General features: G+C 31.6%; 2 protein-coding genes and 2 non-coding genes across 4 annotated transcripts; 2 read left to right on the top strand and 2 right to left on the bottom strand.

Moving 5' to 3' along the window:
- Window positions 1-2,987: 2,987 nt before the first annotated feature.
- On the top strand, window positions 2,988-3,093 carry LOC128036262 (small nucleolar RNA R71). The gene has a single exon (XR_008193060.1). It is a non-coding gene; the product is annotated as a small nucleolar RNA R71 (small nucleolar RNA).
- Window positions 3,094-17,974: 14,881 nt separating this feature from the next.
- Window positions 17,975-19,769, top strand: LOC105783867 (40S ribosomal protein S19-3). Its single transcript, XM_012609556.2, has 4 exons — window positions 17,975-18,138; window positions 18,251-18,341; window positions 18,428-18,611; window positions 19,321-19,769. Exons 1-4 carry the CDS (start codon window positions 18,055-18,057, stop codon window positions 19,391-19,393), a joined length of 432 nt encoding a protein of 143 aa, XP_012465010.1. The 5' UTR covers window positions 17,975-18,054; the 3' UTR covers window positions 19,394-19,769.
- A 10,458-nt stretch (window positions 19,770-30,227) lies between these two features.
- On the bottom strand, window positions 30,228-30,334 carry LOC128036399 (small nucleolar RNA R71). The gene has a single exon (XR_008193196.1). It is a non-coding gene; the product is annotated as a small nucleolar RNA R71 (small nucleolar RNA).
- Window positions 30,335-67,042: 36,708 nt separating this feature from the next.
- LOC105784579 (metal tolerance protein 9) lies at window positions 67,043-69,224 on the bottom strand. The gene is made up of 6 exons (XM_012610482.2): window positions 68,861-69,224; window positions 68,643-68,755; window positions 68,294-68,539; window positions 67,962-68,042; window positions 67,599-67,829; window positions 67,043-67,526 (listed from the first exon to the last, which is right to left on the bottom strand). Exons 1-6 carry the CDS (start codon window positions 69,066-69,068, stop codon window positions 67,164-67,166), a joined length of 1,242 nt encoding a protein of 413 aa, XP_012465936.1. The 5' UTR covers window positions 69,069-69,224; the 3' UTR covers window positions 67,043-67,163.
- Window positions 69,225-72,089: the final 2,865 nt, after the last annotated feature.

Consider the following 72,089-nt stretch of genomic DNA (forward strand, 5'->3'; position numbering starts at 1 on the left):
GGCATCAAACCACAATCTAAATAGTTAGCAATATCAGCAAACCAAGGGGTATTATGGACATGATTTACCTTCAGCATGTGTTCATCCGGGAATGTCTCCTAAATAGGTATAAGTGGAGAATTCCCTTCTTGTGGCTCCAATTTGGACAAGTGGTCTACTACTTGGTTTTTTACTCCCTTTCAATCTTGAATTTCTAAATCAAATTCTTGGAGTAGAAGTACCATGAAATGACACTTTTTCCCAGTTGAGTAAGAGGTTTGTTTCTTCGAATTGCCTTAGTACCTTGGCTAGATTGGCTAAGCAATCATCATAAGTGTCTCCAAACACTGAAAAATCATCCATAAAGACTTCCAAATATTTCTCAACCATGTTAGTAAAAATTGACATTATACATATTTGAAATGTAGCAGGTGCATTACATAAACCAAATGGCATGCGTCTAAATGCAAATGTACCGTACAAGTATGTGAATATTTTCTTGTGTTGATCTCCTAGTGCTATTGTAATACGATTATACCCTGAGGATCCACCAAGAAAATAGTAATAGTCTCGCCCCGTGAGTCTATCAAGCATCTGGTCCAAGAACGGTAAAGGAAAGTGATCTTTCCTAGTCGCCTTGTTCAACTTTCGGTAATTGATGTAAATTCTCTATCCCGTAACCGTTCTAGTCGGTATCGACTCGTTGTTTTCATTCTCTACGACTGTGATACCTCCTTGGCACACACTAGACCGGACTTACCCATGAACTGTCTGAGATGAGGTAAACTATACCCGTATCTATCCACTTAATAATTTTTTTCTTTACCACGTCCTTCATGATGGGGTTCAGTCTTCATTGTCCATTAATCATCCCTTCCTTGCCATTTTCCAAGATGATCTTTTGCATGCATATAGACAAACTAATATCATGAATATCGGCTATGGTTCATCCGATAGCTTTCTTGAATTGTTTCAACACTAGGATGAGTTTCTCTTCTTGCTCTTCGGTTAATTCTGCTGAAACAATCATAGGCAAAGTGGAAGCATTACCTAAATAAACATATTTTAAATGTAAGGGAAGTACCCTCAGTTTTAATTTAGGTGGCTCTTCAATTGACGCTTTTGGTTGGGTATAATCCGTATTTTCTAACTCCAAAGATTCAAAAGGAGATTGCAGATTAAATCCCCTTTGATTAGCTTCTAGCAAAACTAAGTATTCATCCTCGTCTTCATCACTTGGATGGTCTAATGTCAAAATTTGCTCCAACGGGTCCTCAACATAGTTGAGTTCCTTTTCCATGATTGATTCCTCTAAATCTGATACTGCAAAAAAATCATCAACTGTGTCAGGAAATCGTATAGACTTAAAAACATTAAATGTTACTTGATTGTCCTGCACACGTATAGTAAGCTCGCCTTTCTACACATCAATAAAGGTCCTTCCAGTTGCTAGGAAAGACCTTCCTAGAATTGGCACCTCTTTATCTGCTTCAAAGTCTAGAATAACAAAGTCAGCAGGAAAAATAAATTTTTCTACACGTGCCAATACATCCTCGATTTTTCTTCTGGATGTGCTAAGGATCAATCTGCTAATTGAAGTGTAATTGTAGTAGGTCTAACTTCACCTATCCTCAACTTTCTAAATATTGACATGGGCATCAAGTTGATACTCGTACCTATATCACATACCGCCTTACCACAATATGTTGCTCCAATGTTGCAAGGTATTGTAAAACATCCAGGATCCTTCAACTTCAGGGGTTGTTTATCTTGAAGATATGCACTACATTCCTTCGTTAAAGCCACCGTCTCAAATTCTCAAAGTCTTCGTTTCTTAGACAGGATATCCTTCATGAATTTGACGTAATTCAGCATTTGTTCAAACGCTTCTACCAACGAGATATTGATATGTAGTTGCTTGAGTACGTCTAAAGGCTTCTTGAACTGGACTTCCTGTTTACGCTTTAAAGGCTTTGAGGGTAGGGTGGTGAAGGCTTTTCTTTACTGGAACTAGTTGATTCATCTTTTGTGGCAATTCTGCATCTAACAAAGTTGTTAGTTCATCAAAAGTAACTGGTTCAAAAGTAACCTTATCGAATTTTACAGATTCTGGTTCTAGTGAAATTGGAATTTCAACACTTGGTTGAACTTCCACTGAGTCTTGAGCATCAACTGACTCCTCTTCAACTTTAACAGTATTGGGCTGTAAGGTTTTTTTCTCCTCAATGTCAATGCTTTACAATGCTCGTTCCCCGAATTTCTTGGATTCTCTATATCACTAGGCAAAGCATCTTGTGAACGATTTCTAAGTTAAGTGGCAAGCTAGCCCATTCGGTTTTCCAGGTTTTTCAATGTAGCTGCTTGGCTTTGGATTAATGTATCATTTTTGGCTATGTATGCCTTTAACAAGTTTTCTAAACCATTAGAAGTTTTAGCTTGAGGTTGCTTCTGAACCTGTTGGGTAAAAATAAGTGGCTGGGTCGGTCTAGGTTGGGCATAAGTGTTACTTGGTCTAGCCCATTGGTTACTCCAAGAGAAATTAGGGTGGTTTCGCCAAGATGGGTTGTAGAAATTTGATTACAGTCCTTGCCTTCCTCAGTTTTGGTTCTGATTGCCCATGTAATACACAGATTCTGGGTTTGATGGATATTCTTCGAACAAATGTCCTTCCCCATAATAAACACAGGCTATATTTTCAAAGTGACTAGGTGGATGAGCTACAAAACTATGAAACCCATTAGTGGTAAAATTTTTAAGCATTGAGGAAATGAAAGATACCTGACATGCAAGTGAAGCGAGAGCGTCCACTTCATGTACTCTAGCGACTCATCTTCCTGACGCTGCTCGATTGGTTGGCCATTGATAATTGTTGCTGGCAATCCTCTCAATGATTTCGTCAACCTCGTTATAATACTTAGAAAGGGGAGCACCATTAGTAGAAGCATCCATTACCATCCTCGTTTGAGCATTGAGACCGTTATAAAATGACTCAAGTTGGTGAATGATGGATTTCATGATGAGGGCACTTCCGTAATAATTTTTTGTACATTTCCCATACCTCATACAAGGCTCATCATCCATTTGTTGGAAAGCAGTGATCTCGTTCCTGAACTTAGCATTCTTTCTAGGAGGGAAATATTTCATGAGGAATCTTTCTGCCAATTCTTGCCATGTGTAAATGGAATTTGGTGGCAATGAGTTCAACCAGGCTCGAGCTCTGTCCCTTAGTGAATATGAGAAAAATTTTAATTGTAGTGCATCCTTGAATACTCTGGCTAACTTGAAAGAATTGCTAACCTCCATAAACAATCTTAAGTGAATATGAGGATCTTCGGTAGGCATTCCGCTGAATTGCCCCACTGTTTGAAGCATCTGAAACATGACTGGCTTCAGCTCGAACTGTTGCGCCTCAATTTTTGGTCTCCTAATACCTGGATTAAGATCATGAAACACTAGCACGACATACTGTCTTAGAGCGCTATCCCTATCATCAGCAATAAGGATAGGATTTTGAGCAGGGTTTGCTCTGTTTCCTTGATTTGGATTTTCGTAGTTCATCTCTTCGGTCCTTCTTTGACTTGTTTGTCTCATTCGTTGTCGAAAATTCTTTCAATCTTAGGTTCCATGAGGAGTAAATCGATGATTCGGTCAATACTCAAAAACACCTAAAACAAACACAGAAAAGCTAATTAAGTTAAAATTAAATTGAAAAATAAACCAAAATGCAAAATTAACAAATTCACAAATAATGACTTTTTAAAACAGTCCCCGTCAATGACGCCAAAAACTTGGAACGATGGAAATGTGCAGGTATACACAATTGCAACAAGTAATAAAGTGAAAAGTAAATGTCGAGTTATCGTACCCACAGGGACTGTGAAAAGAATTATTTATGAATGTAATTAAAAACACTTTGGTGAAGAAAAATATTTTGATTTGAGGAGGTGATTAAAAGCTAAGATTTTAACTAAGTAAAATAAATAAAAAAGTTCCAATGCACGATTGCAAAAGATGATTTTAATCAAGATGACATAATTGTGCTAGATTAATTGCATTTCTTAACTTAGAATTACTAAACTCATGTTCATGTTGTTACGAATAAATTCACGACAACTTGGTAATTTGCTAACTTATGAACATACTCACCTGCCAAATTCCATTTATCTCTTAACTATATCTCTATGTCAATTCAACTAATTAAACAAATTTTAATAAGCAAATGTGTTAATGCATATACATACTTATGAAATTAAAATAATTTGTTGTACATATCTCTATGCCAATTCAAACAATTAATTCAATCTCATAAGCACATAAAAGATTACGTGAGGTAACAATGTATTCCTACCTTGAAACAATTTAAAACAATAATCTTACAAGTTATGCAAGGCTAATGTATCGTTAGATACAGTTGCTAATTTAACCATCACTCCCTTAGATGATGAAACATGCACTAATTAAGTATTGTGTCAATTAATTACAATTTCAATCCGTTTAAATAATTAATTCATTAGTTATCTTACAATTGTAATGCAAGAATAACTTATTCATGATTTTACTTAATCAAACATCTTACCGAGGCCTATAACAACACAAACACAATTTTAATAAATTAAGTAGGCAAAATGCAATCAACCTAAAATGAATTAAATTTAAGCCATATTAATTAAATTAAACATATAAACATCACAATTATTCATATACATGTTCATAACAGCAACAATAAAATTAAAAGGATAAGGAACAAGAATCAAATATGGTGTTTCTACGAGGCTTGACTAGTTTGCTCTGCTCCTCCTTCTCTGCTTGTTCTTGTTGAACCGAGACTTCCACGAACACTTGAATGCTACTCCAAATGGTGGTTGAAGGACTCCTTTTCAAGATGTGAAATCAAGGGAATGTGGAAGAAAATGAATAACAACGGAAGGGGATTAAAGAGTGAAAGTGAGAGAAAAGTGAAAAGATGAGAGGTTTTGAGATGTGTTTTAAATGAGTAGCCAAGGATGGGGTTTTATAGGTTGAGTAGGCAGCTAAAACTGGAAAAAATCAGCAGCCATAGAGTCCCCTCATGGCCGGCCACACATGTGGCAAGTTTGAAGGTTTTAAGCTTGTTATTTTAAGGTAGCGACAAATCTAGAAAGGCAAGAATAGTGGAGGGGTTTGAATGCAAATTCAAGAAGTCTTCAAGGGCTATTTTGCAAGCCAAATTATCATCCAAACAAGCTGATTGGGTCAGCATGTGGGACAGTTTTGGGCTGCCCAGTGCTCTTTTGGATCGGTTTTCTCGGTTCAGCTCAACTGGGCCTCTTTTCATAATTAATTAATGATAATTTATTTAACCCAAAGTAAGTTCGATTATAATTAAAATTAATTATATTATGAACTAATATTCATAATTTGGGCCGTCTTAGGCTGAAAAATTAATTTGCCTTGACGCTTCTCGGTTTTTTACTTCTAGTAATTTTTGCCAAGCTGTTTATCGCCCTTTGTGCGAATTCGTTGAAAATAAATAAAAACTTGATATAAAATTAATTAAAATTAAAAATGTTAAAAATTTAAGTGAAATTTATTTATTTTATAATTAGTATGTATTTTTCGACAAGAATTTTACCGAAACTGCATGAATTTGAGTTAAAAAGGGCATGAAAAAGTGTGTAGATTTTCGTGTTTCCTGTATATATGGTGTCTTATTCTGTGATTTTTAATGGGGTCCAAGGTCAAGTATTTTTGCTTTCTTAAGGGTTGAAGTAGGGGGATCCGTTGAGCCCGTATTTATTCATAATTTGTGTAGAGGGTTTTTCGAGTTTGTTTAAATCGGCTAAGCGATAGGGGATGATAAAAGAGGCAAGGGTAGGACGAAGTAGACTATTGTTGACACGTTTATTTTTAGCACATTATAGTATCTTTTTTGGTGAATCAACGATAGAAGGAGCAAATACAATGAAGTCGGTTGTGGCAGAAGATGATGGTGTGTCTGGACAGTTGGTTAATTTTGATAAATCGCTCATATACTTTAGTGGAAATGTTATCGCTGAGCGAAAGGAACAGCTGGGAATAGTGCTTGGAGTGCGTATTATTGACCTAGAGAAATATCTTGGCTAGCCAACAATAGTGGGACGGAAAAAAAAAAGAATGTAATCACAAGTCTCAAAGACAGAAAGTATGTCTGAGTTTGGTTAGCTTTGTGATGAAATGGAATGAAGTTCCTAAAAGAAAGTATGTCTGAGTTTGTCTACACTATGAAGGGTTAAAGTCTGAGTTATCTGGTATTCGTCATATATAAATAGTATTATATCTTGTTTTAGGGTTATTTGGAATCTAAGCCTTTGGTTAATTTTGGTTTTCTTGTGATATGTAACATAGACGTTTGGGATTCTTCTTGACAATCTGAAATAATCAATATGAGTTTGTTTCTAATTTGTATCAGGGTAAGATCTGACTAGTAGTCTGATAGTTATCCAACTCAGTATGAGATTTTGCCAAATGTAAGACTAATTAGTACATATCTGCTAAGGATTAGTATCTGTGCATAACCATTCTAGGAAACAGTAAAGTGTAAGATTGAAGAGGAAATCAGTTGAAAGTTGGTTCAGTATAGATAATTTTCTGAAGAAGTACCTTCATTGTCTTAAGAGAAATAGAAGGTAAAAATCATCTAGTAATGTCTGGAGTTAGCCAAGTAATGAAGTGAGAGTTGACACGTTAAGTATGGTACTTTACGTATAAAGATATATATACGATATTATGATTGTGTTCGCTAAAGACAGAATAGAAATCCAAAGTCTTCAAGATAAATAGTTCAATTACAAAAGAGTTTTGTTCATGTTTTAGGTGAGGCAGTTCAAAAGAGTTCACCAGGAGAGACCAAGCCAAAATTGTGCTAGAGAAACAACGAGCATGGATACTATGCATACAGAAATATCTTAGAAGTATGGCGTATAGTTCTCTACGCCAAGGGAGTCTGTTTTTAACAAATTTTTGTGTTGTTATGTATTTTTGTTAAGAGTTGGATGTATTCTTGAAACATTTTTATTTAACATTTTATTTATCTCTTTTGTCCAGAAAAATTTAATTAAATAATATGAAATAAGTTGAAAAAGGATTATGCACAAATGAATTTTAAAATTTATGCTAAGTGTTTTTATGTGGTAACACCCGATATTCGGATCCGGTGTTTTGAGTTGGGTAAAGAGTGTTACAGATGTCCTATGAAGGCAACATACTTATGATAATGTCATTAGACGAGTATTGATCAAGTAGCTTTCGTAATGGTATGATATTAGGGAGAGCTCAATCACGATACTATAATGGAATGACATTGTGACTAAATGAGTTTATAATTAATAGGTGAAAAGTTGAAACTTAATTATAAATCATTCGAGTCCTAATTACATATGTCTAATCAGTCCCTTCACTAGCTCGTTAAAACCAGAAATAAATTGCATGTTGAATCAAATGAATTGAAGTGGATAGAAATTATAAAGTTAGAGAAATGAGTTACATTCAGAAATAAAAGTGGTTTCTTACTAGGTATGGAAATGATCCGAGAAATAATTTATGATTTTTGAATTATAAATTAATTAATGAAGTTTGAAAATGGATTTAAATTAATTGCTCATTGTGAGTCCATTGAATGTAGAAAATTAAATACATTTTATCATAGATTCTTTTAAGGTAAAGTTGTCATGATTTTAACGAAATTAGAATTGAGTTAAGAAAATTGTTTAATTGTGACATTACTTAATTAAAATTAATTTAGAAAATAATATTTATTTAAGGAAATAGAAAAAAACATATACTGGATTGGATTAAATTATAAAGTGATGGATTAAAAGTCTAAAAAACATATATAATTGCACCCAGTATAGGAGATGCTTAATTCCCTCTTGATGAAAACAAGGGGACGACAAACTTTAATATTTTTACCTAGGGTTGTTGCTCCTCTCTCCTTAATAGTAGGGAGTTAGAGTTTTTTCTATTAAATAAATATTATTTTAGTTCAACCAATTTAACTAGGATTTTCTTAAGTTTCACTATAAATAGATGACATTGGTAGGCTTCAAGACACACCTCAGAAAAGAGAGAAACACAAGGCTCTTAAGTTTTCAATACTGTTATTTTGCAAAAAAGTAGTGGGAATTTATTTTCTAGAATAAATTATATTTTTTAAGAATTGCAATTCTACCAGTTTCTATTTGAGAGAAAGTTTTACTTTCCCACTGAAAGTAAAGAAAATAATTTTTGGTTTTGTGTTTCATTCGAATTGGTTTGAGTCCATACTTAAAGTAGTTCGTGGTTTAAGAACAACGGAGAAGGTCGTTCAATTGAAAGCTGAGAAGGACAAGGGTTCGTCTAGCCCAAAACACAAGTGCGATTTCTAGAAAAGTTTATTACTACAAATATCACAAACTGGCTCAATTTTCAAAATTTTATTTTTTTCGTTGTGCAAGAAAACCATTTTCGAACTAGATTTTTTCCAACACATATTAGAGATGAAGTGGGTTAGCTTGGAATGTAGCTAGATTAAGCTTAAAGCTTTAAGATCATTATGAGTTATTAGAGATCAAATTGTAAAGAATGAAAGCTGTTGGAAATAAATGTTATGGATTGATAATTTAAGGCCCCTAAAGAATAAATACAAAGTCGGATTTTGATTTGATTGAGTAAATATCGAGATACGAGCATTTTAGATATTAAGGCTATTAAGGTACTTAACTGTAAAGTATGCATTTATGTTTAATTATTTGACTATGTTTTCATTAGTTGTGAAACTGATACCATTTTGTAAGGAAAGTATCGAGCGTAAGTAACGAAAAGGTCAGAACATCAAGGGTCAACGCAAAAGTGGGAGATAGATAGAGAAATTGGTTTGTGCTAGCATAATTTGACTTCATTACATATATCAATTAAGTAGTTAAATTTAGAGGAATATTGATGAAAATGATAGCTTAGGTGTAACAGCCCATTTATAGTGGTGTCGAAAATGGGTGGTTTCGGGAGCATGATTTCGATGAGTGAATTATTATTTTATTATTTATTATAAGTCTAAGGGATTATATTAAGGTTGTATTAAAATTTTGTTAAGAAATTTTGAAGTTTACATAGTTAATTAAGTGAAAAGGACTAAATCATAAAAAGGGTAAAAGTTGAGTTTTATTAGTTAAAGGGATTCAATAGCTTTGAAATCTTAAACTAAAGGACTTGAATGATAAATATACCAATTTAAGGGTTAGTGGATGTGCATGGATATGGTTTCATTGAAATTATTGATAAATGATAAGGTTAAAATGGTAATTGATTAATTAAAAGAAAAAATTAAGTAAAGAAAGATGAGAAAAAGTCATGATCTTCTTCCTTTCATTTTGTTTCAACCAAAAATCACAATTATTTTAGGGTTTGAGCATTCAGCTAGGCTTTCATCTTGCATGTAAGTGATTCTAAGCCCCGTTTTTAATGATTTTTATGATTTTTAGTTCGTTTTAGATTAATCTAGCTAGCCTGAGGGTTAATTTGCAAAACTGTTGAAGGGTGAGGGACTTTCTATGGATTTTTTTGAATAGGTTTTTATGTTAGTTGATAGATTATGAGTCCTTGTTGAAAAATAAATAAGTTTTGTTAAATGATTTTTGATGAATTTTGGAAATAAGAATTAAATTGTTAAAGGTATAAATCTAAGGGTTTTATTGTGAATTTTTGATAAATATGAGTTGCTTTAAGGTCCCTTGTATCATGGTTTAAGTTGGAATTAGGTTGAAATGGTTAGATTCTAAGTTATGAGCTTATGGACTAAATTGTGAAAAGTTAAAAATGTTAGGGGAAAATTTATAATTTTGCATAAAAATGAATTATGAATTGAATTGAATTGAATTATATAAGTACCTAATTGAATGAAAATATTTATTTAGATCAAGATAAACCACAATCAGACTTAGATTGAGGAAAAGCTAAAGCTTCGGACTAGTTTGACTTTACTTCTACGCCCTGGTTATCGAGGTAAGTTCGTATGAACTGTGTTCATTTTAATGTTAGCTAAATTGAACATATGCTATGTTGTTGTAATATAAATGAATCAATATCTATAAATGTATCATTGTTATGATGAATTGATAGATAACGAGTCTCGGTTGAACCTTAAGAATTCTTAAGATACAAATGACATGTCATTAGGGATTTCATGTTTAAGGTGCTGGTCTTGAATGTCCTACCAATGGCTAAGGTCTTACATTTGTTACGGATTCTTCAAAACTTGTGTGAGCAGCATCGTGTAGCTTATATTCTGACCACAACTCTTGTGAGCAGGCCCATTTCACAGCTCATGTGAGCAATGATGTAAAGGAAAAGTTACGGTTATATGTAAAGACACACTATGTGTGAGCTTTCCCAAGTATCCGATGTAATTCTAGATGGCTCAACTGGTAAGAAAAGGAATGGAACAGTAATTAAGTTAATGAAAATGGTCATGACTTTATGATAAGGTTGATGAATTTGTGATGTATCTCATGAAAATCAATTATGTTATAAATGAACTTATGTGATGTTAAGAAATCTACTAACTTGTGATTTTGATGGTGCTTGAATAGTCTTAAGCTAAGCTTACGACATTTGTAATGGTTTGTGCTTAATCTAAAGTTTATGTTATAGAAGTGGTAAGTTTTGTTTAAAGTTCATACGAGCTTACTAAGCATTCATTGCTTACGTAGTTATTTTCCTTTAATTTATAGATTATCAAAAGCTCGATCGGTTGGAAGCTTGTCGGAGATCTATCACACTATCCAGTAACTAATTTGATAGATTTTTTGTATTTTGGCCAAGGTTAATAATGGCATGTATAGGTTGTTTTGTAATGGTGATTTGGCATGTTTATGCTTTAAAACCTATGATTGACTTGGTACACTTTAATACTCTACCAAGTCATGTCAAATTGGCCACTTTTGAGTACTTGTAAATAAGGTTCTTATGGCATGTTCATGATGTCTAGATGGTTAATTTGTAACCTGTTTTGACACATATTTGAACTAGGTTCTTATGCATGAATCGAGGCAATGGTAACATGTTTAGGTAAATGATGTTTTGATGCTATTGTGGTGCCTTTGAATGGCATATTGATTAGGTGATTTATGATGATTGAAATGACATGTTTATGTATGTTTGAATGGTTTTTGAACCCCTTGAAAGTGTGCATAAATGGATTGGTTAGTTATGCATGCATTGGTTATGAATTAACTTGATTTTATGTACATTTTTAGGTTCACACGGCTTGGGACACGGGTTGTCACATGGTCGTGTGTCATTTGGGATTTCTTAATGTTTCAAGTCAGTGAGTTACACGGCCTAGCACATGAGTGTGTGGGGCAACTCAGAGAGTTACACGGCCTGGCACATAAACGTTTGACACGGCTGGTCACTCAATGAGTTACACGGGTGAGGACACAAGCTGGGACACGGCTGTGTGTCCCTTGTTCAAAAGTTACACGGCTTGGGTGATGTCACACGGCTTGGCCACACAGCCATGTGACTACTGTTTTTTAAATTTTGGAACTTTTTTTTAAAACTTCTGTTTTGTTTCAAATTAGTTTTGAATTGCTTCAAAGCTATTTTTAGGGACTCAAAGGCTCGATTTAGGGACAAAATGTATGTGAATGATTGGTTTATAGTGTATCTAATTTATTTAAATATTATGATGCTTATGTTTTCAATTGTACGGTAATGCTCTGTCACCCTAATCTGGAGACGAAGACGAGTTAGGTGTTACATTAGGATTTATAGACATGTCTTGATGAATTAAGTATGAAAGAATTGAATAACATTGTTTTATGTTTGTTTAACTAGTGATAGGATTAATAAGGAATGTGGATAATATTTTTATGAAATGGTTCTTGATGAAATTGATAAAAACTAAGTGTTCATTGTTGATTTGTATATATGATAGGAAATTGAAACTTTCACATTAAATAAAATATTACATATCATGATGAATTGAATTTGATGTGTAACACTCCATAACCAACTTGATCACTAAGTCCAAGCTACAGAATGCCACATTCATTGTCAGAGCAACTATAATAAATTATATACAAATTAAACCATTAAACACTTAAATATGCACATAATACATGTATAATATGATACATAATCATTTCCAGGTCAAATATGAGCTTACGAAAGTTCATGACTTATCATGGGGTTAAACAATGACTAAATTGTAAGGTTTTTAAAACTTCTTAGCCTGATGTCATGACTCCCATGGTTCGGTGTTGCAACCTTGAAGACGATAAGCAAGCTTTGTAACTTGAGGACCAATTTGAATTTTTTTCAAAACATTACAGAATTGACGTCGTGACCTCAAACAGGGGATGTAGTGACGAGAATGGCTAGCGTTGCGACATCCAAGGCGTGGTGTTACGATTTCCTTAGTAGAATACCATAACTCTAATTTCTATTCGTTTTCAACCAAACATATGGCAACAATGGTTGCTCCTAAGACCCCAGTTAACCATCCAACACATTTAACAAGTTCTTTATACAATAAAGACAACAAAACCAATTTCATGTATGAACCATTACTTTTTTTCATTCATTCATTACAACATTACTGAAGCTTGACCATTTATTGTTGGAAAAATCGGGTTTGAAAAATGTAATAGAAAATTAATTTAGGGAAAACGGATTTTTAAAAATATTTCCAAAACAAGATCTTGGTTTTGATATCGAAAGTAATAAACACTTGATGAAAATTGTACATTTTCGATTCATCTAAGATGAACGCTTCGACTGAGTAGTCTTCTTCACTATCCTCAAGCTCACGTCTGCTGAACATGGGCTCACTTCGAATCAGAAAAAAAATTCAAAAAATTACTAGTGGGGTAATTTCGTAATTTTTTAAACTTTTGGGTCAAGTTATAAATAAAAAATATCTCTAGAAATTTTCTGAAATAATCTCTTTAGAGAATTTTCTCTCTACAACTTTCTCTTGAATTCAAGTGTGTATAAAATAATGATCCAAGGCTCTCTTTACATAAGGAGAGTTTATAGAGTTCAACTATAATTAAACTTAATCACTTTAATATTAAATTTAATTTAATTTATCAAGATAAATATTAGATTAAATTTAATATTAAGATAACCACTTTAATATTAAATTAATAAAATATTATTAAGATAAGTATTAAATTAAATTTAATATTAAACTATTAAAATAATATTATTTTTTGAAATAGTTAATTTGAAATCAAATTCTCTAGTAGAGTCCCAGTAGGAGTGTAACTCTTCCACCTCTCAACCACTGAAAACCAACCGCCATCGGCCACTAGGACGCCGCCGTCGTAGCCACTGACATCGCTGTGTCTAGTGATACAGGTGCGACACCCTTACAACACCCCGAGTCGATTCGGCTACTGCCGATTCGGTCTGGGTTAGTGACAACCCACTGGTCTGGTCTAGCCATCGGTTGGACCGTCGGCTCGGTTTCACATATCGGGCCCAATTCAACCAATTTTTGGGTCTTAGTCTTAGGTTTGGGCTCCCAGGCTCAATTTACGATCCCAGGTCCTCTTTTCAAGTTTAATTATCCATTTGGCTAATTGTCTGACTTAAAAGTTAATTTCGAAAAAATATCATATTAATTTTAATTAATTTGATTTTAATTTTACTTGATCAAAATTAATTTTTTTAAAAATCAATTAGATTTTCAAAATTAATTTTTTAAGAAAATTCTTTAATCAAATTCTCTAGTTGAACAAGTCTCATGATCATCTAATTTAATTCCACATCAAATAAATCGACTCAATTAAATTATTTCCAAAAGTCGTAAAATTTTCTTTTGATTCAAATGCAGTCCAATCGAGCTTTTGTTGAGCTAGCGGAAGGACCAATTAGACATATACAATTAGACTCTAGTAATTGCAATTATGCCCAAAAGCATTGTTCTGATAATTCGCAATTATGTAATCATGGAGTCAGTCTACAAGAAGTACCATGATTGAAAACTCCTTATTTTATACTCTTTATGAAAGCAATTCATCCAACTGCTTTTTCTAATGACCTTGTCATATGTGTGTTTCCCTCATATGATATGCTTGATTCCTTTTAGTTAAATCTGCTTACTCAATACAATCCTATTTTATCTTATTGTCACTATTGTGTCTTCTTAATGATTAATATGATCACTGTCAACAAATGACTGTGCTAAATTGCTCGTTTGAGAATAAGCAACCTGTGACCATGTTCCATATTTATCAATCCACACAATGCCAACGAGAGGATATCATTAACTCTTTAATTGAGCTATGAATTTCACTGTTGCTAGTAAAGCCATACCATACACAAGTCATGTACCCAACATACAGGCTATGGGCTCAATCATCTTTAGAGTATAAGCCTCTACTTATATCAAAGCACATGAGTTGCATACGCATGATCAGTGACTAACTTCGGATTTAGGTAAATCACACCATGAACGTCACAAGTGAATTAATTCACAAACTGATTCAGACTTAATTCATCTTGGGTCCAGTCCAATGTATCATTCTACCAATGAAGACATCTATGTCTCTACCCGTGGAGTCAACTACTCCGATAGCTAAGACTAGTCATCTCCCTAATTGGAATTGTAGACGACATAATAATCCTTCTTAGTATTTGAATCAAATTCTCACTTCGATCCTTTTATGGGATTACAGACTTATTTAGATTATCTATTGAAGTAAGTTGTCTTTCTTGCAAAGTAAACGTTCTTACAATGCCACTTATCTTTAGTTTGAACTTAGACAATTAATGAGCTAATATTTGCTTGTCATAATTTCGCTATGCATGCAAAATATAAAAGACAGAAATACACAAAGACATAATAGTGAAATGTGAAATTAACTTTATTTATTTATTCATCGTTCAAATAAATAGAAAACAGTTACATGTTTACTATAATATGGGCACATTTCCCAACATTTACAACTTGAAACTAGCTAATCTTAGGTACACGTCTTTGAACAAATTACAAAGAGTTATACAAACTTCTTTAAGTCGAAGGTTGTGATCTAGATGTTAGATTCACCTATTAGGGATTTCAGAAATACCTATAATTGCGCATAGAATAAACAAACCTTACGTTGAGTGATAAACCTCAATAGTACTTTCATGGTTCAAGATGATATAACATTGACATTAGTAACATGTTACAAAACATATATATATACACTCAATATTTAACCAATTCATTTTCGATAATGCCAATCAATTCCATTAACTTATATACATATGAGCATACATATAGCATTGACAAACCAATCCATTCAACATTGCAACATATTTAACCAATTCAATTTACTTGTCAATTACCTATTATAAAGCCATTTAAAGTTCATTTTCAATTATGAATTTAACACCTATACCTTAACATTATGTCATCCAATTCCATGATAATTCAACACCAATAAGCTATCTAATATATCATTTTAATCTCTTTCTGGAGTCTATCAACTCATTCATATTCGTTTCAGCCTTAGGGCTCATTTTCATCTAATTCTCTTAGCCAATTATATACTTTCTTTATTATGATCCACTTATACACACAAGTGATTACATAGCATCATACCATTTCATTTCATTTCGATATCATTTATCAAGTTTACAATTTATAACCCCTATTAACCTAACTCAGACTCGGACGGATACACGGATCGTCCAACCAACACATCAAACTGGCACCAAAGTGTATCACAGGATAAACCGAAGTAAGGGAAACTGGCACACATAGTGCATACTGGTGCATGAAGTACATCCTAGCACACAAAATGCATCTTAGCACACGAATCACATTTTGGCACAAGAAGCACATAAACCTGTACACAATCCAATCCTATGACATTCCAACTATATCCAACTCAACTTGAACAACTAATAGGGTATCAATGTTCCATTCACAATTACAGTATTCGTTTGATATATAATTCAAATTCTATTTTCACAATTTCAATTCAATTCAACCACAATACACATGTTACACCATGTAACATATTTCTATCCATTTTCCATATCTTATATCATATTCCAACTAGTTCATGTTATTTTCTATTTTATTCAATTCAGTCTACTATCTCGATATTTAATATCAATCTTAACAAATCAATTCATACAATCATTATATAATCACCTTGATATTCAATCATGCAATTAACATGTTTATGCAAACAATAAATCGATCCTGAATTATAAAAGTATAAATCGAGATTTAGTGTCACTCGGCGACAACTCTCACTGTTCCTTTCCCTCTCGATGGCTTGGTATCGTCTTTAGCTATGTACAATCATACAACATATAAAAAATATCAATTTCCATTCAATTCACAATTGAATACAAATTCAAGGATATTTTACATTTTATTCAATTTAGTCCCTAATCTCGAGAAAGTATAACTTTCGATATAAAGCTTTGGATTAAAATTCGATTCCACATTTACACATCAGAGACCCTATACTTTCTATTCCTAACATAATTTCGTAATATAATTTCATTTTATTCAATTTGGTTCATAATGTAACAAAGTTAACAATCAAGCTTGCTAAGCTTTATAATTTAGTCCTTTTCATAATGTAAACTTAATTTCTATCAATTTGAAACCTAATTCATCAATTTCTTAACAATGGAAACTTATCAAAATTTCAACAATTGAAAAAATTGATACATGGGTTAGCTAAATCAAGCTCCCATGATCATAAATATATAAAAGTAAAAGAAAATGGCTTAAAGACTTACTTGCTAGAATTGGCCAAATGCTTAAGGCTTTTCTCTCGTGTTCTTTAATGGTGGACGGTAGAAATGGAGAAGATGATAACATTTCTTCACTAACTTTTAGTTTATATACTAGATTTAGTTTATAGTTAAAATTAATTAATTAACTTAATCTTAATTAATTATACATTAATCTTCAAGTAGTTAATTCTAATGACATCCACCCTCATCATCCACTAATATTTAATTAAAATTGGTTTACTAACCATTTTAGTCCCTAGGATAATTGCTATCTAAGGGTGAGTTTGGATGGGCGATTGGGTGTGGTGCGGTGCGTTTAGCTTACTTTTTGTCTCACGCTACAGTATCGCTACAGTATCTAATCTCACCGCCACCGCTATTTTTACACTAACCGCAGGTAAACGCACCGCCCATCCAAACCCACCCTAAGTCTCCAAGCCTTTTCCTAATTAAAACTTTATAGCGATTGAATTTTACAATTTAGTTCCTTGGCCTTAATTAACCACACTTTCAGCTAAATTACTTAACTGAATTTCGATACTTCTATATACTAATTCCATAAATATCTCTATTTAATATTTATGGACTCGATTTACGGAAACGAGTTTCAAAACTGTATTTTCCAACACCACTGGAAGCCGAGTCATTATACTTTATAAATTAGTTAGTATATTAAATAAAGCAACGAATAATAACATGACACCTCATCGTTAAATAAAACAAAAAATAGTGAAGGACTTTTAAATAAATACTAATAACTTTATTTGAACATAATTAAATAATTATTAATTATAAATAAATGCTATAATCCTAACCCTAAATCCAAGACTCTAAACCCAAAATCTTATACCCTAAACCTTTAAACCCAAGATCTTAAATTCAAAATATATTAATATTTATAATTAATTATTATTTAATTATGTTTAAATAAAATTATTAGTATTTATTTATAAGTACTCAACTATTTTTTGTTTTATTTAATGATGATGTGTCATGCTATTATTTATCGATAATGCATGAAATTTATGCACCAACAATAGTGCATCAAATATTATTCCTATTAAATAAGTACTAATATTAATCTAGGGTTGGTATTAGTTTCTTTTATAATTATTTATTTCTACAATATCAAGGGCTTAGGGTTGGGAAAAATGAAAAAAGAAACTTTGCAAAAGGTTATATAGGTAATTTGGCGAACACAGCCAGAACTGTCCCAAACTTTAAACCCTAATTCGTGTTATATATAGTGTTTTCTTTCACTCCTAGAAGTCTGATGAAAATACATCTCGCAAGCCGCACACGGAGTGATCGTCGCAGCACTCGATAAAAATGGAGGCAGCCAGAACCGTTAAAGACGTTTCCCCCCACGAGTTCGTCAAGGCTTACGCCGCCCATCTCAAGCGCTCCGGCAAGGTATTCTTCTTTTTTCTCAAGTCTTCACAAAATTTGACGCGTTAGAGATGCAAATTAGAACGTTTTGTTAGTTTCTTAATGTGATTTTTTTCCCTTCACAATAAAAACCCAGATTGAGCTTCCTCCATGGACTGATATTGTCAAGACCGGTAAACTGAAGGAGCTCCCACCCTATGACCCTGATTGGTACTATGTCAGAGCTGGTATTTACGTTCGTCACCCTTACCAATTAACACTAATTACCCATTATGTAAATTTTTCATGAGCGATAAATTGTGTCCCTTTGTAGCTTCCATGGCTAGGAAAATATACTTGAGGGGAGGTCTTGGTGTTGGTGCCTTTAGGAGGATCTATGGAGGAGCTAAGAGAAATGGAAGTCGCCCACGCCATTTCTGCAAGAGCAGTGGATCTGTTGCTCGTCACATACTTCAGCAATTGCAGAATGTCAACATCATTGATATTGATCCTAAAGGGTGAGTTTTTATGTTCTATAATTGTTTTTCATTTATACTTTCTGGTTGTCATGGCATTAGTTATTTGGTATTGTTGAGAGATAGTTGGTTCCGCGGTTAATTGAAGTGACAACATATTCAAAGCTATGCAAATTAACATATCTTCAATTGGGAGGAGAAATAACTTTTAAATCGTATCTAAACACCTTAATCTCTCTTAAGTTTTAAGATCATAGCAAGGTGTTAGGATATGATTCAAATGTTGGATTTCAGGTATTATATATCATGTATTAAGAAAATTAGAGAATGAAAACGAGAAGAAATAATCAAGGAAGTAAGATGATTTTGAGACTTGTATATTACTTTCATTAAGGTCTTAATATGCCTCCAACATATTATTTCATAATGTAGACGACTTTTGCAGGACATTATGTGTCTTTACAACTCAATTGTTTTGTGCACATTTTGAGCTTGATCTTGTAGACAATGTGAGATGGATTATCGACACCATGAACTACCAACATATATTTATACATGAGTATGAGCTATGATTTTCTAAATATATGACCAGCTTAAAAATCAAGCATATACATGTCACATATATATATGCTTGTATCCAGTGCCTTGGAAGTTTTGAGTAATAGATTAAATAAGAAGTATATGAGTAGAATAGCATATGATTAGCATCTGTTATTTATATAAACTAAAATATATATCATGTGTGTAACAGTGGTAGGAGAATCACATCAAACGGCCAACGGGATCTGGACCAAGTAGCTGGAAGGATTGCGGTTGCTATCTAAGAAATTTCAACTTATATGGTTTTCATGTTCCTGAGATTTAGTCGTTTGAAAATTTAGGAAGCTGTTTTAAACATTTTCCGTTTTGGTATATTAAGATCTGAATTTATTTTGATTTTGATGTTTATTGAAAACTGCTGTATGCTATATTTTCTTTCTGCCGCATGTTTGGTCTTGATCATCGTGAGTCCTATGAGTTGGGTGTTTTACATATGGAGAATCAAGTTTTTGCATAAATGGATCTGGAGGGTTCCAGGAAAAATGTTTTTAAGATGTAGGGTTTGGGATTTTAAATTTAGATTTGGATTTCCAAATTCTTTGTATTACTCAAATTGAGGATATTTTGAATTAATGGAGCTTTCATATTTAGATCTGAAAACATTGTTCTTTTGTTTTGGTAAATAATGACTTGCTACATCCTCTTAATATGTACGTGACAAGTGCTCGATGGAAGAAAATCACCCATTTGTTTACTTCTGCAAGTATTAATGGACAAGAAAGTATCAGTTGATATACGTTCATATAAACGCTTCGGGTTTTAAACATTAAACTTGTTCACACCGTGGACTAATAGCCAAAATGTGAAATAATACAATCATATATGCAACCGGAAGGTGCTCAAAATGTCACAAAAAATACTAGCGGATCTTGGAAGAACAAAAAATATACAAAATGTGAAATAAGATCAACATTAAACATTTAGTAAACCTAAAGATGTACCGATTGAGTCGTAGTTAAGTTGATATCGACATTGTTATCAAAGTTTAAACCCGTGTTTGGCTGGATAATGAATCTAAGAAAGAAAATAGCTGGTGAAGCAAGCGACTATTGACAGGAAGAATTGGAAACATCCATAGTCCAACAAGTTTAGCTCTGCAATATAACAACCTAAAAACTCTTAACTGCAGTTCTTGATACCGTGGCGCATACAAAGAGTGCAAAATCAGTAACTAGAATATTAATTTCAAGTTAATCTGGATCAGTTGACTGTTTATATATATAGTAAAATCGATTTTAGATTTGACTTTATTAATCGAATTTTTCATCCAAATTGACAAGTTTAAACACAACAATTTAAAGTAACAAATCAAACATAGTTGACTTTTTAATTTGGAAATTAAAAGAATTAAGGTCATAATCTGAAGGTTGTTTGGTTACTTTGAGATGGGCGTTTGATAAGTGGGACGACGGTGGTGGGCGACAGCGGCAGAAGCAATAGAGGGGTGGTGTCAGTGAAGCAAATGAGATTGAGTTTAGATGATTTTGAGAGTTAAAAAAAAAGGGCTTGTGACAGTAGAGTGAATGAAGAGAGTAAAATGCGTCCCGTGTTTCTTTTTCCTCTATAAAATTTAGGTTTTGAAATTTATAAATTTTAATATGGATTTTATCTTTATAAAATTATATCCATTTTTCATTAAATACTCAAAAAAAAAGTATTTAAACATCCAAATCTATGTTTTTAAAAAATACAAATTTCTCGACCCAAAGGTTTCCCAACATGCATAGAAGCTTTTAAATTTTATTGTTTTATTAAAATATATTTTATTTTGAGAATAAATTATATTAGGATTATCCTAAAAATATAGTTTTATGTTGTTTGATAGATTTCTTAAAATTTTTCATAAAATTGTTTTCAATTAAATAAATATACATGTAAGGTTTTCTTATCTTTTCATTATTTAATTGAGTTTATTTTATATCTATAAATTTATATTTTACATTGTTTTGCATATATTAAAAATATTTTGTTAAATTGATTCATTACAATGTCATTTTTAGTTACATGACTACCAAGTGAGTATTTTTTATTATTTAAAATGTGACATCAACAAAATTGACAATTTTTTAACAATATACTTGATTTTCAAATCGAAAAGTATAAAAGTACAGAGACTAAATTGCAAAATTGTGAAGAGTATATAGACTTATGACATATTTTAACATTTATACTATTATTAAATTATTAATATTGAATATCTTTAATTATTATTTTAAAATTTATTATTAAAATAAAATTGAAATATTAAATAATTTATTAAAATAATAAATTACAGTAATAATTTATTATATGACTAAAATATAAATAATTAAATATGTATGCTTAATAATATTGAAAATATAATATTTTATATTAATATTTTAATAATTTTAAATTTTTAAAATAAAATAAAATTTATTATCAATATAATAATATTAAGCTTGATTTCAGTTAATTTTTATATAAAAATAAAATTACCTATAGATGAGCTTTTTTTTCTGCAAAATGACTTGCGCTTTTCAAAAGGGAAGTTATTTTACAAAAAAAAAAATGCTTATTTTACATTGACCTGTAAGTCATTTTCCGTTTACCAAGTTGTTTTTTGTGAAACAAATACAAGAAAATGCAGAAAATATTTTTCGTAAAACCTTTTATATGTAAACAAACGAACTCTTAGTTAATCAATCAGCCACCAAAATTAATTTGGTAGAAGGTTAGTTAAAAGTTTTTTGAAATTTAAGTTATTAAAAATTGTATTTAAACATCCAGATCTATGTTTTTTAAAATTATTAATCATAAACACTAAACCCTCAAACCTATAATCATGAATCCTAAACCCTAATTTATGAACCCTAAATTTAGAACACCAAACCTTAAACCCTAAACAAAAAATCCAAAACATAAAATCATAAACACTAAGCCCTAAAAACTTAAACCCCAAACTTAAACACGAATCCATAATATTAAATACTAAATCTTAAACCCTAAACTTGAAACCATAACACTAAACAATAAATCTAGAATCTCAAACCCTAAACAAAAAATAAAAGCATAAACCCTAAAATCAAAACAATAACCATAAACCATAAACCCAAAATCATAAATCTAAAATCTCAAGCCATGAACCCTAAATCCTAAGCATAAACCCTAAACTCAAACCCAAAACCCTAAACACTTCCAACCATAAACTTGAACATTAAACCCCAAACTCATAACCACGAACCCTTGAACCTTAAACCCAAATATTAAACCCTAAATCTTAAACCCTAAACCTAAACCTTAAACCAAGAGCCCTAAACCTTAAATCTCAAAACCTTAAATATTAATGTTTGGGGTTCAAGTTCAAGGTTTGGGATTTTGGGTTCAGGGTAAAATAATCACCAAAAGTATGTGTTAATAACATGGAAAAAAGTGCACAAAAATTACTAATTTTTTAAAAAAATTGCTTGCACAAAAATAAAAAAAATATTAACTTATGGAAAAAATAGAATGATTAAAATTTGCAAAAGAAGAAAAGATGTTTGTTTATAATTTAAAAATTGATTATTTTAAGTGTATAATAATACTTTGTTATCTTTAAAATTTTATGACATGTCACTATTATATTGGTGCCTAAAAACTATACTTTTAGGATCATTCTAATATAATTTATTCTCATATAGATATAGATTTTATCTACTAATAATCACATGAAAAGTAAGTGTATATATATATATATATATATATATATATATATATATATATATATATATCGGGAGGATCCACTTACACCGTGTAAAATTAACTTTCATACATTTTATACGATTAATATTTTAACGATCCAATTGTTGAATTTATCGATATAATTGTACTTATCATGCATGTAAAAATTTAAATTGATTTGATATCTCTATCATATAATCTAAAAAGTGTTTATATTAATATTTATTGAACGATTCAAAGTTTTTTATATAAAATAAATAGTTAGAAAATTTTAATTTACGTAAAATTTGACATGTATAATCTACATAAATGGAATATGAAATATGATGGTTGGATTGTTAAAATTTTAATCATACAAAAATATACAAAATGGTGTAAAACTATTTTGGTGTAAGTGAATCTTTCCTAATACTTTTACCTAAAAAGTGCAATGAATTTGTACTAATTAAATTATAATTAATTAAGTAATTATATATATTACATATAGTGTAAGGAAAAGGAATATTTCTCATCTTCATCATCTTTTAACCGAAGCAAAAGAAAAAAAGGAACCTAAAGGAAGCTTGAACTTTCGACCCTAATTTGGTATGTGCAATTTAGTTATTTTCTTGTAATTTTTATAGATGTGAGGTCATGGGAGCTTGATTTAGCTAGCACATTTACCAATTTGTAAAACTATTAAAGTTTTAGAAAGTTTCCATTGATGATTTTTTGAAGTTTTAGGTATTAAATTTATAGATTCTAAGCTTAGATGTGAAAAATGACTAAATTGCAAAGCTTACTTGATAGTTTTGTACATTAGAAACTAAACTGAATAAGATATAAAATTGACAGAGAAATAAGAAATAGGAGGTTTCTAACGAGTAATAGTGAAATAAGATTTCAAATTGAAGTTTAAAATTGAAAATTAGGTTAGTCTTGATTTTAAGGGATAAATTGAAGAAATTGAAGATACCAAATGATAGGGATAAGTGTGGAACAAGATCATAAGTTTGTCAAAGTCGCAGATTTGACTTAGAGCTCTAGATGTTCAAAAAGAAACTATAACATCCAAAAATTTAACTTAAAAGTTTTGAGGAATTATTTCAAAGATGAGTAAATAGCCCAATGGTTAAAAGGAAATAAAGAAGCATGGAAATTAGATCAATGTCTTAAGTTTGAATCCCTTCCCCTGCAAATAGTTAAAATTTTTCCTTCTCCCTATTTTTGTGCTACCTCTACCTAGTAAACTAGGTATAAATATCAATTTTTTCAGCCTTTAGCCATTTTCTTTTCACCCTAGTCGCCCCTTCTTCTTCCTCTCCTTTTTTCTCTTCAAATTTTCTTTTCTTTTCCCTTGTGTGCCACCGCCCAAACCACCAAGATCCACCATCCCTTTTTTCTTACTTTTGCATCAAGTTCTTGCACCATTCTCCTCTTCTCCTTGCTACCATTTTCCCTATTTTTTTAGCCTTAAACCTGAAATCTTTAACCCCCAAGAACGATCTCCATTGTTGCCCATGAAGCTCCATTGTTGCCCTTTCCTTGTAGCTAGTGTAAGTGACACTTTTCTTTCGTTTTCTTGGCGAATCTACTAAGAAAATACCTAATTTTCTAGATCTTTTGGGGTTATTTTTAATGATTTTATAGGTAAATTTTTATCCTTCAAAACTGATTTCAATTGGCTTTCAAATCAACTCCGATTTGCCATTTTTGGTGGTGGTGTGCCGCGCCTAAAGGCACGAAAAGGGATGCCATTTTCTTTAATTTTTACCATCTATTTCAAGAAAAATCATGGTCTCATAAAATCTTCCTAATCAGCCTCTAATATTGTGTGACTTATAAAAATTCAATCTTGATCATTCGACAACTCGGATCTGACAATTCGGGAAGAGTAAGTGTGGTTGGATGTGTGTTAATGCGTAGTTTCAACTTAATTGTTGGGGAAATTATTAATTGATTAGATTAAGGTTTTTAGTAATTGAATATCTATGGGTTTTTTTAGTATTTAATTGTGTTAGGTGTCGAATCAAATGCCTCGAACCAACAATGAAGCCTTTGGACGTTTGCGCGTACATTTCCCGTTGAACCAGTCTGGGTAACTTAGTCGCTTTGGATCAGGAATTTTTATGGAAATGTCGATTCTATTAAATTCTTATGGGTATGTTCTAAGTTTTTTTGACAGCGACCTACCTCAATAAATTCATATTTATTTTATTTTAGGTTCGATTTAAGGTTTTAAGGAGAAATCGTGTGCTTCGCATGTAGTGATGCAGTAGTGCGAAAATAAGGTGTGGGTCCTAACTCATTAACTTGAATGTTTTAATAATATTTTAAATGATATAAATATGGATTTCTGGTCAAGTTTAGTTAAATGACTAAGTGAATGTTTTAAAGTGGCTAAATCAGGTACGTTACTAGCCTTAACTAAATGGCATGTTTGCAAAGTTGCATGGTTGATTGATTGGAACTAATATGAATGGTTTGTTAATGTAATGTATGATTGGTTGTATTTATAACATGTATTAATTTGGAAATAAATATTGAATGCCTAAAATCTTGTTGGGTAAAATGCCATGAAAAGTATTGAATGAAACACTATTGTACATGCACTGTGATTATTTTCCTAAAGTGTTAACGAATGATAGTATGATAAAATGTCACCGTGTTGATGGTGAAGTTGAACGCTTGATAAGTGAACGTTATAATGAGGACATATATATTATGCTACTGAATGAAAACATATGAAACGTGCATTTGATTAAAATTAGTATGACATATAGCATGTGCATGGGGTGGGATATTGTGGTTGGCGGAGGAGTTCTGTGGAGTAACAATGGCATATTAAGTCCGCATATATGTTGTCAGTGCACTGTACAATGAGTAATGAGGAAAATGACGATTATATCACATTTTATGTTAAATAGCAGTATTTCTACATAACGTTATATGGGGGTTTAACCACATTGAGCTTTGCTCGCATTGTTTGGAGTTTGGTAGACGAGTTTTGGGGAACTCATGGTGTGTAGCAAATGGTAAGGGTAGGATTTCATTATGCATTATGATGTGTCCATGATATTTATGACTGATTTTACTTATGATATGCACGTGTTGCAAATATAATACTGGTGAATGATATTAGCATGTATGATTGAATGGTCTAATTGATTTGACTCACACTACCTCACCCCATAGTTTCAACCTTCTCAAGTAACAAACGTGAATAGGATTGGACATGACATACGGACATACGACGAGCTTCGGACATTTTTTTAATTTTGCTTGGTTTTTAGTTAAATTTATTCAGTTTTTAGACTGTAAAGCTATTTGAACTATCATTGGGTTTTTTTTCCTGCTTGGGATTTTCGTGCATGCATACTTGAAATATAGATTTGGTTTTTATAGGATTATTTGAAATTGGACAAAGCATGATATCTGGCTTAAACAATTAATTAATTAATATCGAATTTTTCGCTACCATAAAAGATAACAAAATTTCTCGTCAAGGAATGTTGAGTTGATTGTTATTTTCAAACCACTTGTGCTAATAACATGACCTAAGAATGGTAGATTTAATAAATAAACGTTTTCCAAAAATAACAAAGATACACTGCGGTTTTTCCTAAAAGAGAGGGTACTTAAGACTTGCAACGTACGATAGGTTAGCTGTGTCTCATAGGTGACTAATGTGATCTCCATGATTCGACCATAACGTCTAGGACAGGTTTGAGAGTTTAGATTTAGTGGCATCAGAGTTAAGGCAAAGAATCCTGGATGACATACATAAAAAGGGAAAATTTTTGGAAAAAACAACCACAATGTTTTGAAAAATATTTTTTTTTCAAGAAATGACGAAGTCCGAAGGTCTAATGTTGTGCCCATAGAAACAATATCAAAATTTTAGAGAAACACTAGAAACTATTGCATAAAATTTTAAATAAAATAACTTTAATTAAGAGTGCGCTAAAAGATTAAACAAAATACTAAAGATATTCTTACTTGTAAATTATAGATCTCATAAAACATCAAAATGAATACTCGTGGGATGATAACTTGTGGTAGGAGGGGCCGTAGGAGGTGACCTCCAATGGCTCCAGTTGAGTCGTTCACATCTCAAGAGCTCGTATAGAATGTTGAGCCCAGTGAGGCCGTTAGTGAACCTACTACTAAGGGTGGAAATAGGGGTAATATGAATTATGATAATGAATACAATGATGACGATTTGGTAATGCAGTCTTAGTTAAAGGCCTTATAGAGGGTCACTGAGGCCCCGACTAGTGGTATTAGTCGTGGGACGATTCTTGAGAGGCTCCGCTCTAGTGGGGTAGAGTTGTTCAGAGTTATTGTTGGAACCACCGCTATAGTGGTTGAGTATTGAATGGAGACCATTGAACTTATATTGGATGACTTGGACTACATTCATGAGTAGAAACTTAAGGGTGTCGTGTCCTTGTTGAGGGACGAGGCATGCAGGTAGTGGCAATTAGTGGTTAGGGCTACGCTACTAGAGCGTATTGAGTGGGCTTATCTTTAGGATGCTCTTCAAAGTAAGTTTGTGGGTACGCAATATGTTAAGGCTCGACATTTGGAGTTCAAAGAGCTTAAACAAGGTGATATGATAGTTTCTGAATATGAGTCGGAGTTTCTAAGGTTGAGCCACTATGCATCCAGTATGGTGGCGCCAGAATAGGAAAAAAGTTTCCATGTTCAAGAGAGTTTTAGGTATGATCTTAAGGTGCATGTGGCTCCACATTAGAAGCGTGTATTTGAGGCTGTGGTCAAGAAGACCAAAATTATTGAGAAGCTTATGTGTGTGGAGTGCGAGAAAAAGGGGAAATAGAAAGATCAACCTAGGAGAGAGATGAGCTCTGCTAGCCCAAATCTGATATGTATTAAGCGGGCTACAAAGGCTAGGCCTTGAAAACTCTAAATTATATAAATTTTTATAGTTGTTTATATGACTTTTTTTACTTAGAATTTATGTTAATCCCGAGTATTTGGATATTTAATTAGGTGATTTTTGTTCATAATGAGACAATGGACATAATTTTAGTAAAATATGAAATTATATGAATTTATGTATTAAATTTTGCATAATTTAACTATCTTATGTTACATAGTAATTTATGTGCTTTAATTGTTGTAATCGGGCCATTAAATTAGTAAGTGTAGGAGCTTATTTAAATCAGATATGGACATGAGTTATACTCTACCTCAATTGGACAGAAAAGACAACAATTTGAGTTAAGAGAAGTCAATTTGATCTAGTTGAAGTTCTCTTGTTTAGAAGAGCAAGTCTGATAATTATTTGGGTCAAAAAACCGTCCAAGTAGGACGAAGGTAGCCCAATTTGGCTAAGGCATTAAGAGCTGCTCAAGTTAGATTTAGGGTAATTAATTTGGAGGTCCTTGCACTTGTGAAAAAAATTAGAAATCAACCCCCAACTAATGCCCAAGAAACTTTCCAACCCCTTGCATGATTCATGCATGAAATCAAGCATGAATCCAACCACCACCAACCTCTTCCTCCATATTTCATGGCCGGCCAAGAAAGGGAGCATTTTAAGGGATCACCATGCTATTTTTAGCAAACTTCCTAGCCATTCCTCTACTATAAATACTACCATTTATTCATCTCTCAATTCATCTTTCTCTCATTTTTTCTCCTCTCTCTTCCACGCATAATCCATCCATTTCTCCACCTCCCTTAGCTAGTATTTCCCTTGAGGAAACCACTCTTGGCTGACCACTTTGAGGAGTATTTTGTGAAGGAGCAATCACGAGAATCGAAGGAAGCCACCACGATCGGTCTTCAGAGAATCACTAAAATCATCAAGAGTTTCTTCTTTCCTATTCTTTAATTTTATTCTTAGTTGTTCAACATGTTTGCGAATTGTTGTGATGTTTTTTCATTGACAATGATGACTTAATTTTGGTTAGCTAGAATAATTGCAATGATTGGATAAACTTCATTTAATTCATGTTTATATTGTTTTGTGCCTCAGTTGTTCATGATTACAATTAAAATCATTATGTATTTCATGCATTAAAATATGTTTGAATGCATTAGAATTAGTTAGTCAATCCTAATAAGATGATAACTAATGGACACAATAATTCAAGGTGCATGCTTAATTAATATCCCAATTAGAATAAATTAGAGGTTCGTAATAGACTAAAAGAACTTATTACCTTGTATAAATTTAGGTTTGTGTGATTAAATTGTTTCAAAACTAATCCATCCCTGTTACTTCACATAAATTCTAAGGAATCATTAGTTAAATTATGACATTGGTTTATGCATATTTTTCTAAGTATAAGATTCGGTTGAACTTATATGAGATTCCCAGTTAATGAATGATTGAGTTGCCATGAAATATTTTCCGGACATTGTTAAACATAATGAAAATGAATTGAGTCCAGTGTTGTAATTGTTCTATCTTATTCATGTTATTCTTGTTGAACTTGTGAAATTGCTTCTAAACTATCACCCTGAATTTTATTGTATCTCATTTGCATTTAGGTTAATTTGCATCTAGTTAATTATTTTAATTTTAACATCTATCACTTCAAAATTATTGTGTTTACTTTACCAACTAGTAAATTCATAACTTTTCAATTATTTGATTAACAGATACAATCCATGTGGAGATGATAACTCTTTTACTTACTTATTACTTGATAATAACTGTGTACACTTGCACAAACTTATGCATTACAAGTTTTTGGCACTGTTGCCGGGTACTGTTAATTTAATCATTATTTGTGAAATTATTTCTTGCAATTTGGTTTTTTTATTTTTATTTTTTATTTTTTATTTTTTGTGATTTCTTTTTAGGTGTTTATGGGTGTAGATCAAATCATTAATTCATTCCTAGTAGACCGTGAGATCGAGCGGACATTTAGACAAAGAAGACAAGAAAGATTAGCCCAAAGACAAGCCACAAAAATGGACCTTGAAAATCAGAACAATGTTAAAAGGAATAGAACTGCTAATGTTCGTAATCCAATCCTTGTTTCTAATGATAGGGGTCGAGCTATAAGGCAGTATGCTGTGCCATTTTTTAATGAGTTAAATTTGGGAATTAGGAGACTGGAGAATGAGGCACCATAATTTTAACTAAAGCCTGTGATGTTTCAAATGCTTTAAACAATGGGCCAATTTAGTGGAATGCCCGCAAAAGATCTACACCTTCACCTTCGACTATTCATGGAGGTGAGTGATTCCTTCAAGATAGCCAGTGTAACTGAAGACATATTGAGATTGAAGTTGGTTTCGTACTTGTTGCGAGATAGAGCATGCCCATGTCTTAATTCGTTGCCACCCAATTCAATTTCTACTTGGAAAGAATTAGTTAAAATCCTTCTGGTAGAGTATTTCCCACCTACCAAAAATGTTAGGTTGCTAAATGAGATCACCACTTTTCAGCAAATGGATGACGAATCTCCATATAAGGTATGGGAAAGATTCAAAGAGTTATTATGTAAATTTCCTCACCACAAGATTTCGTATTGCATTCAACTAGAGACGTTTTATAATGGTCTCAACACACACACAAGGTTGGTGGTAGATGTTTCTGTGAATGGTGCTCTCTCTTGTTGAAGTCTTAAAATGAGGCTTACGAAATTATCGAGAGAATAGCTAGTAACAACTACCAGTGGCCAACAAGTCAAGTAGCTTCAGGAAGATGAGTAGCCGGAGTGCATGAACTAGATGCCCTCACTTCACTCTAAGCTTAGGTATCTTCTATATCTTCTATGTTGAAACAGTTTACAACTAACTGTTTAAATCATGTTGCAGCCTAACCACCGAGTCACTTTGACGTTATTTCCTACGTATACTGTGGGGACGATTATTCTTTCGAGAATTGTCCATCAAATCTTGAGTCAGTTTATTATGTAAGGAATCAACACCAAAATAGAAGTGGAAAAATACCACAGTCCAACTTATATAATCCTTTATGGCAGAGCAAAACGAGGTAATCTCATCACTTGTTCCAATTAATGAAAAGTTTCCAGATCAGCATATCTTCGACGTAAATCAAATCCATGAAACTCTTTGGTTTTCTAATTTTGCAAAATATTTAGCATGTGGAATAATGCTTCTAGAAATGACATACCAACAAAGAAAGAAATTCCTTTAAAATAGTCGGTATTATTTCTGAGAGGATTCGTTTTTGTTTAAAAAATATGCAGATAATATAATCAGGAAGTGCATAGTTGGAAGTGAGATTGACGAGATCTTATACTATTGTCATTCATCTTCAAGTGGGGGGACACTTCGGTGGTTCCTGTACTGCAGCTAAGATCTTACAAGTTGGATTATTCTAGCCAATAGTGTTTAAGGATGCACACGCATATGTGAAGAATTGTGATCGATGCTAAAGGATTGGGAACATCTCAAGAAGAAACAAGATGCCCTTGACAAACATACTAAAGGTAGAATTATTTGACGATCGAGGCATTTATTTTCTAGGCTTGTTTCCTTATTATGGTAACATGTACATCTTAGTGGCTGTTGACTATGTATCCAAGTGGGAGAAAGCTAAGGCATACACAAAAAATAATGCTAAGGTAGTCATGTGATTCCTGCATAAGTATGTTTTTACACGGTTTGGGACTCCGAGAGCTATAATTAGCAATGAAGGATCTCACTTTGTAAACAAATGAATTAAGTGGTTGCTTGACAAGTATGATGTGAAACACAAAATTTCCATTCCCTATCATCCACAGTCAAATGAGCAAGTTGAACGGGTAAACCGTGAGATCAAAGGAATCCTTGAGAAGGTGGTTCGACCTAACTAAAAAGATTGGTCTCGGAGGCTTGATAATGCTCTATGGGCTTATCGAATAGCTTTTAAGACACCATTAAGAATTACTCCTTATCGGTTAGTCTTTAGAAAGGCATGTCATTTGCTGTTTGAGTTGGAAAATAAAGTTTTCTGGACTTTGAAACAATTAAATTTGGACCTAAAGCCAATGAGAAAAGAATGCTACAACTTGGTGAGTTGAAGGAGTTAAGGTTGTTTTCGTACAATAATGCCAGGATGTACAAAGAAAAGATTAGGAGACGATATAACAAAGGTTTAGAACCTCGAGAATTCAGAGAAGGTAAAGAATTTTTGTTGTTCGATTCAAGGCTAAGATTATTTCCTAGAAAGCTCAAATTTTGATGGAAAGGACTATACACCATTCACAAAGTCTATCCATATAGAGTGGTAGAATTACAAGATAAAAGGGAGGTACATTTAAAGTTAATGGTTACCGTCTCAAACACTTTTGGAATAATGATGTTGAGCGAGCCGAGACCGCGCTCGACTTAATGGACCATTAAGTTTTTTAATAAATGGCACAATTAGAAAATTTTTCTTGAATTAGTAAATTAAATTAATTTTATCTAGGGAGATTGTGACTTAAGTGGAACTATTTGTGACCCTCCAACCTTTCCTGGGAACTTAATTTAATGTAAGTTTCCAAATTTTTTTAAGTAGCCTAAATGAAATTTTAATTCTTGTTTTCAATTTTAATATTATTTCTATTTTATGTTCAATAAGAGAGTCAAGTTGGCCCAAGCACTAATTAGTGTATTTTTGGTTCAGTTTAAGAAATAATTGCAATATGGGTTCTAGGCCCAGATGAGCAGGAAAAAGACCCACTTTTGCCATCCATAAGACCTCTAAAAACCCTAATTTGCTACCACATCTCCTTCCCTCCATGCGTTGCCGCCCAAGCATCCCTTTTACTACTATATAAAGCCCCTCTCTTCCATCATTTTTTTCACACCACTCAAGCAATTAGCCTTAACCCTAGCCACCAGCTTTCTTTCTCCTTGCCATCGACACCAAAATTTCCTAGTTGCCGCCCCTTCCTTTTGCCACAACATTTCCTCTGCCGTAACATTCATTCGCTGTAGTAATTATCTCTATCACTGTCGCTGCAGCACCGCACCCTAAAGTTTCCCTTTTTGTCGTCGCAATACCTTCACCGTCGCAAACTTCTTGCCACTATAACCTTCACCTTAGAAATCCAAAATTCTTCTTATTTTTTATGAAAAGTCACCATGCCTTATGATTCAAGATGAAGAAGCAAGGGAATGATTTGATTCCATCTTCAAAAATCAGACCATGATGCTGGAAAAAGGTTTCAATTTGGAGAGCAATGCCAAATGATTGTGCCTTTTTCAATTCAGAAAACAATTGAGGCCTTAAATTGGAATTAGTTTTGTGATTCACGATCACTGCCCGAAGAGGAATTAGTATGAGAATTCTATGCCAATTTGACTATGTCAGACGATCTTGAAGTTCTTGTTTGCAAAAAGAAAGTACCCCCTACTCTTAAATTTATTAATGATTTGTTTAACCTACCTAATGTTAAAGAATATGAATACTCTATCATGATGAAAAATATCAATTGGGATTTTCTTCAACAAGTACTTAATTTCGTTACAAATATGAGATCCTAATGGATTATAAGAAAACTATAGTCATTCTTGCGAAAGGCAGTACTTAAAACCAGTAGCTAAGGTATGGTTCTACTTTGTTTGATATAGCTTCTTACCTACTTTCCATCGTTGATTACTTCACTTAGTTTGAGAGCCCAACTTAAATTGAGAGCCCAATTTAAATCAAAAGCAAACATGAATGGCTGATATTTTCAAGGTTGCATAACAAGACATGATTTTGAAAGGCTAGTAGAAAATGTTGAACAGTTGAACCAGGTCTTGACCGAGCCAGAAAAACCAAAATTAAAAAGAATCATTAACCAAATTCGAGCCTTATGTTGAACCAGAAGAGGAACTGGGAAAAGCAGAATCTGAAGATGAACCAAATAATTCTGAACCAGTAGAACCGAATATTACTGAACTAGTTGAGCCAAGTGTTAATCCTGAATTGACCATTCCAATGCCCACTTCTTCAAACACTATGAATAAGTATGAATTCTCAACTATGATTGATATGTGGAAATTTATACATAACCAACAACAAGCTTATTAGAACTATGCAAAAATTAGAGATGATTCCATAAGGAATACTTTTAAAAATATCTCTAACAGTTTCATTCCTGAGTTCCCAGATCATATCTTTGAGTCATGGAAAAACAAGGATGTGAATACAAACGAGAACGAGAAAAAAAAGGAGCAGTACAAGGGGGATGATTCAGATTAAAAAATAGAGGGAATTTCTTTTTCTTTAGTATTACTTTTAAGACTTTTATTTATTTTATTTTAAGAATATTTTGTTTTATGCATAATAAAGTTGAATAATTTTCAATTTATAAATAAACTAAGTCAATGCTCTTCCATTAATTTTTATTCTCTAGTAAAAAGCATAGTAGTGTGGCAATGTGAATGTACATGTCTAAGGATTGGATTTTTCAAGAAAGAATTGGTACTTAAGCAGTCTTTATGACTCACCTTATTTTTATTTTGAATCCTACCTGGTGTATAGTTTTCATTCACTACTTTTTTATTTTGCAATGAGGATGTTGCTTCTTTTTAAAAGGGGGATTAAAGGCCAATCTTGTATGATTTTTAAAATTTTTCAATCTTTACACATAAGTATGCTGAAACAAAGTGCTGCTTAAAAACAAAATTTTTTAATAAGTTAGCCCATATGCAAGTATAATTTCTGATTTTATGTAAGTTCTTGTTATATGTTATCTTAGTTATGATATGATTGTATTTTCATTAGTTTTATATAGTTTTTTTCCAAGAAAACTTATTCTCCCTAGAAATATATATGCATGAAGGTTTAAGTCTTTAGAATTGTCTTAATAACTTTCTTGAGGCAAAATCCTAGGAGGCATAAGAATCTAAATATGATTTAGGCACATTTTCTTTGGATCGTTTGAGCCTGTCAAGCCTACCATATGAATTTAACTCTTGAAACCTTAGTTTGAGCCATATAACCTGTTTTATTATTATTTACCTACATAATAAGCTATCATATTATCATCTTTTAAATTTTTACCCTATCTTGCACCACTCTGAACTATACTTGTTTTGGTGAGTAAAATTCGAGGGGAAATTCAGAAAGATGTACATGCTTCGGTTAAAAAAATGAGAAATGAGAAAAATCTCTACTCAAGTGTTGAGATAAATTGTCAAGCATAAGTGTCAAATTAAGTTTGGGGGTATTAAAACCCATTAGTAGAAAGATTGTATCCCAAAAAGATCAAAGACAGAGTTAGGATTAAGATGAATTAGCCTAAAAATCACTTCTCAACCTTAAGCCTAGCCCCATTACAAACTTATAAAAGACTTATTGATTTTGATAATTATGTCGACTATATTGGTGGAAAGAAATTACTAAGTGCAACATAAGAAGACCAATAATTAAACCTTAGGTTTGTTTTGTTTAATTAGATAAGGAAAATTTGTTGAATGGTGAATTTTATATATGACTTTGGAATGCTAGAATTTTCTTTTACTTAACATAATATTTTGAAATAATATCTGCATGTGAGCGATTTATTAGCAAGAAGAGATTGTGAGCATAAATTTGTTGCTACATGATTATGTGAAAAGTTGATTCTTTGTTAATTTTTTGCAAGCTTGCCCTAATTTTTGCTTTGCATAAAACATTACTCGAGATGAGCAATGAATTAAGTTTCGGGGTGTGTAAACTCTAAATTATATAGATTTTTTTGTATCTGTTTATATAACTTTTTAACTTAGAATTTCTATTAATCCTAAGTACTTGGATATTTAATTGTGTAATTTTTGTTCATATTGAGACAATTGGCATAATTTTAGTAAACTATGCAATTTTATGAATTTATGTATTAAATTTTACATAGTTTAACTATCTTATGTTACATAGCAATTTATGTGCTTTAATTACTGCAATCGGACCATTGAATTAATAAGTGTGGGAGCTTATTGAAATCATACATGGAAATGAGTTATACTCCACCTCAATTGGATAACAAAAACAACAAATTGAGTTAAGAGAAGTCAATTTGATCCAGTTGAAGTTGTCTTGTTTAAAAGAGCAAGTTTGATAATTATTTGGGTCACAAAATCGACCAAGTAGTGGGAATGTAGTCCAATTCGGCCAAGGCATCAAGAGCAGTCGAAATTAGCTTTAGGGTAATTAATTTGGAGGTCTTTACTTTTGTGAAAAAAATTAGAAATAAGCCCCTCAACTAATACCCAAGAAACTGTCCAACCCCTTGTATGATTCATGCATGAAATCAAACATGAATCAAGCAACCGCCAACCTCTTCCTCCACATTTCATAGACATCCAAACAAGGGAATATTTCAAGGGATCTCCATGGCATTTTTAGCAAACCCCTAGTCATTCCTCTACTATAGATACCACCCCTCATTTCCCATTTCAATCATCCCTCGTTCATCTTTCAATTCACATTCCTCTCATCTTTTCTTCCCTCTCTTCCACGCATATGCCGTCCATTTCTCCACCTCCCTTAGCTAGCATATCCCTTAAGGAAAACCACTCTTGGCCGGCCACTTTGAGGAGCATTTTTCAAAGGATCAATCATAAGAACCGGAGGAAGCCACCACGATCGGTCTTTGGAAAATCACTAAAATCATCAAGAATTTCTTCTTTCCTATTCTTTAATTTTTTTCTTAGTTATTCAACATGTTTGCAAATTGTTGTGATATTTTTTCATTGACAATGATGATTGGATAAACTTCATTTAATTCATGTTTATACTGTTTTGTGCCTCAGTTGTTCATGCTTTCAATTAAAATCATTATGTATTTTATGCATCAAAATATTTTTGAATGCATTAGAATTAGTTAGTCAATTCTAATAAGATGATAACTAATGAAAACGATAATTGGAAGGTGCATGCTCAATTTATATCCTAATTATAATAAATTAGAGGTTCGTAATAGACTAAAAGAAGGTATTACCTTGCATAACTTTAGGTTTATGTGATTAAATTGTTTCAATCCTAATCCGTCCCTATTACTTCACAAAATTCTAAGGAATCCTTAGTTAAATTATAACATTGATTTATGCATATTTTTCTAAGTATAAGATTCAGTTGAACTTATATGAGATTCTCAATTAATGAAGTCGAGTTGCCATGGAATATTTTTCGAACATGATGAAAATGAATTGAATGAAGTGTTGTAATTTTTCTATCTTATTCATGTTATTTTGTTGAACTTGTGAAATTATTGCTAAACCATCACCTTGCATTTTATTGTATCTCATTTGCATTTATGTTCATTTGCATCTAGTTAATTAATTTAATTTTGACATCTGTCACTTCAAAATTATTGTGTTTTCTTTACCGACTTGTAAATTCATAATTTTTCAATTATTTGTTTAACATATAAAACCCTTGTGGAGACGATAACTCTTTTACTTACTTATTACTTGATAATGATTGTGTACACTTGTACAAACCTACGCGTTATAGGCCACCACGGAATAGGAAAGCAAGGGGTCCTAGAGAGGGGCAAATTCAGGTATGTTAGTTTTGTGAGAGATGCCATCTGGGCGAGTGTTGGAGAAGAATGGTTGCTTGTTTGGTTTGTAGCTCGATGGGGCTCAGAATTAAGGACTGTCCCCATCAAAATGATTAGATGCAAGCACCGGTTAGGAATAAGAGCCCAGTTAGGGTTCAAAATCAGAGTGGTCATAATCAAAACAAAAATGGGAATGGTAATCAGGGACAAAGAGCTCCGAATCAGGGTGCGAATTAAGTTGAGGCTAGACAATCTACTTTGATTTATGAAACTAGACACCGAGAAGAAAGAGATGCGGCTGACGTCATCACATGTGCCTTCACTAACTATTCGGTGCCTTATTTTGCATTAATTGATATATGATTTACCCATTCTTATATTGCTTGTGATATGGCTATAAAACTGGGGATTAGGGTAGAGATAACTGAAAACACTGTTACTGTAGTCAACCCTTTAGGATCATCTATACTTGTAAATAAAATATATTAGAGATTCCTTTTAGAAATTCAAGGGGAGATTTTTCCTGTCGAATTAATTCAATTTCCTTTCAACAAATTTCATATGATTCTATGAATGGACTAGTCGGTTGAATACCAAGTTCACTTGGATTATGCACTGAAAGGGAAACTTTAATGTCTGAGTCTGGAAATGAGGTTGTTATGGTTGGGGAATGTTAGAATTTTTTTATCCAATATGATCTCTGCTATGGTAGCAGAGAAGATGGTCCAAAAGGGGTGTGTAGAGTTTCTAGCTTACGTACGAGATGCTAGCACAGTTGATCCTTCTATAGATAATATCTGTAGAGTAAGGGAATTTCTTGATGTTTTTCCCGAGGAACTGCCAGGGTTGCATCAAGATCGGGAAGTGGCATTTGGTATTGAGTTGTTGCTAGGAATGTCACCAGTGTCCATTGTTCCCTACCACATGGTACCTAAAGAACTTAAGGAGTTGAAAGTTCAGTTGCAAGAACTGTTGGATAGGGGTTTTATTAGACCTAGTGCTTCGCCATGGGGCGCACCATAAAGAATAAGTATCTTCTACCAAAGATTAATGACCTATTCGATCAGTTCAAATGTGCAACTATTTTTTCTAAAATTGACCTGAGATTCGAGTTTTACCAACTAAATGTGAAAGAATATACGTAAATAGCCTAGTGGTTAAAAGGAAATAAGGAAGAATGATAATTAGATCAAGGTCCCAAGTTCGAATCCCTACCCTTGCAAATAGCTAAAATTTTGCTAAATTTTTTCCTTCTCCCTATTTATTGTCACCCTACTTAGTAAAACTTGGTATAAATGTCAATTTTATTTATTTATTTCATCCTTTAGACATTTTATTTTCACCCTAGTTGCCCCCTTTTCCTTTCCTTTTTTTCTTCAATTTTTATTTTCTTTACCCTTATATGCCACGGCCCAAACCACCAATATCCACCATCCCCTTTTCCTTTATTTTTCACCAGGTTCTTGCACCATTCTCTTCTTTTTATTCCTTCCATTTTTCTATAATTTTTTCCAGCCTTAAAACTAAAATATTTAACCCCCAAGAACGATCTCCATTGCTGCCTAATAAATTCCATTGCCTTCCCTTCCTTCCAGCTAGTGTAAGTGACACTTTTCTTTCATTTTCTTGGTGAATCTTTCAAGAAAATACCCAATTTTCTAGATCTTTTGGGGTTATTTTTAATTATTTTATGGGTAATTTTTCAACCTTCAACACTGATTTCAATTGGCTTTCAAATCAACTATGATTTGCCATTTTTGGTGGTGGTATGTCGCGCCTAGAGGCATGAAAAAGGGATGCTACTTTCTTTAATTTTTACCATCTATTTCAAGAAAAATAATGGTATCTTAAAATCTTCCTAATCAGCCTCTAATCTTGTGTGACTTAGGAAAATTCAATCTTGATCGTTCGATAATACGGATTTGACAATTCGAGAAGAGTAAATGTGGTTGGATGTGGGTTAATGTGTAGTTTTGACTTAATTGTTGGGGAAATTATTAATTGATTGGATTAAGGTTTTTATTAGTTTAATTCTACAGGTTTTTCAGTATTTAATTGTGGTAGGTGCCAAATCAAACGCCCCAAACCAACAGTGAAGCCTTTGGACATTCGCGCGTACGTTTCCCGTTGAATCAGTGTGGGTAACTTAGTCGCTTTAGATCAGTAATTTTTATGGAAATGTCGATTCTATTAAATTCTTATGGGTATGTTCTAAGGATTTTTTTTTGACAATGACCTACCTCAATAAATTCATATTTATTTTATTTTAGGTTCGATTTAAGGTTTTAAGGAGAAATCATGTGCTTCGCAAGTAGTGCTGCAGTAATGCAAAAATAAGGTATGGTCCTAACTTGTTAACTTAAATTTTTTAAAAATATTTTAAATGATATAAATATGGATTAAGCTTGTTGGTTGGACTTAGTTAAATGACTAAGTGAATGTTTTAAAATGGCTAAATCAGGTATGTCACTAGCCTTAACTAAATGGCATGTTTGCAAAGTTTCATGGTTGACTTAATGGTCGATTAATTGGTACTAATATGAATTGTAACACTGTAACGCCCTTCTCCTGGTCCGATCACCAGACCCGAGTTATGGGATGCTACATCAACCACTAAACTTAATCACATGCATATATGGTTTCGAGTAAGAGCAACGACTATTAAAATTAACATTTAAAGAAAAGTTCATGGCTAATTTAAACATTTAAACGGCAATAGAAATAGTTTTAACTGTAATTAAGGTTTATTTTTAATAAATCTCGAAAAAGCATATAGGTACCGATACCGAATGAGCAGGTATCAATATTTTTATCACGAGTATCGATACTCGTATATGGGTATCAATACCAAAGTTAGATTCTGTCAAATCTTGAAAATGTCCCAACTTCAAGGTATCGGTATTTGTATCCCGAGTATCAATATATTTACCCCAAAATACAAAAAAATCACAAGTTAAAATGTTATCCATGCACAAAACAATGTTCTACTCAACACACAATTATAGTCTAGTTTAACTGAACTTATTAGCATCCTTTAAACATTTTTCATGCCATATCCATACATTTAAATAGGAATATCTAATATGCATTATCAATCTTAATCTCAAACATCAATTGAGTTGCAAACAAAGTCCAAAACAACATCCACATTCCATTAATCTAATACCAAGATAGAATTAATAAAATAATGTTAATAATCAAAACTAAAACTCTAACCCACATTGTCTTTATTCAGTGAGTTTCAACAGAATCGCAAAAAACCACCTACTCAAAAATATTGCTTTGCTTAATTCACTTCCTACGTCACTCCGCTCACACCGAAAAAACTACTTATCTGCAAGATGTTAGTGAGGAGTGTGAGCTTAAATAAGCTTAGTGAATGTTGGAATACCCACAAAGCATACACAACATCAAAAGTTCAGCAAGAGCATACTAAAACACATTCACAACCATATTTTCTACAGGGCAAACTAATATATTCATGCTTCATTAATTTATAAATCTAGCATATAATCTCACATGAAATTACATAAATCTAGCATATATATGTAATTATTTATTGATAATTTGACAATTTGAGAGTCTAGCATATAAAAGTAGGCTCTATCACCACACATTGGATACATGGATCTCCATCACACCAATGACTCAAAGAGTCTAACATATCCCATAAGTGTAGCATAAAGCTAAACACTCTCTAACTCACTAACATATCCCAATGAATAGAGCTTAGCTCAACATTCCTTTATCCCTCCAATCTGCCCAGGGGCCTTAATAACCAAATGACAAAACAAAAGGGTAAGCACTCGAATTCTATGGTATACCAACTATATCCAACAATTTAAAGATATCACAATGCCAAAATATCCGCATATACACACATTTAATTACTGTTTTGATGACATAATCTCTGTTCATAATCATCAATTCATATCACAAATCTGAACACAATGCATGCTTATCGGATTCACATTTATTTGCACTTTAAGTTCCAAAACTATGCTTATTGAGCCATCACATATTTGACCACATATGTGTGCATTAAAATCAATTTACCACATACAAGAATTCACACACATTACCTGTTAAACATAATTTCACAACAAATCAACAATATAAGAAAGGCTTACACTCCGAACTTGGGATAAGGGTTTAGGTTATTCTTAAGCCCTTAATTAATGCTATGAATCGCGCATATCTGTAGCGACTACAGACACTCACCAATTATGCTTCCACTTACAAGTCAAAAGCTCAAACAAGCTTTTCCTTGCCTTTAGACTTGTTTGTAGTGGCTCCCGATTGATTCAAAACTTTACACACATAACAAAAAAATTCCAAACACATCAAAAATAGCCTTGAACACAACCAAACAGCAAGGTAAGCACAATTCACACCTGTCCTTTTTCACTACCGAAAACTAGCTACTTTTGTCGAAATTGAAGTTTTGACGTCTTAATCTCATTTCTTAGTTTAAATTTAAAACCTCATAAATATCATTTAATTTCATATATAAACCATTAATTTCTCCTAAATCCATAATCCTATTTTTTTTAGAAAATTAAAGCTTTCGGTACATAAAAAGGGGAAAACTCTTGATTCTTAAAAATTTAGTTATGAACTATCAAATTGAAGTGAAATACCTTTTAATTAAGTTAAAAAGAATAAAAATTACTTTGAAAACACAAGTTGACACAATATTTGAGATCTACCATTTTTAATCCAAACATACTTTAAAAAATCAAATCCAAATATACTCGTTTAAAACTCAATTTGAATTAACAGCATTCTTTATTTAACCATAAAATGTCAGAATATTACCTTGATTTGAAGAAAACAATGATCTAAAACTCTAATTTTGGATTTGAACTCAATAAGAGAAATGACGGATTGAGGGAAGAAAACACGTTTTTCGTTTGAAATTGAGGGTTGTTTTGGTGTTTGGAAGGCTAATAAATCATAAATAATGAATTGATTTTAAAAGAAATCTTAAATTTTAGGTTTTAGAAAAATTTTGAATGCTTTTCTGTTTTTGAGAAGAAGGGATAGACGGGGATATACTCCATGTAGAAGACTAATTTCAAAAATTGGGCAATTTTCCCTTTATGTCACTCCTAATTCTCCCTTTTTTCAAAAAGGTCCTAACTAAATTAAAATATTTTTTTTTCAAATTAGACCTCAAAAATAAATTTTTTAAGCTAGTTAATAAAATAAAAACCTGAATATGAAATTTTAATTTTTTTTACTAATTTACAACCCTAATTTTTGATACCTGACACAACCCCTAATTTAATGACCCGGTTCTACTAACCCAAAACTACTAGGTCGAGTTTTGGGATGTTACATGAATGGTTTGTTAATGTAATGTATGATTGGTTGTATGTATAACATGTATTAATTTGGAAATAAATATTGAATGCTTGAAATCTTGTTGGGTAAAATGCCATGAAAAGTATTGAATGAAAAACTGTTATACATGTACTGGGAATATTTTCCTAAAGTGTTAATGAATGATGGTACGATAAAATGTCACCGTATTAATGGTGAAATTAAACGCTTGATAAGTGAACGTTATAATGAGGGCATATATATTATGCTATTAAATGAAAACGTAAGAAACATGCATTTGATTGAAATTAGTATGAAAAATCGCTTGTGCATGGAGTGGGATATTGTGGTTGACGGAGGAGTTCCAAGGAGTAACAGTGACATATTAAGTCCGCATATATGTTCTCAGTGCACTACATCAGGAGTAATGAGGAGAACGACCATTATATCATATTTTATGTTATGTGGAAATATTTTTGCATTACATTATATGGTGGTTTAACCACATTGAGATTTGCTCGCAATGTTTGGAGTTTGGCAGACAAGTTCTGGGGAACTCGTGGTGTGTAACGGATGGTATGGTACATGTTGCGAATGTAGTACTAGTGAATGATATTAGCATGTATGATTGAACGTTCTCATTGATTTGACTCACACTAAGCTAGTTTGCTCACCCCATAGTTTCAACCTGCTCAGGTAACAAATGTGACTAGGATCAGACATGGCATATGGATATACGATGGACTTCAAACATTCTTTTTATTTTGTAATTTATTCAGTTTTTGGGCTATAAAGCTATTTGAATTGTGGTTGGTTTTTTTTTTTTTTGCTTGGGATTTTCATGCATGTATATGTGACATATATATTTGGTTTTTATAGGATTATTTGAAATTGGGCAAAACATGATATCTAGTTTAAACAATTAATTAATTAATACCGAATTTTTCACTGTGATAAAAGATAACAAAATTTCTCGTCAAGGAATGTTGAGTTAACTATTTTTTTTCAAACCACACTTGTGCTAATAACATCACCTAAGAATTGTAGATTTAATAAATGAATGTTTTCCAAAAATAAGAACGATGCACCGCGATTTTTCCTAAAAGAGAGGGTACTTAAGGCTTTCAACGTACGATAGGGTAGTTGTATCGCATAGGTGACCAATGTGATCTCCACGATTCAACCATAATGTCTAGGCCGGTTTTGGGAGGCTACAGAAACTTGGATTTTGACACAACTTGAAACACAAACGAATTCAAGTCAGATAAAAAATAAAATAAAGCAATTAAAATAAATGACTTAGATAAATAAAACAGAACAATAAATCAAAGATTGGAATAATAAAGAAGAAAATAAAGAAAATAATAAGGAAGATAGATGAAAAAGATGGAACATGGCATGTAAAAGTCCTAAGAAGACTTGGAAACAAGAAGACACCACAACCCCATTTCCCCTCCAAGAAAGGAAAATTGGCAAGAAAATGTTTGAAGATAATCCCCACAATCTGAAAAGATTGTTAAAACCTAAAAGAAAACTCAAGAAAATTTATTAAAAAGAACAACTCAAAGAGAATTTATTAACTCAAAAGAGAAGTTCTTGAATAATAATGAATCCATTTGTGTACAATGAAGATGTCTTTATATAGGCTAGCTAAGCACATCTAAATACAACTATTAAGTATACAAAAACTCTAATTACCCTAAATAAGAAATAGTTTTAAACTAAACTTTCTTGTTGACATAAAACTCGAATAAGTTAAAATACTTAAAATTATCCAAAATTTAGAATAAATAAATAATAAAATAATAAAACTTAATAAATAAAATATTGAGCTTGCGTATAATAAAAATTAAGCCTGAAAATCCAACCTAATATGATTTAAACTCAAATAAAAAGCCCGAAACTTGTAATTTCTGTAATAATCCTGTCCAAAAATTCTACTCGTGTAGTCTTCACTAAAACAGTCATAACTTGAGCTCTTGAACTCGAAATCGAGTGATTAAAAGTAATTTTCGAAGTTAAGAGATAGATATTCAACCACTATTTAGACATCTAAGCTTATAAATTCCTGGATCTCATCCAAATATTAATTGCAAGTTGACTAATCTTTTAAGGTTGAAAATTGACAGTTTGGTTGAATTTACTTTAATAAATTTCACCCATTCTGTGCATCTGTCATTCCCCCATTCCTCAAAAAGATTCATCCTCACATATTGTCTTTGATCGAATCTTGGTTTGATTTGTTTGGCCTTTAGCCTTGTTATTGGGTCTTGAGGTAATGTAAGCCTATCACATTTATGGGCCTGAAGTTGGGTCTTAAGACTCGCATCAGTATGTCTTAGTAATTTATTGTGATTTGAGCTAGAATTTAATATATGTATTTTCAGATTCTAACTCGTAGCTAAAGACGAGATCTGATGACACAGGAACACTGAGAGGAAAAGGAAATACGAGATCCGTCGAAGAGTAACCTAATTGTTCAGTTTTTGTTTCTATAATTCAAATTACTTTATTTGTTTCATATTTTTGTTGTTTTACATGGTAAATTATGGAGGTAAGTTGTGAGTGATTAGTTGAATTGAATTGGTATGAATATGTTTGATTATCAAAATAGAGGACTAAATTGAATAGAATTGAAAATAGTGCAATTTGATGGAAGATGTAAATTTAACCTTGAATTGGGTTGCATTATGTTATGTGAGAATTGATGTATAGAGCTATGAATTTAATTGATGAAATGTGAATTGAACAAAATATTGAATTTGATAAATTGTTACCCTATTAATTGTTCGGGTAGAGTCTGATATAGTTGGCATGCTATAGGATAGACTAAGTACATGTTTTTTTGACTACAAGTCACTGAGTGCTAGGCACAACTTTTTCTTTGGTTCGACCGATGAGTGTTGGGTGCAATATGTTCACTTCGGATTCTTTAATGAGGCACTGGGTGCCAAATTTGGTGTGTTGGTTTGATCTGTGTATTTGTCTGAATATGAGCTAGGTTAATAGGGATTTAAAATGTAAAGTTGATAACAGTATATGACTTGAATTACTATTATGAGAGATTATGAAAACCAGATTTAGAATTCCAGATGTTTGATATGAAAATGAGATAAACCAATAGATTTGATTAGGAAATTTTGTATGATAATATGATTCATTATTAAATTAGTTCATTGATCATGTATAGGTTGAATTATATGGTATAAATGGCATACTTAGCATGTTAGTTTGTAGTTGGTATAAATGGCATTTTAATTGAATGTTTATAATTGACTTATTTGCATTTTGTTAGTTGAATTATAGAAATACCACTGAGCTTTATTGCTTAGCATACTGTTTTGTTTTTTATGCGCAGGTTAGGTTTAGTTCAAGATCTCGAGCATCGACTTCAGCATCTAGTTAAAAATCTCAGACTCAATAATGTTTGTGAACCTCCTTTGTTAGTTAAATGGCATGTACCTTGTAGAGTCATTTTGGTATTTTGCTATGTTTTATGATGTTGAATTGAATGTTTGGCATTTGGATTTAATCATATGAATGCAAAAATTAGTATTTGAATTATTATATGGTATGTAAATAAAGAAAGTACTTTTTCAAATGGTAATTGTGAATTTAACATATATGTATGTGATTGAATGACTTGTGCCAAATAGATAGTTTATAAGTAATATGGTATAGACATATTGTTGGATGACTTATGTATCTAGCTAGCTGTAATTAAGTTGCAAATGAACTTAGATATGGGGTAAATTGATCTAAAATGTTGCATTATTGATGAACTTGGTGAATTGAGGTAAGGATTGAAATTATTTGATTGTTTTGGTATTGGATATATAGTTGTGGATGACAGGGATTTGATTTAATGTTAGAAAAGGCATTGGCTTGCATAACTTGATGTTAACATGTTGCAGATATGAGATGATTACGATGTTTATGTGTTTAGTAAATGGTTGGGATGAAATTACAAGTTGATGCGTAATAGAAACTGCAATGTAACACCCCTTACCCGGTCTAGTCCCTGAACCTGAGTAATAGGATGTTGTAAGAAAATACAAACAATTATATGCAATTTATATAAATTTCATTCACATACCATGCAATGTAATAATTTAAAGTTTACAAGGACTTAATTGCGTAATTCAAGCATAAAATAGGATTGAATTGTAAAATTTTAAAGTTTTATAGTTAGTATCGATATTCAATTACTAGGCATCAATACTGTATCGATATTTAATTACTAGGCATCGATACTATATCGATACCATATTAAATATTGATACCAAATCATGGTTTTGTTTGTTATGCAAAACAAGGGTATCAATATATATTTTATGATATCGATATTTTATGAAAAGTATCGATACTCATATAAATAGTGATACCATTTTGGCATTCTATTTTTTAATTGTTCATATGGTCAAGTATCGATACAAAATACCACAATATCGATACTTAAGTATAGAAATGGTAAAGACCAATCTTTAAAATGTCCATTTCACGCCCAAAACACCTAAAAATCAAATGGTAACCATATATATAATTATAGACCTGAAAAACATCAACCAAGCCATACCACAAAAATCACTTATAATAATTATACTAAGTGCCTAACCAATATGTCACAATTGGCACCTCAATCAACAATTCAAATTCAAACATAACACTATATTCAAAACAATCCAATATACCCTTCAAAGCACCTTAAAGCAATTAACATGACATACCTCATTTATCCATTTATAACACCTTATAATAATGATTCAATATCAATCATTCAAGCATGCACAATACCTTACCAAATTCATTCAAATCTATCATATACATACCATTCATTTACTAAGCATATTTTAAACATATTTCCTTATCACCACATAAGCACTATAACATACATACCTAAACAATCAAAAAGATTTCCAAATACCAAGATCATTACCAAACTTATAGTTATATACATATTCACATAACATTTAAAATGCTAGATTCATTCAAAGCATAACATATACAATCACATAACTCTCCTAGGTACATGCCAAATTTTATATACCTCTCTTTCAAACCAACTAATTCATATCATGACATCATATTACCTATATAATTGCATACTCAAAATGTCATTTCAAATACCAAATCCACATTTCAACCATTTACTAATACATATGTTTTCAACAAGCATATTCTTTGCCATAATCACACCAATAAGGATTTCAAGTCATACCACTATATATTTAAACCAAAACAACTCCTAAGTACATGCCACACATAACCAAGCCTTAATGTGGTCAAAATACTACAGAATCAATGTCGAGATAATGTGAGCTTCCCGACGGTCCACCTGACACGTTCCGTAAGTTGACACTATAAGGAAAAAGGAAACAAGGGAGTAAGCATTACATTTGCTTAGTAAGTTTATAGGTATTAAAACCAAATAACTTACCTCCGGTTATAATTATACACTACATGCTACTTAGCTTGGTAAAGTTTGCCTATCATGGAAAATCACATATCAAAAAGGTGAGTTCAACATTTATCATACTATATATTAACTCAATCATATAACATTTCAATACGCTTAATTCAACATTTCATTATCATTCATAAAATAAAAAATCATTTAATCAATTCACTATCTTAATCATATCATACAATCTATTTACCCTTAATACATCCCATTTCAAATTAATGCATAACATTATTTTTCATTTCATAGTTTGAATTCTTAATCAAATTCATATTAAATCAAATAAACTTTGTAATACCCAGTTTTAGGCGGGTTCTAAATTTGGGGAGTAATCGAAAGTAACCTGAGTGGCGTAGTGCTATCTACCCAATTATTGTTCTAACGTATAGATCGGGCGCATAGTAGGTAACAGATTGTTAAGTGAGGATCATTCTTAGAATGTATTAAGTTATAAAGAATAAGAGATTTTGTAAGAGTGTTAGGGATTTCTGCCAAATGTATTGTACGCCTAGTTTATTGTATTGTTGTGTTAGTTACGTCCTAATAATGTAGTTAGAAAGGAGCAAAAGGACGAACCAGGAATATAAAAATAATGGATTTCTATTTACAATTATAAATCATTTATAAAGGTAACTTTGAAAGTGTGTGGCATGTGGTAGGTTCCAATAAGAGTTTGGGTTCTATAAATAGACATTTAGGTCTAAAAAGAGAGAGTTTTTCATCTTCCTTCTTCAAAAAGTATTTCTTTCTAGATCTAAAGGAACTCAAAGTATTTATTTCTCTCTCTCGAGCTAAAGTTGAAGTTTGGATCTTTACCAGTGATTACACCACGTCGAGGTAAGGCTTATGTTATGACCCAAAATTCACGGGCATCGAAAAAGTACATTGTCGGGCCTCCATCTTACCAAAGAGGGTCCGTAAATAATTATTAAGAGTAATTATGAGTCTAGTAATGTGTCTAATTAAGTTTTAATTAGATAAATTTATTTTAATAAAGATAAATTAGGAAAAATGACTAAATATAATAAGGTGTAAAAGTTGAATTATAGATTAAAAGAAAGTATAAAAGGCCAAAATGGCAATTAAGTCAATTCATAAATATAAGGCGGCATAAGTTGATTGAATTGAAGATATTCATGATCTTTAATTAATAATTATTAAGGTTTATTATTAAATTATAAATTATAATAATTATTATATTAATAAATAAGATAATTGACAAATGTATGGTACAAAATTTATACAAGTGCAATAATATAAATATGTACAAATGTAATTAAATAATTGGTTTACTTAACATTTAAGCATAAGATATTTTATATTGATATTATATTAATTATTAAGTAATTAAAAATATAAAGTAAATAAAAGAAACTAGATAAATAAAAGAAAGAAAAGAAGTAAAAGAAACAAAAAGAACAGCAGAAGCCATTCGAACAGGGGAAGAAAGAATAGGAAAGAAAAATAAAAGGGAAAACTAGGGATTTGAAGCTTGAAGGTTAATTGGTAAGTGAAATTAAGTCTTTTTCTCTTAAATTTGATGTTTTAGAAGTTTTAAAATAAGGTTTTAATGAAATTAAGTTGAAATTTTTAAGTTCATAGGTTTTCAAGTATAGTTTATGTTGAACAAAAGATGAATTAGGGATTTAAATGAATGAAATTCAAGTTAGAATTGATAAAAGGATTAAATTGTGAAGTAAGCTATAAGTTTTATGTTTTAGGGACTAAAATTGAGGAAAATTCGAAATTAGGAAAATATGCTAGAAATTTAATAGTTAAATTTGAGTTTGGATGAAATTTGAATAGAAATAGAGTGTGAATTGAATTAGAAAAGTAAGTAAACTTAGTTAGGATTAAATTGGGAATAAGGTAGGAATTGATTAGAAATTCAATTATTTATTATAATTAGTGCTGTAATTAATAGTATAATAATAATAATTATTTCGTAGCTAACAAAGAACCCGAGGCATCGGCAGCGAAAATAAAGGAGAAAGCTATCGAGGACTAAAACGGGAGATTTACGGTTTGTATTACTATAATTCAAATTATTTATTATTTAATGTTAAATTTAAATTATATGTATGGTAAGCAAATAATAAGGTAAGTGACTTTAATGAATTGAATTTGGAAAATTAAATTGAATGAGAAAAGTATGTGTTGGTATTGAATTGTGTTTTGATTAGTGAATGGAAAATTATAATTGATATTGAAAATGAATTCTTGAAATAAAAGTGAAAATTAGATTGTGAAATTGAAATACCCTATTAACTAGTCGGGCTGAGTCAGATATAATTGGCATGCCATAGGATTTGGAAGAGTACGGGATTTATCAGCCTTGCCAATCAGGCACTTTATGTGTCTTATTTCAGGCACCTCGTGTGTCTTTTAAGGCACTTATGTGTCGTATACTGATCAGGTACTATGTACCGTTTTAGGCACAATGTGTCGTATTGGTGTGTTTAGGTTGGAATCCGTGTATCTGTCAAAGTCTAGATTGTTAATAGGGTGAATAACTGAAATGAGAAATTTATATGAATCTGATTGATCTTAATATTGAAAATATTGAAAGAAATGAGAAAAATGAATTGTGGATTGAAATTGAATATGGAAATGGGAAACATGAATAAATGTTCATGTAGTAAATGTAATTAAAGTTATGACATATGATTAAAATTGATGCATAGTTAAAAGTGTATTGTTAATACCAATATAGTTTAAGAATGAATTAATGTAAGAGAAAATCAAATTTTATATACTTGATATTTATATTTTATTATGGTTATTAATGTTTGAATTATGGTAATACCACTGAGTATAAAATACTCAGCGTACGGTTGTTTCTGTGTGCAGGTTGAAAGAAGTCCAGAGTCTCTGTTCAGCATCTAGAATGATCCCGACTCCAGCATAAATTTTGGTGATGTTTTCTCCCTTAATAGAAAGTGGCATGTACTTGGAGTTGTATAAGTTATATAGACATGCTTGTAATGTTGGTTGTAAAAATGGTATACCATATTTTGATATTAGTTTAATAAAATGGTAAAGATTTTATGATTTAGTTTTTATATGTTTGTTATTTACTTGTGAATTACGCGTAAATTGACCAAATGTTCTGTAATGCCTCATAACCCTGTTTCGACGACGGTTTGGGGTTAGGGGGTGTTACAGCTTATGCCTCTACATATTGTGTTGTGAAGAGTAAATTTGTTACACTTTGTAACACCACTAACCCGTATCCGTCACCAGAGTAGGGTTACGAAGCATTACTATACAAATAGAACATTTAAACATACATTTCATACATTATCATAAACATATTAATATACATTCATTTACATACATAGTGTCCCTAAATCAAGCCATCAAGGCCTTAAATATACCTTAGAAACAAATTGGGACTAAACTGAAATCATTTGGAAAGTCTTAGAAAAAGTTGCAAAAACCTCGATACAGGGGTCACACGGCTGTGTGCCTCATACGACTGAGAGACACGCCCATGTCTTAGGCCATCTAACAATCGAAGTAGGGACACACGGCCGTGTCCCAGCCTGTATCTAAGTAGGGTCACACGGTAGTGTCAACAGACTGTGTAACTCTCAAATAAACCCACACGGTCGTGTGTCAGGCCGTGTGCTAGACCATGTAAATCACTGACTTGTTTGCAAAGGAACCTTCACGATACACATGGTTGTGTTGCCAGGCCGTGTGTTACACACGGCTGAATCCCACGCTCGTGTCTCTAGCCGTGTGGACCTGAGATGTACAAAAAACAAGCCATTCTCAACACCATAACAAGCATAATCATTTGACCAATTGGTGCACTCTTACAAAGCATCAAAACATAACTAAAATATGCATATATAAGCCATTCCAAAAGTCTTATTTTAACTAACCAATATGCCATTCAAAGTCACCTCAAAAGAAACCATTAAAATTTACTTAAACATGTCAAATTTACCTACTTTTAACATGAAGATCTATTTCAATACTTTTCAAAACATGCCATATCTTAGCCATGAACATACCAATTTAAAACATACCATTAAGTCATTCACACCCATTATCAAAAGTGACCAAAAGTATCTTATAAAGCAAACATTATAACCTATTATGCAGACATGAAACCAAAGCACAAACACATTTAACTACTAGTTACATATTCATCAAAAGATCATTTTAAAACATCCAACACATTCCAACCACAGTTTCAACTACCTAAGTTTATACATGCCACTACCCTAGGAGATACAAAAACTATCAACTATAATGGATTGTGTGAGCCGTTGGTTTGATCTGTCCTAAAATGTCAGCAACGATGATCTACAAAACAATCCACAAGAAATTTTAAGTAAATTAATTAAATTAGTTAAATATGATTCATATACTATTTGATTCAAAGATACCAGAGCGTAAACAGGGGCACAAAAGTGCATTTAGGGGTACCGAAGTACAAACAGGGGTACGTATGTGTAATTTAGGGGCATCGAAGTACAAACATGGGCACGAATGTGCAATTCAACAATATTCTTTTAAAAACGTAATAATTAAAGCATCATAATGTAAGTACAAAAATAGAAATTCGTATACATATTAAAACACTATGGACTTACCATGACGACTAGAGCGTAGAAATGAAGTCGACTAATCCAAGGCTTTAGCTTTTCCCCGATCTAAACCCGTACGTGGTCTATCTTGATCTAAATAGACAAATTCAATCCATTTAATACTTTTATTATTCAATTCATTCCACATTTATTTTTTGCAAAATTATTATATTGCCCTAATATTTTAATTTTTTACAATTTAGTCCTTAAGCTCATAAATTAAAATCTAAGCTTTTAATCCTCTTTTCAACCTAGCCAAATTCTCTAGGGACTTAAATAAATCTATACAAACCATCAATTCATAATTTTACCTAGAACATTTATCATTTTTACAAATAAGTCCTTAAATACAATTATAATCAAAAATCACTTTACAAAACTTGTTTATTTATCAACAAGGACTCACAATCTATCATTAAACATCAAGTATCACAAAAAAGCATTCATGGCACGATCCTAAATCTTTAACAGTTTTACAAATTGATCATCGAGCTAGCTAGGTTAAGTTACAACGATCCCGAAAACATAAAAATTATTAAAAACGAGCTCAAAAACCACTTACATGCAATGGGAGAGCTTGGCCGAATAAAAGAACCTTAGCTATGGATTTTTCTTCTTCTAATTTCAGTGAATAAATTTACTAAGGAAGATGATACAATTGTTTTTCATATTTTACATTAACTTAATTATTAAATTACCTATTTAACCTTGCCTATTAACATTAAAATCACTTAATTTTTATGTCATAAAAGCCCACTAACATTTTGAATGGTATAAATTCCAATTAAATCCATTCACTTTAAAGTTTCATAGCTAATTGATACCTTTGACTAATAGAACTCTACTTTTGTACTTTTTACGATTTAGTCATTTTCACTTAATTAAGCATGCAAACATCAAAATTTCTTAACAAAATTTTAATACTGAACATTCGACATCCTATAAACATTAAAATAATAATAAAATATTAATTTACTCATCAAATTTATGGTCACAAAACCACTATTCTGATTTCACTAAAAACAGGTTGTTACAGACTTGGTAAATCTGTAAGATAAAGGATAAAAGGACCCTGCTTGGGGGTTTCCATTATTCAAAATGATAGGAAAAGGGCTATATGAACATCTTGATGAGCTTCCTTATTTTGCAGTAGTAGTAGTTGCTGATTGCACGATGGAAGTCTGGATTTGCAGCTTTGAACTGTAGTAGGAGAGAATTAAGTGAGTATTTATGCTAACTCTTGTTTGTATGATGATGGTACTTGTAAATCTGTAAGAGAGTGGCTGAAAGATGATGTTGTGATCCTTGAGGTTATAATATGCTATGTATGTGACCTTGTGTGTAGCTATTGATGTATGTCTATGACTGTGCTAATGTTTGTTGAGAATGATATGCATACTTGGTATAAATCTGAGGACTTCAAGTAAGTCGGTGTGAAGTATGGTTGCACCTAGATGTCTGGATTATGTATATGTATCTTAGTTGTATACTATTTGAAATGTTCTGATGAGAACGGGTCTGAGCATGATGAGTGTGTGTTTGTCTCCGCAGATTCGTCTAAAAGGGTTCGTTGAGACTAAAAACACGATCTCCGATATAAATATCTGAAAGAGAGTCCATGGCCATGGTACCATATCGTTGAAGACCATAGTTGGGCTATGGCATTATGTGGAAAAGTATTAAAGGAAGGTGATTACCCTAAGGGGGTTCTCTGCGTGACCTAGGACGATGAGGGGCAAACTTTACGATATGTTAGTTTAGGTGAATATTGATCGTGAACACTCCAAAAAAAGAATCCATTGTGGTGATCTATGAAGGGAATGCCTTTGTAGCGCACTCTAAAGAATGACCCTTGTAGCGACCATTTGAAGAAAATGCCTTTATGGTGGACCCTAAAAGAAGGAAATGGTATTCATGGTGAATTCTGAAGGAACGATAATTGTAATGAACTTAGAAGGAAAATCCCCTGTGGCATATCGTGTTACACCTTCAATGAGATATTCTAATAAGCTTCCTTTGTGTTGAGCTTCATATGAAATATTATGGCATAACCTGTATGGTCTTAAGATAAGAATAGAGAAATTGGAATGCGCCAAAACATATAGTGAATTCAAAGTATGGGTTAAGTAAAATTAATGAACAAACCTGAGCAAAGGCTACTTTTGATCGTTTGATGAAAGGCATCTATCAGTGAACAGTAAGAAGAAAGGGTAGTCGAAGAAAAATAAGGTAATGAAAGCGAATTCAAACTTTGTTTTGCAAAGGGCATTGAGTAAGGGAATCATGATTAAAATGAGTATGAAAGGAAGAAGTTCTGAAACGATGAAGCCACTGATGAAACAATGTTAAGGAAAATTGACTATGATATAATAGATAGAAGGAAGAATTATGTTTCATTAATGGTAAACTGTTCCTAGTGACAAACAACTAAGGGTTTCAAGAAAATGAGCTAAGGGGTGATTGACTATTTGCTCGTTTATGACAATCAATGACTAAGGTATAAATGATTATTACATGGATTGTGTTTTCTATTTCAAGTTGAATGTGAAACTGTGCCTGGGGGAACGATGCCAGGACTACGCCTAAGGAGCGGCGTATCAGATAATAATGCATATAGAGCAAGCTTTGATGATATGGTCAAGTTTGTTTGGCACATAGAAACCCTTAAATTGGGATAACTACGTCAAACCAGGACATCATTTTAGTAATACTTGTAATCAAATTCCCTAAGTGTTATAACCGAAATTCTTTAAAGTTTATACTTATGTGCTATATTATGAAGTCTTGTAATTAAGTAGTTCAAATCGATTGTAATTTGTGTAAGTAGAGTTAAGTTACTTATGTATTAGAGTGGTAACATCCAATATTCGAATTCGGTTCATTGGATTGAGATTAGGGTGTTACAAATTTTGTATCAGAGCCTGATTTAGCTGGTTCTTGGACCATGGAAAGTGAAGAAGTCTTGTATGCATAATACGCAGAACTTGGTAGAGTTACTCAAGTATGTTAAAATTTATGTTAGATGAAGAATAATTGTCATGTTTATTGGTAAAGGTAATTTTGTAATGAGAAAGTATATAAAGGAGAGGTAAAGCTAAATTGAAAAGACAAAAGAAAGGTAAATGGTGGTTTTGATGCTAAAGATGAAATGTATATATAAAGTGATGAATAAATCAAAGACTAGGATTTCATAAAATAAAAATTCACTAAAATGCAACGATTACCTCCTTCACATCGAAACAGGCAGAATTTTGACTACTGAAACATAAAAATAAACTAAACTGAATAATAAAAAAATCTTGTTAGGGTTACAATAGCCTCCTTATATAGGCTAAATTAGTGTTACTTGGTGCCTAAATCACAGCTGCTTACATCAGCATCTTTCAACATGACATCATAACTTCTCATGCAAGAATTCTTTGTTGTGTAGAAGATGTATCGTGACACAGCCTACCTTGTGTCGCAACATACACCTTATTTCATCCCAGGATTTTTTTTTTTGGCTTCGAAGTTCAATGTCACGACACTACATGCCTATTTCATGATAGGGCTATTGTCATTTGTGTTTTGGAGCCTAAAATGGCAGCCTACACACTCAAGTAACCTATTAATCATTCTTGAGGCCCAAGTTACCCTCTTGGGTCATCGAAACACTAAAGTGCGTAAAAACGCTTATTTTGTAATAAAATGAATCTAAGCTAAGAAATGCAAAAACACAATCAAATATATTAAAATGCTTAGAAAACAAGCTCTTTAAGTGCCGAAAAGTATTTACATTGTCAGTACAATTTGTGGCAGGTCAAGCTCCCATAAATTGAGTGAACTTTTGGTTCATCATTTGTGCAAAGGCATCTTTCACCTCAATCCCTAGCCTTTGTGAAATAGGAAAACTTTGGGCAGCTCTTTGTTCGGAAGCAAGAACACTAATTTCTACCTTATCAAATACGACTCGATTGGATTTAGCCAACATCATTTACCTATATAAGAAAGCAAAGTCAATTCAGATCAGAAGGCTTCACACTATCATAGGTTATTGTGGCATGTATTTCTAAGCTTGATAAGCGCTACACTTCAGTCCTAGAACCAACTAAATCGTAGCTTTGATACCACAAATGTAGCACCCCTTACTAGAACCTATTGTCGAGTCTGAATTATAGGATGCCACATCTATTGCTAGAGCAACAACAGTCAAATACACAATATACAAATCATTCAAACATGTAATTTCAATGTTAATTACACTCATTTCATGCTAAACAATCAATTTCGAATCTTAATTGAGCTTACAAAAGCTCTTATATTGACTCGAGCATGATATAGGACCAAATTGTAAAGTTTTTAATATTTAGGGCTGACGTCGTGATGTCATCTTCCTCATATTGTGAAGTCACCAAATAAATTTTCAAGGCACGATGTCAAGCTACTCGATGTTGCCATGTCACATACTGTCGGTTGGCGTTGTGATGAGGAAAAATGGTTATTAGGACAAGGACTTTGTTTTTGGTAAAAATGAACCATTTGGTACCTATTTCAAACTTTCCCATCAAACCTATCATTTTTTACACCAAATACCAAACTCAATTGAATCAAAACACATAAAAACATATGAAAACAATTCATTTAATCATTTCTAATCAAGACCAATTCAATATACACTCAACTTATTACAAAATATCCATTTTTATACAATAAATACAATGCCATCCAAATCATCCAACCAAATACCAACCTTATTTAAGCCAATTCATGTTCAAACATGCTATTTCACTTCATTTTATAACTTTATGAGCCTTAAGCATTTCAATGCCATATAAGCCCTAAGAATAATCATCAACTTTCACATTTAGTTCACATTTTACAAGCAAGCATCAAGTTACCAATGTCCAAACATATGTTCATTTCATTCAACTATTAACCAAATTACCATTTCTATTTCATTCATGCGATTTCATATGTTATACCTTTGATTATAATTCATCACATCATTTAGCATAAGCACACATATATGTCTATCACATGTATGATTCAAATCACCAAATTAACATGATAGATGAAAGTTAAAACCAACTTGTCATAAGTAAACACATTTACATACTAAGATGTACCACAAGACACCTTATATATATGCCACAATATTTGACTCAAAATGACCAAACAGCTACAGAGTTGGGGATGGGATAGTGTAAGCTTCAAAATGATACGACTTGACGTGTTCTACAAGGTGGCAATCTACAAGGAAATAGGAAAACAAACGGGAAAAGCATATATAATGCTTAGTAAGCTCATATGGTAACTAAAACTTACCTTAATGATTTAAGCATAAACAATTATTCTATTTGGCTACCAAATTAACTTTCCTTGGCACATTAACACATATTTGTACATGCAACACCACCACAAATCAAATATGTTAGTTACGTTCTTGAATCGTAAACACTATCAATATGTAAAACAGAATCATATAGCAATTTGTATGTCAAATTTCATCAATACCATTTCATTTTCAATTCATGATTTAAATTCCATATCTAATCAACTGAACATCGCTCGATGGAACTATAGTAAAATGAACTCAAATACATGGGAATGTAATGCTCGCACAACCTAACAATATTTCAAGGTTGCTTACTCAAGCTAACATTATATCGAGGTTACCTGTTGATACATATAATTTGAGGATCTGAAACAAATGTTGGATCTCATAATAATCTTTAAAAACCCTGATTAATCCCACGTATAACCCTATTGGCATGTCATACGTATCCTAACATTTTACTAAGTCCACCCGGGCATCATTTCCATATAAATGACATTACCATTTCTTGTACACCATTTGATTTTTCATATGAGACATATATTCAGTCAACAATCTCATATACATCTTGTTCTATTTTCACATAACTGATATTCTCATGAATTTACATTTCAATCCAATTTGAACTATAAGTGTCAAATTCGCTAATTCATTTCAATCTAACACATAAATGAAATAGAACACAATTTAGCATAACATAAAAATAAAGTAGTAAGTTCCATATGAACTTACCTAGTCAAAACATCAAACAACCAAACCTTCAAGGACTGATCAACAATTTTGGCTTTTCTTCGATTATCATTGGTTTGATTCAATTCTTGATCTATACAATTATTTCATTCAATCCATCAATACCAAATATTTATACACTATGCATGTCATGAATGAGCTTATGAAACTTCAATTTTTCAATACCTCTAAAATTTTACATATTATTCAATTTAGTCCTTGAAACCGAAATAGGGATAACTTTCAATTTTGAGCTTCGATTTGAAAACTAAACTCAATTAAATTCATTAAAGACCCTATTCTATCTATTATTACCAAATTCCACGTCAATTTTACATTTTACTTACTTTAGTCCTTTTATACAAAACTAATAGTTAAACATTACAATCTAGTCCTTTTCACATCTAAGCTTAAAATCTATCAATTTAACACCAATTTCTTCAAAAAATCAACAATGGAAAATTTCAAAAACTTTAACATTTTTTCAAATAGGTACATGGGCTAGCTAAATCAAACTCTCATGATCTCAAAAACAGAAAAATTACATGAAAAGAACTTGAAAACACATACCAAATAGTTGTTGAATGTACAAAACTATCTAAGGTTTTCTTCTTTATGTTTCTAGGTTGGTACGATTTAGAAGATGAGAAAGTCACTAACTTAGCTTTATATATCATGGTTAAATCCTTAATTACCCAAATTAATTAACCTAACTATATGATAATTAGCTTAATCTACTTTTAATCAACCTTAGTGGAGTCTTACCTCATCATCCACTAATCTATATTAGAAAATGGTTTAATTCCCCTTTTGAACCTTTGACTAATTACAATTTACGTCCCTATACCTTTAGCCAATTAAAAACTTATAGCGATAAAACTTTTACAATTTACTCCCTGTACCCGAATTAAGCAATTAATAGACAAAATTGAAGAACTAAACTTTAATATTCTATTATACCATCTCTGTAAATATTTATATTTAATATTTGAGGATCTAGTTTACGAAAATAGGGTTTCGAAACCCCTTTTTCGGTACCATGAAAAATCAGACTATTACAAATTTGACTTGTTATTGGTCATTAGTGTTACGTCGATGTATTTTAATAGTGTTAGTTAGGTACCTAATAAAAGTATCAATTTGGCTTATAGTTTCCAAGTTTAGATACCAATTAGATTCAAAACAAAAGTTGTCAAGTTCAGATACATTCATAAATATTAATCCTATTTCAAAATTATTCATTTTGCAAATGTTTTATTTTATTTCTTCACATATTTAGGTTCGGGCATTTGTTCATATAATCTCACTAAAGAGGGCGCCATTTTCATTGTTCTTGCTCCAAATTGTTAAAATTAGGTCTCTTTGTCTAGGACTCGATCTTGGTACCACCCATAACGATCAAAGTCGAGCGTGAGCCTATTAATGAAGCAAATTCAATAAAGCAACAACTGGTACCATAAAGAAGCGGCCATAAACTGGAGAGTCTTGACCAATTTGAAAGATCATTTAATGTAGTTGAAATAACTGTTTTTTCTTTCCATTTTTCCATCTTTCCCACCAAACATTCCTATAGAAAGAAAAATTATATTTTTATCCTTCTATTTTTTTCATTTTTTATCTTTTCAATTTTTTCACTTTACTAAGCAAGGTCTTAACACTAAAATTGTTAAGTTCATTTTATTGAAAATACTTTTTAAATAATTTATCTTTTAAAAATAAAATTCAAATTATCATATTTAATTTTTATCTAAAATTACCTAAAATAATATAAAATATTATATTAATTAGACTAAAATAAAGAAATGAAAGTTTTTGAAAAATAAATATTTATTTTATCAAACAATATAATTATATGCAATACTTATTTTACTAATTTACCAAACAATTTCCTAATTTAAATTAAGTACTTATAAATTCAATAAAATATTTAAAACCTAATTTTCCTGCACTTATCTTTCAGCTTATTAAACAAAACCTTAACTACCTCAATAATTAAAAATCAATATAAACAAAGTTTAGAAAGAGAAATTCAAACGATAAGAATTATTTATTAAAATAAATCAAATCAATTAATTGAATTTTAATAGCCTAAATCGTTCTAAATTAGTTTTAAAATTAAGTTCTCATTTGATAAAGAGTAATTGTGGAGGGGTGGAGAGAGGATTTATGTGAAGAATCAAGCTTATGGTGAAAAGTTGGGTTAGATGTTGGTTTCTTGGAGAGTCTCCCTCACTCTAATAAGGGGCGTTATAGTCATATATGAGCCGCTGTTTTAGGTTTGAACATGTGTTCATGGGTATTGGGAACATGACAAGCCTTCTCATTAGTCCGACGATGTCTCTTTGTGGTTTTACATGATGAAAGCACAAAGCATATGTAAAATGGGTGACACTATCCCATTAAGCGAAGCTCACTAGTTGGGTAAGAAGAAGGGCGAAATAGGGTGTTACACTTCTTATTCAAATCTAATTTTATATTTAAGTTTCAATAGAATTCTAGAATACATTTATATAAGCTTCTAAAAGAAGGATAAAGTGGGAAAAAAATCTCGGTGAAGAAAATTATAGTATAATATGGTAGAATTTTTCGATTGGATGAAACTATTGTTGTGAATGAAATTATCAATATGGCATTAGTCAGCCTAGGCCCTGATCAAACATATTAGTCAATTTCACAACTGGGGTTATGTAATTAGTTTTTTTTTTTTTTTTTGGAGTCCCGTAAGACCAAGTAAAGCAGCAAAAATGAGCAAATTATACACTAACCAAATGTAATACTATGTGTTTTAAAGCAAATCAATGACACTTGACTCAGTTTCCCTGGCTTTGGCTGTAAAATCCTTTAATCAAAAAATGACACGACCATTAATCAAACTATTTGGTGCACAAATCAATGATACTTGAATCAGTTTCTCATGCAAACTAACAAAACCAACAACAATTATACTACCACAATCTCACATTTACAGTATTTTAATGACCATACGACCATTAATCAAAAAATGGAAGCTAAAATGAAGAGGGAAAAACCCAACAATTGCTTTTCCTTGCAGAAATTGCGTTCTGACTTTGCTTAGAATTCACTACTTTTTGCTACGGACTGGCTTGAGTGATTCAGCACCAACTAATCTGCTTCCGTCCCAAAACAACAACTCACCCCTGCAAAGCCACCATTTTCATGTTCAACTAATAACAATTTCTGTAAAATAATTACTTCAAATTATTTCAAGAAAATCTATTTCGTAACTTCAATGATAAAAACTAATTGGGTCTTCAATGTGAACATACTAATGATTTTTTAAAAGTAAAGTGATTAAATTATATCAAATTAATGTAAAAGTTAAATCTCAAAATTTAATATAATAGAAGGACTAAAATAAGAATTAAACCAGAAATACTTACGGATGCAACATAAACCTTTGTTCCATGCTCGGCCCTATAGGCACTTGGCCAACTCCACCCGTAATCTGAAATTAGTAAATGAAAGGCAAAATTTTATAACACTTAAGCAATCACAATCAAAATCAATAATTAGTAAGAAGCGGATGCCTGAATAAAAAACAAATTAAAGGATTATATTTTGTTGTTAGTCTCGTAATATATATAAAATTGTACTTTGTCCATGTAGTTTTTGAATTGATTAATTTTAGTCCATATACATTTTATTTTTAAAATTTTAGTCTTGACTCAAATGAGTGGTAGTTAAATTTTACTATTAGTCTTATAACATTCGTAAAATTGTAGATTTAATCTATGTTCTTCAATTTGATCGTTCTTAGTCCCTACATATTTTGAGTTTTGAAATTTTAGTCTTGGTACAAATGTCAACTGTTAAGTTCATTTTCTTGCCTTTTTACTAGTAGCCTGTGGAAACGATAAGCTAAAATGATATTATGTTTTTCACATAAAATTTTGAAAATAGCAGAACATAAGTTAATGAATCTAATAGCAACAATTTGGTCAAGATTTAAATTTTAAATTTAAAAAGAAAAGGGACTAAAAATAACCTAATTAAATTAAAGGCTAAATTTGTAACTTAGAGAGTAAAGGAAATGAAAGGCATTATAAACGCCAAGAACTTACTAATGTCTCGCCTAGGTATTTGTTGCATTGCTTGCAAAGCACATTCACCGCAGGGGAAGGATAGAAAGCGTTTGCAGGCCAGCCAGGAGGTTGCCGAATTGACAGCTTACAGTGAGAAAAAGGCATTGCTGGGAGTTGACCACGCACATTCACTCTTTTATATCAATCAAAACACAAAGATTTCAATTACAATAATTGCACAACTGAAATGCATGTATTCTTGGATAGATATATCTTACGGTTCGCGGCACAGGATTCGCGACGTCCCAGGTGTCTGAAATTTTGATTCAAAGTAAAATGGTGAGCAAGTTTATCAAAGCAATGTTTAAATCTAGTAACATAACATTGTGTTTAATGGAAATGATAATCTTGTGGAGGGAAGAGATATATATATTGTGATATGAATGGAAATTTGATTTCATCATTCTCAATCTAAATTTAAATTAATTTAATTTGATTATATAAAATTAACAATCCAAATTAAAGAGCTATCAAAATCCAAAATAACTAAACCTAAAATAATTTAAATATAAAATAATCCGAAAACAAATTCAACCCATCAATTTAGTTGGTCATGTACATGTACATATCTTTGGACAATCAATTTTTATACGGTACATTCTTCTTTAAAGACGTCATGGAATCGAAGCATAAAGACCCATACAAACAAATTTTCAATTTAATTTAATTTAATTATAAAAAGAGTTATTAAACTAAATTAAATGTAAATTTGACTTACAACATCAAAACTTTAATTGGTCATATATATACATGTACATAGCTTATCACTATCAATTTTTTATATGGTATACCCTTAAGGACCCGTAGAAGCAAAAAGAAAAGAACAAAGATGCAAATAACTTCCTCAAAAAAATAAAGAACAAGGAATCCTATAAAGAACACACCAAGAACTGAAACCTGGGTAGTAAAACAAAATCCTTGACATATAAAACACTTCAGAAACTTGCAAACAAAATGAAGATAATAAAACAGAGAGAGGGTTATTACAACTATGACGTCAAGGAAGTTGTTCGACGACAGGACGTGGTTTTCGCAATGACGGCACAAGAAGACACGGGAGTCAGAGTTCAGATCGTATCTAATGGCGTCTGAACCGCTGGATGACGCCATTACAGTCTTGGGGCTGAGCTGAGTCCAAGAAAACACACACCCAATGTTAGATTAAGAATTCCAGAGGGATACGGAAATGGAAGAAAAAAAAGGGGGGGGGGGGGGGATGGGTTCTTGATCGTCAGTTGTTTACCTCTGAAAACTGGGTTTAGCGGAGGGATGTTGTTGAGGGAAACAAATTGAAAATGGTTTAATGGGGTTTTATCATATATAAACAGATAAAGGTCCCTTTTCAGTTACAAGGACCTCGCGGGAAAAATTCACCCTTAGAAAACAACTGGAAAATCTTCGAGCCTATGCTATTATTGAGAATTATAATGGAATTCGGGATAAATGAGTTTATATATATAATATTACATTTTCAATATATAATAATAATTTAATTATATTTTATATTATTTTTTATGTGTTTGATGATTAAATGGATAGAATTCAGTGTAAACTACATAGGTAATCACCCAACTATAAAAATTTATCATTTTAGACACTCAAAATAAAAAGTTTGTAATTTAAGTACTTATGTTACATGGATCAATCATTTTGGCCACTCGTTAAAATCTTAAATGACAAGCTAACATGACAATTAAAAATCATTATAATAATAAGTTCAGCCCTCAACTTTTATATATTACTTTAATTTAGTCATAATTTTAAATTTATTATTATAATTTTTTTGGAAATATTTATGTATTTTATATATTTCTTTGATTTTTTTAGAATTATGATCAAATTGAGATTATTTGTAAAGTTTTAGGGTTAATTTTTAAAATTATAACTAAATTGATATAATATGTAAAAATTGAGGGCTAAATTTTTCATTACCCTAATTTTTAACTACCACATTAGCTTGCCGTTTGTGCTTAAATTGCAAACTTTTTATTTTGGGTGCCTAAAATGAATGTTTTTTATAGTTGGGTGACTATCTATGTAGTTTGTCCTATAATTTATAAATGTGTAGGGTTAAATTTATTGAGTTATTTGAAATTAAGATGAAATTGATAGAATGTGTCTGTAAGGATTGAGGATTAAATGTGTTATTATACCATTTATAAAAGGTCATGTCATCATTTTTGTTAATCATTTAATGGAGAGTGACCAAAACAAAAATAATCTAAAACATTAGTGATGAAATTAAAAATTTTATACTTTAATGATCAAAAGCGAAACACGCTAATAAAGTTTATACAATAAAATCATACATATATTGTTTATAGGAACACAAGGAAGATAACTATGAAGTTCACAATGATATCTATTAAAATTTAAGTAAATTATACAAATAATCATCTAATTATAAAACATTTTCATTAGATACTCAAAATAAAAATTTATAATTTAAGCACTCATGTTATATAGTTCAATCATTTTGGCCATTCTCGTTAAAATCACAAATGATAAGTTGACGTGGTAGTTAAAAAAATCGATATAATAAAAAATTTAGCCATCAACTTTTATATATTATATCAATTTAGTCATAATTAAATCATGGATCTCGAAGTCCCAAGACTTGATTTAGTATCCAGCCAGCAATTCTCGACTCAACAATGTTTGTATAATCCTTTTTCATTTTAATACATGGCATGTACCTAAGTTTTGAGTCAGATTAGCATAATATGTGATCATGTTGATATTTAAAGCTAAAAATTGTTAATTTTGATATTGCCAAATGATTGGTTTTGTGTAATAGAGATTGATATAATAGTTTAAATGAATTAAATGTCGTGAAACTTGTGGCATATGTGTGTATTTGTATCAAATGGTTAATTAATATGTTGATTGAAGTTAATTGTTGAATTGGTTGAAGGTTGAATTGAGGTTTAAATAGATTTTTGGCAAATAAGTGGTCACATCGTGACGAGAAATTGACAGTGAGTTATGTCGTAATTTGAAACCCTTAAAGTCACGGCGTCAATCTGATATTTTAAAAATTTTACAATTTGGTATTTATTTGACCTCGAGTCACCTAAAGAGTTTTCGTAAGCTCGTATAAGGTTTGTATACGATTGTTTAACACATTGTAATGATGTTTTAATATTAATAATGTGTATTAACTATAAATTTGCAATGTAATCGATCGTAGTTAGTCTGACAACGAATACGATATCTCATAACTCAAACCCGATGATCAGGTCAAGTATGGGGTGTTACAGAGTTGATTTAATCTCTCCTTATTTCTTGTTGTAATTACATTTTTTTGTTGTTGGTTTATGTTTTGGCTAAAATGTAAAAAGGAAAATTTGCACAATAGTATTTTTTTTTTTGATGAATTACAAGAAGAGGGAAAGTACTAACAGTAACGTGACTCAAACTTAGGCCACATCTAAGATGGTTTACAGCCTGATCATCAGGCCAACACACGCGATTCGCATAACACTAATTTGTAGTTTGCAAATTTTAACTTTTTATTTGCATTAAATCTTACTTGTAACACCGAACGAAAAATAGGAAATTGGATTATAAATAAGCGGTACTTAATGATTGTTGCTCTTCATGGAATAAGAAGCTAACAACATGAGAGAGTCCATTCTAGTTCAAAGACAAAGGGGAATGAAGTGAAAGGACCTATTGTTTTTGTGGACTTAGCGGTTGACATGATATGATGATTTAGATCAAACGACTATTTGAAATAAATGATATGTTGAGTATTTGACATGAAGATAAGGAAAGTCATCGTTTATCTTAAGTTGGTTATTTGAACAAATACATCATATTCACTTACAGAAAGGATTAATGAGTTGAATATGTGTTCGAGTTAATAATCATTAAGTGACTTGATTATACCTGCTAAGTGATGATAATAGTGAGTTGTGTGAATTAAATTTAGATATAGCTGCAAGCCTGCAACTTGAGTGAGAAAGGATTGAGCATAAATTATTATTTTTATCGAGTTACTCTTAGTGAATTAATTCTTTGAGCAAAATTTTATAAATGTAGGTTAAATTTAAACTGCATTAATAATTATTGTGTGTAAAGTTTTCAAGTTATTGTTTCATTTGTTGTGACCATAAATCTTACTATAAAATAACCTGACGTTACTTTTTTTTTTTTGCATACTTGAATAGAGAAAAATTATTAATTTAATTTTATTTGATATAAAAGTAATGAATATAGAAAAATTATAAATAGCAGCAAATAACATGTTCCTGTTTTTTCTTTTTATTTGATAATTAAGGTTACTAAAACATTAATTCGGAAACAGAACTAGCCTAGTTTCCTGGAAGGCATATAGACTGAAGATGGAGTTTCAGGGTGATGATGAGGGTGTCCCTTTAGGTTTGTGCTCCGGCGGATGAATGGTATCAAAATCCACATGCACAAAAGCTCGTTCCACTTCGGGAAGTTGCTCGAGTTTGTCTTCAAGAGTCTGTCCAATATTATGAGATTGGGGAAGGGTCATGTCTTGAGGCAATACTATGTGAACCTCCACGAAGTACTGAGAACCAAAGGTGTAGGCTCTAACTGTCTCGATGTGTCTAATCTCTTCGTGGTGGTTCCAAATTAAGTAGGTCAGCTTCGCTAAATACTCCGGTGGTGCTGTCTTCCCGATTAGGGCCCATACGTTGTCCATCACCGTGTTTGCCCAATTCCCCATTGTGTACAACGCTATCTGCAACGTATTCACAACGCACATATAGTTTTCCATTGTGTTAAAACTTATAAATAACAGATTCAAACTTACAAGAATGGCACCAAGAGGATCGAGCCACCAGTAGAATTTGATGGCTAAAACGGCAGTTCCTAGACCAATTGAGTTAGTGATAACGTCGAAGAAATGATCTTGAGCGTATGCCTTGACGATTTCGTTTTGGAATCTACGACAATATAACATGAGCACCAATTTTACTAGTGTCACTGATACCATAATCCCAATCATCCATTTTTCTTTCACGGGATCCCTTTCAGGTTGTGCCTGCAATTCGCAATCAGCAATCATATCGATCGGAAAAGTTCAGGGTTTACACTTCAGCTGTCTCTTAGATCAACAACCTTTCTCGTTTCTTTTGGATATTAAATAGTAATAACAAAGTTTACAATTACAAACCTTGATAAGCAGTTCTCGGCCTGATTCAAACAATATTTGCAACCCCAGTGTAGCCATTACGGATGCAAAAACAACAATTCCCTGCACACCTCATACAAATCAATTTAATATGTATATATTACATAGAGAGAGAATAAATTTTCTTTTTCTTTTCAATTTGTCCAATCAGCCTGACAGACCCTACATCATGCTGCTGTGTAGATCTCAGATGGCATGACTCATGCAGTTGACTTTAAATATATGTATATTCTTTACTATGACAATATTTAGCCCAAAATAAATTCTAATTAAAGGGTTTTTTTTTTCTCTCTCTGAGAGAAACAAAGACTTACAACAGGTTGCATCCTGTTTTTGCCAATGGGATAGCGATACTGATTTGGTTTTCTCATAGCATAAGCAGTAAACCACAGAATAAAGCCTGACAAGAGATCCAGCAAAGAGTCCAAAGTTGATGCTATCACTGCCAATGATCTACTCATAACAGATGCATATACTTTTGCCAAGAAAAGCACCAAATTTGCCACATTTGATGCATATATTGCCACCCTCTCACTCCTTGCTACCTGCTTCATTTCCTCCTGCAGGAACAATCACATACATACACATAAATTAAAACTAACGTTACCTTTCACTTCAAACACCTTATTTCACCAAATCAAAATGAACGAAAAAAAAAAAAACCTCTGACAAACTCCCAGGTAAAATGCCCAATTCATTAAATGCGTCCACTTCATTGAACCCTTTAAGAAGCTCTTCCTGTCTCTTGTAATACTGTGAAAGTTTTCTATGTCTCCCTGCAAAGGTAAAACAATTGCAAACTATTAGTATTAAGTATTAAGCTAAAACCATGGAAAAAGCAGCCCAAAAATCTGTCATAAAACGAGACTGGAATTGCTTACTTAAGGCCTTGATAAAATACCCAAGGCTAAAATAGGAGGACTCCTTGCGTCTCTCTGGAAGGTGAAACTTATCCATGTTGAGTCGCCAAGATTGTTCACTCGCCATAGTTACATGATTCTCTCCATTTGGAGCCGGTGACAGAAGCTCAGCTCGGTAGTCCGACGAATCTGTTCGAAGGTTGTTGGCATATTTTACTCCATTCGCCATGTTTTACTCCAACAACTGCTTTATTGGAAGAGAAAGACCAAGTATCACTCTTCTTATAGGGACAAAATTTGCATACAGTTGTAGAGATTTCGATGCAAATTCAACTGCTCCACTTACCCAAAAGCACAAATGGTCTGAGCATATAAATCAATCAAGGAAAGCATGGAGAATGTTGTTTTGATCCCTTTCCTAGTAGCAAACACAATGCTTTAGTTATTTTTTTATTCCTTTAATGATATTAAATTGTGTATAAATATGATGTCATTGCCAAGTATCACACACTCATAGCTTATGGGAGCCGCTGAGAATTTGATGTGTTAAATATAAGACATTTCAAGTATGAAAAGAATCCTACTTTGGGATTATAGTTTCTTTCCCATACCTACATTTCAGCCTGCTTAAAACATATTTAAAAATCTTTTAAAATTTATTATATTTGGTCATGCCTTGTTGTCCAAGTGAGTGACTGGTCAAATTGTACGATTACAAGCACAGACGAATTCGTTCAAGTGGGTGTTTCACATACAATTCATACATAGAAATATCAAAGATTGAATAAAAATTGAACCAGAATAAAATTTAGCATTGAATTTTAGAAAACGTTAGATATAAAATACTATTGCTACTTATATTATTTAAATTTTGATGTGAATATCAATTATAAATATATTTTCATAATTTAAATTTATATGGAAAATATAAATAAAAAAATTAAAGAGGCTGTGGGTGTGTTATAATGATGATAAATTATGGTTTAATAAGCTATTCTAATCTATGCTAATATATAATAGGTAAATTTTAGAAATAGTTATTTTTGTTTGTCTCGGATTACATTTTAGTTATTAATGTTTGAAATATTACGTTTTAGTCATTTACGTTATCGTTTTGTTACGAAGTGGTCACTCTATCGTTAAACTTCGTTACCTCTTTAACGGCAATCCTACATGGTAGTCCAAATGGATTTTAGATGTCAACTTAAATGTCCAGTTGTTAGGATAAAAATAAGTTTTTAATTAAATAAATTTAATTTGAACTGCCACGTAGGACTGGCATTAGGGAGGTAACGGAGCTTAACGGTAAAGTGACCACTTCGTAAAAAAACGATAATATAAATTATCAAAACATAACATTTCAAACATAAGTGACTAAACTGTAATCTGAGGTAAACAAAAGTAACTATTTTTATAATTTATCCTATACAATATGGTATTAGCTAATTCAGCGGTGTGCTGCTGTGTATTAATTCCAATGTGCTAGTCCGGCACGCCAAATAAAACGGTGTCCAAAATGAGCTAAGATATGGTGGACATCGTATGAGCTTTGCTTGCACCTATACCATTCAACAGCTCTGGCCCATATGAATTAGGAGGGTTTTTTACTAAAATAATACAAAAGAAATAAAAAAATACCAAAATAATATAAAAAAATTATTTACCAAAATATACCCAAAAAAAAACCTGAAGGAGGGTAATGGAATGGCGGCACCGGTGGTGCCATTCTCATTGGCGGCACCGGTGGTGCCATTCCCATTGGCGGCACAGGACTAAAATGTAATTATCTACAGTTTCAAGGACTTGACATGCAAATTTAGCATTTTGAATTTTGAAAGTGAATTGGTGCCGCTTGTGGGTGTGTCAGCGCCAAAGCTGCAACTTAACTAATTGCTTTCTAAGCCCTCCTTATTTATTATTTTCTTTTTATTCCCCCTTCAACTCACTTTTTTATTTAATAAACAAGCCTCAACCTATTTTTGTAGTTAAATAAGCTCTTAATCTATGATTTTTACTCATAAAATCCCTTTATTTTATTATTAAAGTAAATATATTTTACCTAAAGTAAAGCTATTTAAAAAGTATAAACTAATTCGCATTTTATGTATTATTTTGGTAATTTGAAGAGAATAGTTTATTAAATAAAAAATTTACTAAATTTATCAAAGGCTTATAGCTATAATAGTACCTTAAGAAAAACCAAAAAAGTTACTAAGCTCCTTGACTTAATTTGAACTTAGTTGATCCCTTATCATTAACCTGAAAAATTAATTAAGCTCTTACATTAATAATTTTCACATTTTGTTACATTAACCATTAAAATCAATTAATGGACCAATTAGATGACTAAATATGACAGTGTGATTTAATCTTTCATATCTCCGATAAAAATCATAAAATATCTATCTATAATATATATAAAAGCACGAGTCTTGAAAAACTTTTGAACCTGACAAAAATATCATTTATTGTTAATTATATTACTAAACTACATTAGAATAATAATTTATTAATATTATTATATAATAATAAAAAGTAAGATTAATTAAAATAATAATATATTAATGTGAAATTAATTAATTTGGTCATATATTATAAAGGTCTACTTAAAAGAAAACATAATATATTATTAATTAATAAAACTATAAATCTATAAAATCATTGAATATAATTGGATGAATTTAAAATAATAAGAATTCAAGTTTTTAATTAAATAAAAATATTTTTATATATAAATACTCTTTATAAATTTAAAAATAATTATAATTTAATAGAAATTGTGAGAATTATATATTTCAAAATAATTATAATTTAAACTGCAATTATTATTAAAAATATTGTGCTAATTTTAAAATAGAATTGTTATTTTAATAGAACTCTAGGCATAAAATATAGGAAAAAGACAAAAATATTGTGATAATTATAATTATAAATTATTGTTATTAATTAAAAATTTGACGATGCTACTTTTATTAAAGTAAAATAGAGTTATTACTTAATTAGAATTCTAAGTATCTTAATTATCATTTAACTAATATTAGATTTAATTAAAGTAAATTTTTTATTTAATAAATTATTCTCATCAAATTACCAAAATAATACATAAAATACGAATTAGTTTATGCTTTTTAAATAGCTTTACTTTAGGTAAAATATATTTACTTTAATAATAAAATAAAGGGCTTTTATGAGTAAAAATCATAGATTAAGAGCTTATTTAACTACAAAAATAGGTTGAGGGCTTGTTTAT

Source organism: Gossypium raimondii, chromosome 13 (assembly GCF_025698545.1).
Source record: "Gossypium raimondii isolate GPD5lz chromosome 13, ASM2569854v1, whole genome shotgun sequence".
Classification (NCBI taxonomy): domain Eukaryota; kingdom Viridiplantae; phylum Streptophyta; class Magnoliopsida; order Malvales; family Malvaceae; genus Gossypium; species Gossypium raimondii.

What these genes read in the sequence shown, in the direction of transcription:
- LOC105784579 (XM_012610482.2), bottom strand. Translation starts at nt 69,068, where the DNA reads ATGGCGAATGGAGTAAAATATGCCAACAACCTTCGAACAGATTCGTCG. An exon ending in GTATTTTATCAAGGCCTTAA is followed by an intron (nt 68,756 to 68,860) that starts GTAAGCAATTCC and finishes TTACCTTTGCAG; the next exon opens with GGAGACATAGAAAACTTTCA. An exon ending in ATCCTCTTGGTGCCATTCTT is followed by an intron (nt 67,527 to 67,598) that starts GTAAGTTTGAAT and finishes AATACGTTGCAG; the next exon opens with ATAGCGTTGTACACAATGGG.
- LOC105783867 (XM_012609556.2), top strand. Translation starts at nt 18,055, where the DNA reads ATGGAGGCAGCCAGAACCGTTAAAGACGTTTCCCCCCACGAGTTCGTC. An exon ending in ATCTCAAGCGCTCCGGCAAG is followed by an intron (nt 18,139 to 18,250) that starts GTATTCTTCTTT and finishes ATAAAAACCCAG; the next exon opens with ATTGAGCTTCCTCCATGGAC. An exon ending in ATTGATATTGATCCTAAAGG is followed by an intron (nt 18,612 to 19,320) that starts GTGAGTTTTTAT and finishes TGTGTGTAACAG; the next exon opens with TGGTAGGAGAATCACATCAA.